The sequence below is a fragment of the Crotalus tigris genome, unplaced genomic scaffold, assembly GCF_016545835.1.
Source record: "Crotalus tigris isolate CLP2741 ecotype Arizona unplaced genomic scaffold, ASM1654583v1 scf7180000017666.27876245, whole genome shotgun sequence".
In the NCBI taxonomy this organism is placed as follows: Eukaryota; Metazoa; Chordata; class Lepidosauria; order Squamata; family Viperidae; genus Crotalus; species Crotalus tigris.
In genome coordinates, this window is record NW_024096551.1 from 6654371 (window position 1) to 6726459 (window position 72089).

The 72089-nt window shown below is 38.7% G+C and overlaps 1 protein-coding gene across 1 annotated transcript; it reads left to right on the forward strand.

Moving 5' to 3' along the window:
• Positions 1-15634: 15634 nt before the first annotated feature.
• Positions 15635-32670, forward strand: MDFIC (MyoD family inhibitor domain containing; the record flags this gene model as incomplete). The annotated part of the gene is made up of 2 exons (XM_039336066.1): positions 15635-15908; positions 29978-32670. Coding segments are annotated over 2 exons (516 nt in total), but the record flags the coding sequence as incomplete, so codon positions are not given.
• Positions 32671-72089: the final 39419 nt, after the last annotated feature.

Below are 72089 nucleotides of genomic sequence, written 5' to 3' on the forward strand. Positions count from 1 at the left end.
ATCAGATGGTTGAAGAAGAAAAAATGGCTTTGGAAGAATATCTGAAGAACAATGATGAAGATGCACTGAAATTAGTATATCAGGAAGGCTTACTGACTACTGGAGAGACCAAACTGGCCTACAAGAAAGACCAAATGAAGAACAGAATAGAGGCATGGGAAGACAAAGCACTACATGGCCAATACATTAAAAAAATAGCTGGGAAAGCAGATAATAATAAGACCTGGCAATGGCTAAGAGCAGGAAAATTGAAGAAAGAGACCGAGGGACTAATTCTGGCTGCACAAGACCAAGCCTTAAGGACAAATGCATATAAAGTCAAAATTGAGAAGACAGCAACAGACAGTAAGTGCCGCCTATGCAAAGAAGCTGAAGAAACAGTGGACCACTTGGTAAGCTGTTGCAAGAAGATTGCACAGACTGATTACAAGCAGCGGCATGACAAAGTAGCAACAATGGTGCATTGGAAGATCTGCAAAAAATATCATTTGCCTGTAAGCAAAAACTGGTGGGATCATAAAATAGAGAAAGTCATAGAAAATGATAAAATTAAACTGCTCTGGGACTTCAGAATTCAAACAGACAAGCACCTGCAACATAACACCCCAGACTTAACAATTGTCGATAAGAAAGACAAAAAAGTCTGGATAGTGGACGTGGCAGTGCCTGGAGACAGCAGAATAGAAGAGAAAGAACTGGAGAAGATAACAAAATACAAAGACCTACAAATAGAAATAGAAAGACTGTGGCAAAAGCAAGCAAGGGTAGTACCAATAGTCATAGGCTCCTTGGGTGCAATCCCAAAACAACTGAGCACCAGAACACCATTGGCATTGACAAATTCGCTATTAGTCAATTGCAAAAGGCGGCCTTACTAGGAACTGCTTCCATCCTGCGACGATATCTGTAATACCATCAAACATCCACATCTGCCTATCCCAGGTCCTGGGTAAAGACTCGATAGGTAGACAAAATACCAAATCCAGTCTGAACATCTGGCTGACTGTGCGATGATCCATAATAATAATAAGTAATAATAAGTAAGTGCTGCCTATGCAAAGAAGATGAAGAAACAGTGGACCACCTGGTAAGCTGTTGCAAGAAGATTGCACAGACTGACTACAAGCAGCAGCATGACAAAGTAGCAACAATGGTGCATTGGAAGATCTGCAAAAAATATCATTTGCCTGTAAGCAAAAACTGGTGGGATCATAAAATAGATAAAGTCATAGAAAATGATAAAATTAAACTACTCTGGGACTTCAGAATTCAAACAGACAAGCACCTGCAACATAACACCCCATACTAACAATTGTCGATAAGAAAGACAAAAAAGTCTGGATAGTGGACGTGGCAGTGCCTGGAGACAGCAGAATAGATGAGAAAGAACTGGAGAAGATAACAAAATACAAAGACCTACAAATAGAAATAGAAAGACTGTGGCAAAAGCAAGCAAAACAACTGGAGCACCACCTGAAACACCTGTCAGAATCCAATTATATTTCATCTTTAATTATCAAACATAGAAACTCCCAATTCTGCCTTCTCTGGATTCTGCCATAAGAGGGAGAAAAGGGGGAGAGCAAAGGGGCTTTATGGCCCTCACTTCCTTCAGCACACTTCAAAGGACTGAATGTGTGTTTATTGTGGCCTCTAAGCTTTAACATATCAAAGAAGAGTAATTGCCTTTCATGTAGTTATCTGAAGTCTCCATCCAGACGGAAGAAGAAAGGGGATGGAATTGTGATACTTGAAACTATCACTGGAAGGGGGGTTGATTGGGTGGGACTACTGGGGAACCCCTTAAAACCTTGAATGGGAGAGCTTGAACCCCAAGTCCTGTCTAGCATGCCTGCAACCATTTTCTCTTAATAAAGGATTCCTGTTGGAAGAGCTATTCCAAGAGTTCTGTCTTCTTAAGATGCAAAGTGGGGTGGGTCCTTACATTAGACAGGACTTGCAAAATTAATCCACCTGGAAGGTAGACCCTTGCCGGGGGATTTTGCAAAAATTTACCATGTCAGACAACGAAGCAAGAGAGGGAGAAAACTCCCTGGAAAGAGAGCCGCTGACCCAGTTGGAACCTTGCCAGATGTTGGGATCCGAGAGGCCAGATTTCTCAGAAGAAGAAGTGGTGGAGACACAGGACCACAAGCCTCGCTGGTCGATGGGCGTTGGAAAGAAAAGCGAGTGGGGAAAGGAATCAAGAAAAGTGACCCTGAGACGGGGGACCAAGCAACCAGAATGGAAGCAGGAGATGGAGAAATCCCTGCACGCAAGTGAAGAGGGAGGAAGCTGTATGCCGTACTCAGACTGGATCCTAGAGAGAGCTATTGACCTGATGAAGAGAACTCTCAGCTCCCTAGGAGAGGAGATTCCTGAGCCCTACGCCCGCCCCAGTTCCTGGAGCCACAAAGGGAGAGACACCGAGGGGGACGTGGAACCTGCAACCCCAGGGACATTTACTGATCCAGGAGCTCCCACCCCCTACCGGACCACAGATGGAAATCTGGACGGAAGACACTACCACCCACAATGGAGGCACCGATCCATTCCAAGACGTCCACCGTTGGAGGTGAAATTCAAAGGGGAGCCAACACGCTTGGGGTTTTTCCTAACCCAAGTCCTCAGCTACATGGAGGAATATGGGCAGGACATCCCCAGCGACAAAGCCCGCATCCGGATCGTGCAATCTGCCCTGGATGGACCAGCTGCAGATTGGGTGGTGAACCTGCATGACTCCAATGCCCCAGAACTCAGTAACTTCAACCGTTTCATGTCCTCGTTGAGAAGACGATTTGAAGACCCCCTGGCTGATCGCAAAGCCCGTGAAAGAATAACAACGATGAGGCAGGGCAAACGCCCAGTGGCTGAGTATACACAAGAATTCCGAGCCATTGCCAGCAAACTGAATTGGCCAGAAGACATCCTCCTTGGCCGTTTCAAAGACGGACTAAACTATGATCTATATGATGCTTGCCTGCCCCGAGGAGACCCACATCGACTTGAGGAATGGTACGTCTTGGCAGAGGAAGCAGAGATCGACATATTGAAGAGGCATCGCCGAGGAAAACAATGGAGCCGCCCCCCGCCTGAGCTGACACACCAACCGGTGAAATCATCGGATACAGCCAAGAAGCAGATGGGGTGTTTCAAGTGCGGAAGAGAAGGGCATCGAGCTGTAGAATGCCGCTCAAAGGCCCCCCAGCACAACCCAGACAGATCCCCAATCAACAAACCCAGAGGGTATTCAGCTAAGCCAAAAGAAACAGCCATGAAAATGATGGAAATTGCAGAAAACCCCACCTCTGCTCACCAAGGGGAAAGAACTCCAGCCTACACCACAGGGACGGTGGATGCCTCAGATGACAGCTCGGAAGGCGAACCCCTGGTAAGTGGACGCATCACACCCATCTTCAAAACAGTGACTATATTAATCCCCCCCATGCCCGAAGCTGTGAAGGTGAAAGCCTTAATAGACTCTGGCTGCACCCGCTGCCTCATTAGCCCAACACTAGTGGGGAATCTGGGCATCCCATCCAGGAGACTGGAACAACCAATCTCATTTGGCCAGCTAGATGGATCCATAGCAGGGGGGGTGCCAGCTACCCTAGCCACTCTGCCAATACACCTCTCCCTGGGCAACCATGAAGAGGACTTAACGTTTGTGGTGACCCCAGGTATGGAATGCCCAATGATTCTAGGGATGGAATGGTTGAAAAAATGGAACCCCTGGGTAAATTGGAGGACGACAGAAATCAAATTCCCGAAGGGGGACCCTATGGACTTAAAACCCCAAGAGAGGCTACCAGAATCAAGAATAGAAAAAGCATCCATAGGAGAGGAAAAAAGATTAACAGAAATACCAGAGGAATATAGGGACCTTGCTGAAGTCTTCAGTGAGGAGAGGGCGAATGAGCTTCCCCCCCACCGACCCACAGACTGTACCATTGAATTCAAGCCTGGGGCAAAACTCCCGAAGCCCAGATTATACTCCATGAGCCCAAAGGAGAAGGAGGAAATGGAAAGATTTATAAAAAAAAACCTGGAGAGAGGTTTCATTGAACCAGCTAAGCCTAAAGTGGCTGCCCCGGTCCTTTTTAGAGAGAAGAAGGATGGCTCTTTACGTTTATGCGTGGATTATAGGGCCCTGAACACAATCAGTGAAAGCAACCTATACCCGCTGCCCCTCATGAAAGACATGCTGTCACACCTATCGAAAGGGAAAATTTTTTCTAAACTAGACTTAAGGGAAGCTTACTATCGCGTGAGAATCAAGGAAGGGGACGAATGGAAGACTGCATTTAACTGCCCCATGGGGTGCTATCAATTCAAAGTCTTGCCATTTGGATTACAAGGGGGCCCTGCAGTCTTTATGCAATTAATCAATGACGTTCTAAGGGAGCACCTGTTTAAGGGGGTCCTTGTTTACTTGGACGACATTCTTATCTTTACCGAAACAAAAGAAGAACACGTCAAACTTGTCAGAGCGGTTTTAAAGAAGCTGCGAGCCGCTCACCTATATGCCAAACTCTCAAAATGCGAATTCCACCAGGAAAGGATAGACTACCTAGGCTATCGCATATCCCCACAGGGCATTGAAATGGACCCAGAGAAGGTCAGAGCAGTATTAGAATGGGCACCACCCCGCACAAGAAAGCAACTACAAAGTTTCCTGGGCTTTGCAAATTTTTACCGCCAATTCATCCCCTCATTTGCACAGATAGCCTTGCCCCTCACCAACTTACTAAAAACGAAGGGAACATCCTCAGTAAAACCTAGCCAGCCACTAACATGGACAATGGAGTGCCAAGCAGCGTTTGAGAGACTAAAGAGACTTTTTTCTGCCGAACCAGTACTAAGGCACCCAGATATGGACAAGCCCTTCATAATACAGGCAGATGCAAGTGATGTGGCAGTGGGGGCTGTGCTATTACAAGAAAATGATGATGCAGTATTGCAACCCTGTGCATATACATCTAAGAAACTCACGGAAACAGAACAGCGCTGGCCCGTATGGGAGAAGGAGGCTTATGGGATACGTTGGGCATTACTCACGTGGCGACAGTTCCTGGAAGGCAACAAAATCCCCTTCCAGGTATGGACTGATCACAAAAATTTAGAAGCCCTGAAAACTTCCAGGAAACTCAATCCCAAACAAGCCCGCTGGTCCCAGCATTTTCACCAATTCCAATTTAAGCTCAAACATTTACCAGGAAGAAAGAACTTCCTGGCAGATGCACTATCTCGCATGCCCCAATATAACAGCGCACGAACCACAGACTCTAGACCAATAATGGCAGAATCACAACTGGCAGCGCCAGTAACCACAAGAACCCAAGCCAAAATAAAACCACAACTGGACAGCCAAACTGGGATTGAATTCAGAAAAAGTTTGGAAACAGATGATTGGTTCCAGAAAAACAAACATGTGTGCACAATGAGAGACGGATTGCCTTGGGTAGGGGAAAAGTTATATATACCAACAACTCAAAGACTAACTTTCATGCAACTTTGCCATGACACAAAATCAGCAGGGCATTTTGGATTTGTAAAAACTTTACACTTAATTAAACGGCAATTTTGGTGGCCATCAATAAAAAAGGACATAGAAAGTTATGTTGCCAGCTGCCCAACCTGTGCATCAGCAAAGAGGTTGCAAGGGAAATCGCCAGGGCTGTTACAACCAGTGGCAAGTCCCTCAGCCCCCTGGAGGGAAATAGCCATGGATTTTATAGTGGAATTGCCTGAAAGCAATGGGAATACTGTTATCTGGACAGTCACGGACCTATTTTCCAAACAGGTGCACTTTATCCCTTGCCAAAAAATTCCCACTGCAAAGGCCTTAGCAAAACTTTTTATCCAGCACATTTACAGATTGCACGGGGCACCCCAACGCATCATCTCTGATAGGGGAGTGCAATTTACGTCTACATTTTGGAAGGAATTTTTATCCCTCTTAGGGACCACTCAGGGACTGACATCTAGCCATCACCCTCAGACAGATGGACAAGCGGAACGCTGCCAGTCGGTACTTGAGCAATATTTGAGATGTTTTTTAAATTTCCAACAGAGTGATTGGACGGACTTACTTCCTTTTGCAGAAGTTGCCTACAATAATGCAGTCCACTCCAGCACAGGCTACACTCCTTTTCAAATAGCCAACGGCCAAAGTTTCAACCCTATGCCAGAGTTAACCCCAAAAGAACCAACGATCCCTTCACTGAAAGAATGGATGGAAAACCTACAAAACACCTGGCCAATAGTCAGAAAATCACTAGATGAAGCTAGGCGGGCATACAAAGCACAAGCCGATAAAAAAAGGGTTGAGCCTACACCATTCATTATAGGAGAAATGGTGTACTTATCTACAAAATACCTAAAGTCCCTACAGCCCTGTAAAAAACTTGGACCAAAATATATAGGACCTTTTCCAATTAAAAGGATCATAAATCCAGTAACAGTAGAATTAGAATTACCCAAAAACCTCAGGCAAATACACCCAATTTTTCATTGCAGCTTGCTGAAAAGAGAGCATCAGTCACCTCTACGGCCAAAAATCCCCCCCCCACCACCTCCAATCATGGTGGAGGGGGAACAACACTTCGAAATAAAAGAGATCCTTGACTCTAGGAGATATCGTGGAACAACTCAGTACCTAGTTGCCTGGAAACACCTCCCTGCCTCACAAAATGAGTGGGTCCATAAACGTCACGTCAGAGCCCCGAAGCTATTGAAGAAGTTTCACACAGAGTATCCTAACAAGCCTAACTAAATTTTTTACTTGTGTTTTCTTTCAGGTGGATCTCTCTTATTGTTAAGAGGGGCCGGATGTCAGAATCCAATTATATTTCATCTTTAATTATCAAACATAGAAACTCCCAATTCTGCCTTCTCTGGATTCTGCCATAAGAGGGAGAAAAGGGGGAGAGCAAAGGGGCTTTATGGCCCTCACTTCCTTCAGCACACTTCAAAGGACTGAATGTGTGTTTATTGTGGCCTCTAAGCTTTAACATATCAAAGAAGAGTAATTGCCTTTCATGTAGTTATCTGAAGTCTCCATCCAGACGGAAGAAGAAAGGGGATGGAATTGTGATACTTGAAACTATCACTGGAAGGGGGGTTGATTGGGTGGGACTACTGGGGAACCCCTTAAAACCTTGAATGGGAGAGCTTGAACCCCAAGTCCTGTCTAGCATGCCTGCAACCATTTTCTCTTAATAAAGGATTCCTGTTGGAAGAGCTATTCCAAGAGTTCTGTCTTCTTAAGATGCAAAGTGGGGTGGGTCCTTACAACACCATTGGCATTGACAAATTCGCTATTAGTCAATTGCAAAAGGCGGCCTTACTAGGAACTGCTTCCATCCTGCGACGATATCTGTAATACCATCAAACATCCATATCTGCCTATCCCAGGTCCTGTGTAAGGACTCGATAGGTAGACAAAATGCCAAATCCAGTCTGAACATCTGGCTGACTGTGCGATGATCAATAATAATAATAATAATTATAAAATAAAATAAAATAAACACTGAAGCACTGAACATTTTTATATCCAGGAATTCTAGGAAATATATCTTTTTGTTAGACTACTAAATGACAAGATACTTGTATATTCAGGAAATATTTACACTTTTATCGGTACTGACTTAGGATGAAAATGGAACTAGATCATGTTACTCTTCATAGGAAAATAAATGTTGAATTTAAGCTGAGCTTGTGATTGATTAAGTTGTTTCTGCCTATCCATGCAAATGGGGTCATATTTTTGGAGATTTTCTTTTGTTTGTGAATTGCCAGTATACTTCTATTCACTGAAAATGCTTGATGGAAATTTATCATTCCGTGAATGAATGAGGCTTTCCTGTTGTGTCTTTAGAATTTGAATTAAATTATTAGCTATCAGTCTTGCAAATAAGAAAGACCACAAGAGAACATTTGTTCCCTTTTAAATAGCTTGTCTGCCCACATACAAAGTTTGCCAACACACCTAAATTAACCGAAGGAACCAGTTTTTTTTTTTCCAGAACTACTGTTTTTCTGCCTAGAGGCATTTCATCCTTCTGGGAAGACTATTAGACATATCTGACTACTTTGACAAATATTTTTCTTTTATTTTATACAAAAAGATTTTAGGTAAGATACTTTTACAAATAAGAATTATGTTTTTGGTGAGTGAATGATTTTGGATTGCCTGTATACATTAGAACTGAAGGTGATTGGGTTTTTTTCACCTTATGAGAGTTAGGATAAATGTTTTAATGTATGCGTCTCCTATAGAAAGTAGATTATTAGATTTCAATACCTAAGGTTTCCTTCTGTTCATAAATTTATGCTTCAAAAACAGTATTGATATATAAGCTCCTTTGATGAGTTCCCCTATTGACAAAAAATATTTGTCAAATAATTTTCAGTGCATTTCACCTTTATATTTTCCCTGAACATGCATCATTATACTTTAAGAGGCAATTATTATACAATTTTAATTTTTTAACTTTGGTTGTAGCTTGTTTTCAAACATCCTGAAACCTATAATAGTAGTCATCTTTCAGCAACTCTCTGGAAAACTTCCCATTGTAAATAATTTGCAAAATTAATGGTTAATATGCTGCATTATGGAGGAAGATTTGAGTTGATGTTGAAGATTCTCAATGATTTTTGGGTATCATTCCAAGTAACCTCCATCAACACATTGCTCTGGATTTCTTGGCCAGCCATGAAAACCATCTGTTCTAATATAGTTAGACAAGACAAGACAAGACAAGACATTCTGTAAGTCTGCAATAGTGGTGAATATCTGTAGCTTGGGTGTAGGATGAGGATGTAGGCTTGTTTTCTGAGCTTGTGTATTGGTTTATGTATGTTTTGTTACTAGATAACATCTTCATTGGAGTTTAGAGATGGCAGTGTCAGTGTTCTGCTTATAAAGGCTTTGTGTGGACAATGGGTCTTGTGATGGGGAGATCATATCAAGTGAGAGTCTCGCCTCACCTAATGTGACCTGCCCATTACAAGACCCACTGTCCACATGAAGCCCTTATAAGCAGAACAACGACAATGACATCCCCTAAACTCCAAGGAAGATGTTACCTAGCCTGATAATGAAACATTCAGAAACCAATCCACAATCTCGGAGATTTTGTATGTTGTCTCCACCCTCATTTTGTAAATTGTCTCACTTTGGTGCTTAGAAATGACATTTATGATTGGGAGAAATATCAATCATAAGTATTTCTTAAGTTATAACTGTAATGGAGCATGCAATTTCCACTGTAAGTCATGATGGTTATAAACCAACGCACCTATGTCACCAATTGTCAACCAGCCCACTGGTTGAGAGAGCAAAGGAGATTCCTAGGACATCTTTTACCAAGAGTATAACTTTACTGAACATTCCACGTGGGTACAGAAGTGGAAAAGCCAACTCTAACATTTTCATGCACAAATAGCACAGGAAAATTTCCCCATTCCCCTGGTCTTCCCACTGTCCATTTTTTTGCCAATTGGTTACACTCACATTGTTTTGGGAACGCCTCTCCACCTGGGACTTTCCAAGCCAATTATCTTGGGAAAATGATCATTCTCAGGCTTCAAGTCAGCACATTTGCATTCCTTTACCCTCCCCAATACCCTCTTTGCATTCCAATGCCTTCCTTCCCCCCTCCTGTTGTTGATGGCTGGTTGCAAGCATGCCAACCCTTAGGAAAAAAGATTGATCCTACAAGAAAACAAACACATACACACATTATTACACCACTGCCTCCTGGTGCTTCTTGGCACGTGCAAATAGCATAGGACATTTTCTCTGGTCCTCCCATTGTCTAGCCCAGGGCTTTTCAACCTTTTCACCAATTGTACCACTTTTAGGATTTGGCAATATTTGAGTACCACCTAGCAAGGTGTCAAAAACTTGATGACCAAAAAAACAAAACCTGTTCAAAGTTGCAATTGCACTGAAATGACTTATGACCATTTTTCACACTTATGACCATTGCAGCATGCCCAGGGTCATGTGATTTATATTTGGATGCTTGGCAACTGATTCATATTTATGATGGTCACAGTGTCCCAGAGTCATGTGATCCCCTTTTGCAACCTTTTGACAAGCAAAGTCAATGGCAGGGCTGCTGGTGGCCCCAAGTGTTAAGACTTCCCTCCCTCCTTCCCTGCCTTCCTCTTTCTCATGCCCACCTGAAGGAAGAATTTGAACCCCGCCCCATATTTTCTCTCTTCCATATATTCATCAAACAAGGAAAAGCCTCCAGAGACAGAAAAGACTCAAACTGCTTAAAAAGGCACATTCCCCTTTAAGAATTAGCTACTGGCTAGAAAGGAAAGTAAGGAGTGCAGCCGAGACTTAAGGAAGAAAAAAAATGTAGTAAGTTTTGGCTGCTGGCTAAGGCAGCCTCCCCAAATGGCTCCATTCATAAGTAAAGGAATGCTACAGGCAAAATCCATTTATGAGAAAAATGCTTCAAAATCCCTTGCAGCATAACTTACAGCTAACAATAGTAGAGCAATAGAAGCTCACACCAGACATCAGCCAAATAGAAATTGCCAAACACTCCTTAAGAACACAAAGCCCACATTGCACAAATATCAGAACTTCAAAGTCACAAAAGCACATAAGAATCCTTCCACTCTCCATCTCCCTCCTTCCCTCCCTGTGCCTCACCTCCAGCCATTGCTGCCTTTTTTCATTCCTCTTGGAGGATGACCCCTCCCCCACTGCATTTCTTGTCTGTGTGCTGCTACCAACACAGGTGGCTGCCACAGCAGTTGTAGATTGGCTCATGGCCAGCCTGCTTGATCTCCTCTCCCCCCTCCTCCTTCTTTCCCTTCAGTGCAGCTAGAATTGACTCCGCCTCCTCCCAAGACTGCTTCTATTTCTCTCTCTCCCCCTCTCCTGCCCAAACTGCCTCCTTTTATAGCCTCTCCTGTCTCTGCCCCTCCTACGCCTCCATTTTCATGGGGGAGGGTGAGCCAGAAGTGAGCCTGGGGCCTTTGCCTCGGCTCAGCCACTCTGAAGCTCCAGAGGACTCTCTCACAGTAAGTCCTTGCCTGTGCTGGTTCTTTCCCTCCCCCACTACACTTGGCTAAGCAGGGCTGTGTACCACCTGCCACTCATTAATGTACCACAAGTGGTACGCGTACCACTGGTTGAAAAGCCCTGGTCTAGCCAATCATTTTGCATTGTTTTGGAAACGGAATGCTGCCTCAGACTTTCCCAGCCAATGACCTTGGGGAGCTGGATCTATCTCAGGCTTCAAGTTGGCACACTTGCATTCCTTCTCCAATGCCCCCCTTGCATCCCAATGCCTTCCTTCCCCCTTCCCGTTGTTGATGTCTGGTTGTGAGCAGGGTTTGCGTGCCAGCCAACAGTAACACCAACTGAATTTTATGACCTTTTATAGTGGTCATTAAGCAAACACCCTGGTTGTAAAGTAAATACTTTGGTCATTAAGTGAGAATGCATTCCTGTGGGCATTTCTTGAAATGCTGGTTTCCAGCAAAAAACATAATAAATCATGTCATGTGACTTAAAAATACTGCAATTGACCATAAAGACAAGCCAGTTGCCAAGCCCCCAAAATATGGTAATGTGAGGGAAGCCGTCTTTGGAAAGCCAGGTCTCTTGGGGGTTTGTTATAACTTTGGCCAGTCAACTATGTGAGCAGTCATTAAGTGAGTGTACTTCATTTTGGATATATCCTTTTCTGATATCATTTGGAATTATGATATTTGAGAATTGTGTACAAGAATGGGATCATATTATCTACTCACACAGGAAGCTGTGTTTGAGAATTTTCTGCAGATATAGTAAGCCTTCTTGTTGGCCATGGAGAATTTTTTTGACTTTGTATAGTACCTTTGTGGTTTCCTCAGCTACTGCTGTTAATGGGCAGCTATGTATGATTACAATGTACGATGACTCCTACTGAATGTAGCTTAGATTCTGTTTGAACAACTATTTCATAATGATGATAAAGATACATCACTTTCTGATTTGCCATATACCATATAGTGGAATATCATAGGATTATAAATAAATTATTGCAGATATGAACATGAACATATAGAATTATCTGTATAGATTACATTGAGTTTCTCAGGATTTATACAGTCATTTATATCCATTGTGCCTTAGTTTTACATCTGAACATAAGGAAAACTCATTTTACCTTACCTCAATTACTTGAACATGTTTCAATTCACTTTGAGGATAGTTGACAAATTCATGTTTGACTAGTGTCTTCCTTGACTTATGCTAATAGGCCCAACTGACTCTAGCTAGTATGCTTAGCTGTGTGCACCTCATTTTCCTAATGGTCTCCATCTACCACTTTAGGAAATTCAGATTCTATTTATTGCTTTCTCTTGAGTAAACAAAAGATGAGGATAAAAATAATGGGACAATATAAGCAAAGGTTTGACAAATAATAACCAAATAAATTATTAACTTTTGACCCACATATTAGTGGCCAAATTTCTAAATGTATTTTGTGATAGTAAGTTTCCAGGTTGAATTATTTTTTAAAGTGGAAGATCCATTTGAATCTCTTAAGAAATTAAAAATTCTGTGAAAAAATATTTGTCTCCTTTGAGATTTCCAACTCTTGCCTATCTTTGTCCCTATATCAGACATGTCAAACTCGCAATGTCTCGTGATGTCACGCAACCTATCGGGACAGTTTTGCCATTGCCGGCAATGGGGTAGGCATGGCTTCCATGTGACACGTCCGGCTTGCGGGCCGGCAATTTGACACCCCTGCCCTATATGTTATCAGATGTTCATTCAGGTCCTACTGACATAAAAAGAGTCTCAGTGAAGAAATAACTCCATGCTTTGGTGCTTGTTCATTCATTTAATAAAGTTAATCAATGTTAATGTGCCAGTGTGAAAAATTTCCCTTACTTCTAAAAATAGATTGTAAGAGTATTTTTAAAAAGTCAGGGCTGATTTGAGACAGCCCAGCCCAATTTCTCAATATTCTTGGCTTTCTTTTCCACAATGAAATTCTTGCTATCCAACATGCTTCATTTAAATAAATTTCTGAATAACTCGGTAGAAAGAACATTAAACCCTCAAAAAAGATGCAAAGTTATTTTCTTAGCAATATAAACAATATAAGAGGTTCCTAATCTTGAAATGGACAAAATTTGGAAGGCTTGTAAAGCAGTTGTCCTGTCATTTACTTTTTAGTAAGCAATGAAGGAGAATATTTGTAGCTCAGGGTTGAAATGAGGGGTCCTTGGTGCTTTTTGAGCTTGCTTGTTTTCTTGCAGACATTTTATTACCCTAACTAGGTAACATCATCAATGCTAGTCTGATTAGCACTATGATGTTACCTAGTTAGGGTAATGAAACATCTGAAAGAAAACAAGCAAGCTCAGAAAGCACCAAGGACCCCTCATTTTCAGTAACTTGGAGGTACATCTGTAATATATGCAAGGATTACTTTGTGTACAGTCCAGAAATTAGTGAATATATTCCATTACTATAGAAAATATTTTCATCAGAAACATTTTGTTTATTGAAAGTCCAAAGGATTTCTACTCTAATTATTTTAGGAAGTGTATTTTATGAGCTCCACGTGCATAAACCAATAGAAAAACATTCCTAATGTAGATTTTCTATAATAAAAAATAGGCATGGTGGTTTTAGACTTCTGTCTTGATGTTTTTTTTCCAAAGGGAACCAAAATATATCTGTTCTGGATTACTTCTGGAAATGTATGTTATTATATAGGGGGTGTGTGTCATTTTCTTTTCTTTTTTTCTTTTTAGTTTTTGTATTTTGCCTTTATAAATTGTAGTGGGTTTTTTTGCACTTTTAGCAATATTGTGCTAATGATTTTTTAAAATTCTAATTTTAGTTAACAGCCATGGGAACTTGGAGCCTACAGATAGAATAATATACCGTATATTCCGGCATATAAGACGACTGGGCATATAAGACGACCCCCAACTTTTGAGAAGATTTTCAGGATTTAGAACAGTGGTTCTCAACCTTTCTAATGCCGCGACCCCATAATACAGTTCCCCATGTTGGTGACCCCCAACCACTTATACATCACTGGGTGCCAGGGGCGTGGCCAAAGAAAAGGGGGAAAAATGGCGGACAGCCTTATTTGGCGACCCCCATGAAATGGTCGTTCGACCCCAAATGGGGTCCCGACCCACAGGTTGAGAACCACTGGTTTAGAAAGTCGTCTTATATGCCAGAAAATACGGTACAATATTGAATTTCTGTTTATAGATGAGCACAATAGGAGCTCCATTCCTTTGCTGCTAGAAAGCAAGTGTTGCCCACCACTGCTTCCCTAATGCTTCCTGAACTCAGCTGGTATTTTTTCCCCCATATATTTTATTGATTTTTTAAAATATAAATCACTTAATAGTTGGTAAACAGTGCGTTTGCTGGGTTTACATTTGTAAAGAAAAATCATTAACAATTGGTTTCTATAATCTATAATCCACATAGTACATTTAGTTGATTTCCCCTTTTCCTCAAAATGTCTTCTTTGCAAACCTTGAAATAATATAGTTCTTATTATTTTGATGAAATATATTTAATCTTTAAATATTCCATTTAATGTGCCTAGTCATCTAATCCTTTAGGTCTTATTCAAAACATTTTTTTCTTTTTTATACATTATAATTTCCGTAAATTCAGACACATTTAATTATCTAAAACATTTACTTCATCTAGGCCATTTCAGCAGTATTATATTACTTATATCAAGAAATAAAATAAAAGGGGGGGAAAGCATACAGTATTATTTAAGGAATTCATCTCTCTTAGAATGACATATGTATTCAGAATCTTTTCTGTTTCTTTAACCATATTCAAACAAATGTTTCTTTTTTAAATATTCTCTCTGTTAGATCCCATCATCTATTTTCTTAATTTTCACTTTGATCTTTTTCCTTTGACCAGTATCTTTCTTAATCAAAAATCTTTTCCATATATTCATGACTGCTGCTATAGGTATAATAAGTAAATCAAATGTTTCTCTTTTTTTGTAGAAGTAATGTTCTTAATTTATATAGCTTACTGTTTTCTACTATTTAATTGTTTTTCCTGAAAAAGAATAAAGTGATGGGCGATGTAGAAAAATGGGATTTTTGAATGCTTTGTCCTGCATTCTGGGAGTTGAAATCCACATGCCTTAAAATTGTCAAGGTTGAGAAACACTGTGTTAGTGTTTATTTCTGTAAAAAAAATAGGGCTGGCCACTAGGGGGCAGATTGGTTTTAAATTCAGAGAACAGCTACCCGGCGTATAAGACGACCCCGGACTTTTGAGAAGATTTTCAGGGTTTAGAAAGTCGTCTTATACACCAGAAAATACGATAGGTTAATTTTTAATCTATGCTTAGAGAAACTTTATTTGACTCAGAATACTTAACATTCTCCGAGGTTTTAAATCTTTAAAGTATTAATTTCTTACAGTAAATAAGTAAATCTCTTACCATGGTTTCACTGGTAGATCAAATTAAATCCATAGTTAGTGTTTAAAGCAGTGTTTCTCAAACATGGCAACTTAAGATGTGTGGAATGAATTAACCGGGGGGGTTTTAGGCATCATTACAGCAATTAACTGCTCTAATTCTTTCTTTTCTGACATATTTTTAAAGCACAACCTCAGCGTTTGCCTCAGACAAATGCTTTGCCGCTTGACAAGTATAAGGAAGGAACCAGCAAAAAACAAAATAGTCCCAGAGGTCTGAATAGTGAAAGCGGATTTTGCAGTGGAGTCAAAGTTGATGCGCTAGATAACCAAACATTTTCTGCACCTGTTTCCCAAAAGATACACAGAAAAATTCAGTCCAGCCTGTTGGTCAACATTGAAAGCAATAGGAAAAGCTCTGCTTATTGTCATAAACCAAGTCCTTTATCTGAAGGTAAGTTGATAACAAAGCCCATTCCTGATAATAATTAAGCAATCATCAAAAAAATCATCAAAATTAAAGAGTTTTGAGTCATGTTTCAGAAGGAAGTAGAAATTATTACTGTAAAACATAACTTATTTCCCCAAAGGAAAATATTTGGTGGAAATTGCAGCCACATATTTGAAAGAAATGAGAAGTATTTCCTGCTTTCAGATATTTCATCTGAATCATAGATTTTTTTTTAAATTGCTACCGTGTTTCCCCTAAAATAAGACCCACTCTGAAAATAAGTCCTAGCCTGATTTTTTGGGGTGGGCCTAATATAAGCCCTATCCCAAAAATAAGCCCAGGGGGGTAGGCATGGCCAGCACAAGCAGGGGCAAACATGTGGGGACCAATGGTGTCTGGCAGCAGCCACAACCCATTGGCCACTTGGCACAGCACAGGTAAGTCTGAGGGCAGAGGCAGGGGAAGGCAGGTGATCTGGATGTGCCATGCACTTTTTGCCCAGAGGGAGACTGGAAGCTTCATCTGCTTGTGAATGGGGAACTTAGAAACTGAGCAATACACTCCATCTCCAGGCACCCCATTTGCAAGCAGACGAAGCTTCTAGTCTCTGTCATTTCTCCATCCAGGCAAAAGGTTTTTTTATACTGGGTTTCTAAGCATCCCATAGATACTCAAACACTTTTTGCCCAGACAGAGAAATGATGGAGATTGGAAGCTTCATTCCTTACAAATGGAGCGCTTGGAAACAGAGCGAATTGCTTGGTTTCTAAGCACCCCATTTGCAAGCAGACTAAGCTTCTGGTCACCCTCTGGGCGAAAAGTGTTTGGTGCCTATGGAGTGCTTGAAGCAGCTCCATCCCCTTCCTCACCTGCCTTGTCTCATGGGCTGGTGGCCATGTGGGTCCTGCTGGACAGGGCTGTTGGTGCCACCGCCATGAGGCGAGGCAGGTGTTGGGAAAAAAATAAGATATTCCCCCAAAATAAGACTTACTGCCTCTTTTAGAGGTAAAAAAAAAAATAAGACCGGGTCTTATTTGGGGAAAATATGGTAAGTGGCAGTATCATTACAGAGGCAAGATAGAATTGCTTTGTATTTAGGAGATAGGCAAATATTTTAAAATGTGTAGTAACAACTTATTATTTTGTCATTGACAAGGTCTTAGTACATTCCCAAAAGTGTACATTTCTTATAGAAACTTGATCCTGGGCATTGATATGTATAGGTGGTCCTCTACTTAAAATCATTCATTTAGTGACAGTCCACAGTTACAATGGTGCTGAAAAAAGTCACTTATAACTGGTCCTTGCACTTACAACTGTTTCAGCCTGCCTATGGTCACATGATCAAAATTTGGGTGCTTGGCAACTGGCATGTATTTATGATGGTTGCAGTGTCCCAGGATCATATGATTGCAATTTGTGACTTTCCTAGCTGGTTTCAATAGCCATATGATTTGCTTAACTGCCTCACCAAAAATTTGGATGAGACTTACTTAACAACTTAGCGATGAACGTTCCAGATCCAATTGTAATTATAAGTCAAGGATTACCTGTAAATGCTAATTTATTTCCATACCCTCAATATATAAATATATTTTATTCTTGTTTCTTTGGAGCCTTCAATTAATATATTGATCCAACTACCTGAGAAAGAGCAGCAGAAGTTAAAAAAGAAAAGGAGAACAAAGCAAATACCATTTTTAGCCCCTTTCATAATTTTCTCTCACCATTAATCAATCAACCCAGAGCCATGGTGGTGTACTGCAGGCTACTTCTGCTGACGGCTGGCTGCCTGCAGTTTGGCTGTTCAATTCTCACTGGCTCAAGGTTGACTCATCTTTCCATCTTTCCGAGGTCGATTTAATGAGGACCCAGATTGCTGGGGACAATATGCTGACTTTGTAAACCACTTAGAGAGAGCTGTAAAGCACTGTGAAGCAGTATATAAGCCTAAGTGCTATTGTTATTGCTATCAATCAGAATAGAACTGGAAGGGACCATGGATTCTTCTAGTCCAACTCCCTGCTCAAGCAGGAGATTCTATAACATTTCAGGTAGGTGGCTGTCTAGTCTGTTTTTAAAAACCTCCAGTGATGAAGCTCCTATAATCTCTGAAGGCATGCTGTTCCACTGATTAATTGTCCTCACTCTTGGGAAATTTCTCCTTAATTCCAGATTGCTTCTGTCCTTGATTAGTTTCCATCCATTGTTTCTTGTCTTGCCTTCTGATGCTTTGCAAAATAATTTGACCTTCTTTGTGGCAGCTCCTCAAATACTGGAATATTGCTTACATGAAACATGAGACAATTGTTCTGGAATACTGATCATCTTGGCAGTTTCAATCTCTCCTCCATTTCAAATGTATATTGCCCAACTTTATAAACTTTCTTTTATAGATTACTAGTTTAAGCAGTTTTTATTAACTGGATTGAGCACAGAATCCATACAGTTCTCATTACAATGAGAGGAAAAACTCCAGCCTACAAGGAATCTCTCTCACACATACACACAAAAACACACATTACTATATCTAATATATATTGAGAACCAGCTTGATGTAGTGGTTAAGGCATAGTTGGTAAATATATAGATGCAAAATCTTACACTTCTAACTTGGCCATTGATTTGGAGATCAGTATTCTCAAAGCAGTCTCTGTTTCAATGACTTACTCAACAAGAAAAGTTAAATTGCTGCTGATATTAATTAAATTGGCTGTCTAACAATCAGTTGGTTAAATCTTGATATATGGAATTAGATCTTATGGAGTTATTCAATACTGTAGTGAGGGAAGGCTTTATTCTTTAAAATATTAGGAAAAACTAATCTAAGAATAGAATAAATATATTATGCAAATTATAAATGTAATGCAAATGATTTTCAAAATATTATGAATCAACAGATAAATCACAGAGAATGTTTCAAGATATTAAAAAACAAAGATAAATATAAGAATACAATTTTATATGAATGATCACCAAATGTGTGTAGCATCTTGTTTGTTTAGAAAGGCCTTGTTTTCCCCTCTTGACATCTTGTCAAGAGGAGCTCTTGTCTGGTTGCGAGAATTATGTCATTTCACATCTCATGTGTCACCTTTCTGATCCTTCAGGTTTTGTATGTAGCTTTTATGATATGCCAATATCTAAACCTCTTGCTTTTAGCCTCTGCAAATTTATACTTTCCTTTTCTCTTTTATATTCTCGAGTGCTTCCCGCTATTCACTGAAATAATTTAAGTGTCACTTTTCTGCTTCTCTCACAGAATTCTCACAGTCTCACATCAGAGTTGTATCACTGTACCTCCTGCTGCTAGAGTACAATAATTATGTCTGTTTTAAATTGAAAAATATAGTGTATAGCACATTTTCTAAAACAAAAAGTAAAGATTGTTGACTTTTTGTATTGCTTAGGGATGGCAATTCCTGTATTCCTGATTGTCATTGTTAACTGAATCCCACAGTTGTTAGGGAAAGCAACTTCCTGCTGGCTTTCCACAACCAACATCAATGGGAATCTGGCAGGAAGTTGCAAGTCCCAGGCCCCTAGGTAAGCAAGTGACTGCTGCTGGGTGGGGGAGGACATGAAGAGGTGTGGAGGAAGTCAGGGAGGGTGTACAAGAGTTTCTGCACAGATTGAAAAGTGAGTGGGTATAAGGAGGTATGCATTAGGCTCATTGTGGGTTGGGCAAGCGTTTGGTGCAGGAGTTGGGGAGGATGCACAAGAAGCACAGTGTGAGTCAGGGAGGGTTCACATGTAACAGTCATAGAGGGTACATAAGGGAGGGAGGGTCAGGGAGATTGTAAAGAGATGCTGTGCAGGTCAAGGAGAGTGTATGGTCCTGTGCAAGTGGCTGGCATGATGTGAGCACAGAGGGTCTGGGGAATGATGCATAGGTGAGGGAGACTTATCCCAGTGACATTCAACCTTCTCTGCTAGCTTCCCCATTGACATTCTGGGGAAGCTGGCTGGGAAGCTTGCAAAAGGTGACACATCATAACCACCTTTTGTCCAACACCATTGTAACTATTGAATGGGCAGAGATTGAGGATGGCATATCCAAAAACCTTAAAAAAGGTAAAATAGGCACCTTAAATTATACCAATCAGTAGGCAATATGTAAGGCAAACAATGATACTCATCCATTCTCCAGTCCTCAGCCCCTCCCACAAAGATTGCCACTTCTACCTCTGGAAAGGATATGGATTGTTTCCTCAGATCCTTGTTAAGTCTACAGCTTTCCACTTGACCTAGAATCTGGCAAGCTCTCTCTCTGTTACATGGAGAAAAATTGAATTTATCAGAGAATAAAAACTATGTCTCTGATGTTTCTATTTTTCTGTGTGTATCCCTTTCCAATTGTACAATTAAATGATTTTATGATTCTGTGTATATAATTTGTTGATATGAAGGTTGGAGGCCAAGCATCTCCTTCAGAAAGTTTCAATTCCTGCATTGTATCAGCCTCAAAGCTTATGGCAAAGTTTACTACAGTAATAGGACATCATTAGAATTTCAGTCCTTACATCCATTCTTCCAGTCATGCTGAACACAGAAAAGCTGCTGGGCTAAATCAACATTGTGCCACCAACTATTTATCACTTGGTGAAAAAAATGTAAAGAAGAATATTTTCTTTAATACCCACCACCTCAATCTATTGTAGTGGAGGTACATCAGTTACACGGTGTCAGGTTACCTGGAAACCACATTTCCTCATTACATCAGTGCATCCCACCCAGTCAGGTAGGAAAGGGACTATAGAACCTGTCAGTTAAAATATTTTGATGTGGCATCTAGGAAGAGAGCTTTCTCTGCAATCAGCCTGGCCTTTGGAATACCATTTCCCCAGAGGGGAATACTCCTGACCTTTTGGAAGATTTTGAAGACCTAGCTCTGCCGACTCATTTGAGCTTACAGAGAAATAGACAACCTTGGTTTGGTTAGTGTTTTGAACGACCTCTTCCTACCTTTTTTAAAAATTTTAATTATTCTATCCTTTTTAAAATTGCCTCCTTTTACTGAGATACAGTATTAAAAGTTGTATCTCAGTAAAAAGAGACAGTTTTTAATGTTTATTTTTTTATTAAAAAGTTTTACAAAAATTACAAATTATACCCCACTTCCCAGAGCTGAATACAGGGTAAAAAAATATAATAATCATAATCTAACTAACATTAACCAACTATGTAGATAAACAAATATAATGCACTTTAACTCCCTTTTAACACAGAATAAACAATTTACAAATAAACTTAATCATATAAACAAATTAAAATCCTAATTCATAAACAATACGATATAATAAAAATTCCATTATACTAAACTATTAATATTAATAATTACAATAATAGTATTCTAAAATTTATTCATTAAAATAAATGGAACTTTTTAGTCCCATATTTATTCTGAATATAATCTATCCATCTTCTCCAAACTGAAATATATCTTTCTTATGAATGATCCTTCAAATAAGCAGAAAACTTAGCCATTTCTGCTAAATTTGACACTTTAAGCGTCCATTCTTCTACAGTTGGCAAACAATCCTTCTTCCAATATTGCCCTACCAACAGCCTTACTGCTGTTATTAAATTCAACATCAAATTAGTTTCCTTAACAGCAAAATCTACAATTTTACCCAACAAAAATAGTTGAGGAGTAAATTTTATCTTTCTTTTAAAAATATTTTGAATGTTCCACCAAATTTTAATCCAAAAAGCTTTTATATATCTACAAGTCCACCAAATATGAAAGTAAGTTGCATCCAAACTACCACATCTCCAACATTTGGGCTGCAAGTTGGGATACATACAAGACAACTTTTGGGGATCCAAATGCCACCTATAAAACATTTTATAAAAATTTTCTCCCAAATTTTGAGCTTGAGTAAATTTTACATTTCTAACCCAAATTGTCTCCCATGTGTCCAATAAAATCGGCTCTTGAAAATTTTGTGCCCATTTTACCATACAATCTTTAACTAACTCCATTTCAGAATCCAATTCTATTAAAACATTATATATTCTCTTTATATGGGCTTGAATTTGATCTTTAATCTGTTTTACCAAATTTGCATCCTCTAAAGTAATACCAACCTTTTGATCTAAACTCCACCTAACTAACAATTGATTATATTGAAACCAAGAGTGTAGAATATTTTCTTGCTTCAACTCAGCTAAAGATTTTAATTGCCAATCCTTCCCTACCAAACTAAGTAATTCCTTATAAGAAATCCTATCCAAATTCACTCCTCTAGATACCCCCTCTATCACGTGTCCGGGAATCCCCCAAATTGGAATTTTATAATTTAACCTATAATAATACTTCTTCCAGACCTGTAATAAAGCGTTTCTTAAAATATGAGATTTAAAAACCTGATCTACTTTTTTATTATAAATTAAATATGCATGCCATCCATATAATAAATCCCATCCCTCAAGAAAAAGTATATCTTTATTTGTTAATTTAAACCAATCACTAATCAGCGTTAAAGCCACTGCATCATAATACAGTTTTAAATTAAGCGCCTTAAGTCCTCCTCTTTCCCATGTATCTTGTATAATCTTAAACTTAACTCTTGGTTTTTTCCCTGCCCAAATAAACTTATTAATACCCTTCTGCCATTCCTCCAAGTTGGCGTCTTTTTTCAAGATAGGTATCATTTGAAACAAAAAAAGAAACTTTGGAAGAACATTCATTTTAACCGCTGAGATACTCCCCAACAAAGATAACTGTAATTTTTTCCAATCATTCAAATCCTTTTGCACTTTTACCCATAATGTCTCATAATTATTTTTGTACAACTTAACATTAGAAGCTGTGATGCAAAGTCCCAAATATTTAACCTTTTTCACTATTTCAAAAGCTGTTAATTTAGCTAACATATCTTTTTCCCTCATAGACATATTTTTCGAAAATATTTTAGTCTTATTATTATTTACCTTAAAACCAGAAACTTTCCCATACTGGGAATCTATCGGTTGAGATAATGTCACAACCAAATCATCGGCAAAAGCTCTCAACCTATAATCATTCTGTTTTATTTTTATTCCCTTTATTGTAGTTGATTCACAAATTTTAATTAATAAAATCTCCATTGTTAAAACAAATAACAATGGGGATAGTGGACATCCTTATCTAGTACCCTTTTCAATTTTAAATGCATCTGTTAATCCTCCATTAATTATAATTTGTGCCGATTGCTGTTGGTATATAGCCTTAAGAGCATACAAAAATTTATCCCCAAAATTCATTTTTTCTACAACTCTCAATAAAAATTGCCAATTTAATTGATCAAAAGCTTTCTCCGCATCCAAAAATATCAAAGCTGCAGGGATTTGATTATTCTTATCCAAATACTCAATTAGATTAACAATTTGTCTTACATTATATTTCATATACCTTCCAGTTATAAATCCAGATTGATCACTATGGATCAATTGCTTCAAAACTTGCATTAACCTATTTGCCAATATTTTTGAAAAAATCTTATAATCTGTATTCAAAAGAGATATAGGTCTATAATTCTTAGGCTGGGTCAAATCTTGATCCTCCTTTGGGATCAACAATATGAAAGTCCTTCTCCAAGATGGAGATACCTCTGCTCCCAACAAAATACTATTAAAAAGTTCCTTCAGTGGTTCTATCATTTCTTCAGATAACATTTTGTAATAAATTGCGGTTAGTCCTTCTGTACCAGGAGCCTTACCAACCTTTAATTATTTGATTGCCCAAATAATTTCCTCAGAAATAATTAAACAATTCATCTCATCTTGTTGGTTGTTAGAAAGTCTACGAAAGTGTGCTACCTGTAAATACTTTTCTATATCTAAAACTTGTATACTTTCACTAGCATGTAACTTTGAATAAAAATCTGAAAAACTCCTTTTGATCAGATTCTATTGATATACCTCTTTACCTTTATAATCTATTTTCTCTATAATCCTTGAATTCTGTTTCTTTCGTAATTGGTAAGCCAACCACCTACCAGGTTTATTTGCTTTACAAAACGTATTATGTTTCATGTACCACAAATTAATTGCAATCTGGTCAGCCATTAACATATTAAATTGCTCCATAAGCATAGTTATAGAAACCCTTAAACTATTATCCAATGGATTTAAAATAAGAGCCTTCTTTTTGAGTTTAATCTCTTCTTCCAACTCTACACGTTTTTGCATCTGTTTACGCCTATTCGCATTATTCATTTGAATCAAAACCCCTCTCATATACGCTTTACTAGCATCCCAAACCATTGGCATCGAAGTACCCTTATACATATTCAAAAGAAAAAATTCCTTCAAATATTCTCTACATTTCTGTAAATTCCCCTAAATATCTAAATAAATTTTCATTCAATCTCCAAGTCCTTCTATTCACATCTTCAACTGATAACTCCAACCGTACAGGATTATGGTCAGACAATATTCTAGGAAAAATCTTAACATTCTTAACCCTAGAAAAAAAGTCATTAGTAATTAAGAAAAAATCAATTCTGGAATATGATTGATGTCTGTCTGAAAAAAAAGTAAAGTCTCTTTCTTCAATATTCCGTTCTCGCCAAATGTCTCTAAGTTCCAAGTCATCCTTCAAGTCAAAAATAGCTTGGGTAATTTAGCATGATTAGAAAGTTTAAAAGAACTCTTCTTATCTTTACTTGAATCTAAAACACCATTCCAGTCACCCATCATAATAACAGATTTATAATCCAGTTGAATTAATTTCTGATGTATCAACTTGTAAAACTGTTTCTGTTGTTGATCAGGGGCGTATAATCCAATAATAAGACATCTCTTACCATTTAATAATAAATCAATAATAACATATCTTCCTTATGAGTCAGAATCAATTAATTTCGGCAATAAGTCTTTCCTCACATAGATAACTATTCCCCCTTTTTTCTGCGGCGCCGAGGCTATAAAATGTAATCCCAGCCCAGAGTTAATCAAATACTTTTAGTCCTTTGAAGTAATATGAGTCTCTTGCAAACATACAACATCATTCTTGTGTTGTTTCAAATAATAAAATACTTTCTTTCTTTTCTGTGGTGAATTCAAACCATTAACTTTCCATGTCAGAAACTTTGCCATTTTTAGTGGCATGAAGCCTCCGGAACACTGCTTGTAAGTCTGCCGTCGAAGATCTCTTCGGTCTTGTTCCTCCCATTGGCTCTGAGGTAGTCGAATGCATTGTGGATCCAACATCCATTTTTTGTTGTTCTTTTTCTTTACGTCTATGTGCTGCACAAGTCATTCTCTGCTCCTTTGGATCATCTTTTAACTCCAAACACTGTTGCATAGATTCAACCTGCAAATCTCCTGAAACTAATGACATTGCTCCTTCAGCCAGCTGTTCTTCAAGCTTTTCATCAATTCTCTTAGATCGTGGAGATGGTGGTGTACCTGCCTTCAAAATGGAAGCGTAAAAATCTCTTGCTTTAAAAATTGTATTAAGTCTATAACGTGTCCCGGCATAGTTCACCACAATTCAAACAGGTAAATCCCATCTGAACTGAACCTGTTGTTTTTTAAGCTCCTCGGCCAAAAAAGCAAAGTCCTTTCTTTTTCTAAGAATTTTTGGAGGTATTTCTTTTAAAATTATAACATCTTGAGCTGCAATTTGAAATCTTTGCTTGTAAAAAGCCTGTATAATTTCATTACGAAGTAATCTTCTGGAAAAATAACTCACCACATCTCTTGGTAAATTTCTCTGTCTCACAATCCATGAATTAACCCTAAAAAATTTTTCTATCTCTCTCAAAATTTTTTCAGAATCACATCCCAAAATAGGAGCTAAATCTGCTGCAATTTCTTCTTGCAAATTCTCCTTCAGCCCTCTTATTCACAAAGCATATTCCATATCCCTATATTGTGCCATAATAATTTCATTCTGTGCTGTATCAACACTATTTTCTACTTTTTCAACTCTATCTTCTAACCTTTCAACATTTCCCACCACATCATCCACATGCTCATCCAGATGTTCTACATGAGCTGCTAGCCCTTGGAGAGCCAGCACTATATCTTCTCTCATCTCCCTATTTTTCTCCTCAAAAGCTCTGCTGTCTCTTTTTTGATCTGCCGTGCTGTTTTCTCCAAAGCATTCTGTAAATGTTTATTTTTTTAATTGTACACCGTCCAGAGTCATTCTGTGAGATAGATTCTAAATTTAATTAATAAAATAAAAATCCATCAATAATAGTGGGAAGTTATTCTATATTATTGGATTATAATTGGACTCTGGATTATACTTAATTTTTCACAGGAAGTTTGGCTTCATGTTATTAGCTGTCAGAAATTCCTGTCAAAATATACTACTGCTTAGGTGGATAAAAGAAGTTACCTCAGTTCTTGCCTTATTGAGCATGTAAGGTTTTCCCATGTTTTCCAAGTATAGACATGAGGTAAACACAGTTTATCAGATAGCTGATTCAGAAGCTACTGTAACTTTTGTTTTCTACCTTCCAATGAATGCTGAATCCCTTTTTCTAATTCACTCATAAAGCATTTAGTTAAAGTGTTTATCTTTAACCTTACCCACCACCATCCCTACTGGTCCCTGCATGATGTCATTCCCTGCTTATCTCCATGGTAAATAAGAGTCTCAGAGTGGGAATTATCATAGAATGGAATGGGGTGGAATGGGAAGAGTAGAATAGGATAGGGTAGGGTAGAACAGAACAGTTTATTGGCCAAGGAATTTGTCTTGGGTGCATAAGCTCTCTGTACATACAACAAAGTGATAAGTCATAATGATAGATCTATATGATGCATAATTATCATATATCATGTAGATCTATGATATGAACAAAGTGATAGTCATTAATTAAAGCTTAATTAATGCTGACCTATTGACCAATTAGGTACAGTTGGCAATAACTATGGAACATAGGTGGATTCTCAAATAACCAGGCCAGATGATATGAAAGATTTTAGTAGTGAAATAAGCATCTTAAAATTCCATCTGGAATGTTCTTAATAATTGGCATGCTCAGAGGGGAAAGTATGGGTATTACTTTGGGATATTTCTTTTTCTCTTTAGAAACACAATAATCCTTCATCCAGGTGCCTCCTCTCTTCAAAGTTCATCTCTGCATTACATTTAGGACAACACATAATGCTTCTTCCCTTTTTTACAAACATCTCAGCATTGATCAAGAGGTCACTCAATTTCCTTGACTTTCAGACAGGGCTTTTTTTTCTATTTGTACTCTGAATAGCAGTTTCAGAGAGGCTTATATCTGTTTTTGACCTTTTAAGGTCACCCAATGGATTCTTGTACCTTCTTGAGCTTTGTCATGACACTTATTTACTCAGAAAAGATTTGGATTCATGGATAATCTATAAATAGACATGGGCAATAAAAATGGTCAAACAGATAAACTGTTTAGAATTATTTTTCAAGTGACTCTGATTGATAATAAGATTATATTAATAAAATGATATGAAAATGTTGTGGCATACATTGCCATCTGTTTAAATTATTTTCAAAGGAACTTTGCAAAAATAAATGAAGAATGTACAGGTAGTTCTTTCTCAATGTTGGTAATCAGGATCAGCAACTTTGTTGCTTAGTTATTTAGGTGAATTCCTCTCCCTTTTTTCTAAATAGGTTTCATTTTAGAAAAATAAAAGCTACAGGTGGTCTTCAACTTATGATCATAACAGAGCCCAAAATTTATTGCTAAGCAAGATAATTTTATTACCTTTCTTGCCACAGTTGTTAAGTGAATTACTGAAGTTGTTAAGTTAGTAACATGATTGTTAAGTGAATCTAGCTTCCCCATTGATTTTTTTTAAAAAATCACAAAAGGTGATCACATGACCCAGGACATACGGTAATATATGCCAATTGCCAAACAGCCAAATGTTGATCATGATCAAATTTTTACCATGGGGATACTGCAGCGGGGATGCTGCAATGGTCATAAGTGTGAAAAATAGACATAAGTCACTTTTTTCAGTGCCATTATAACTTTGAATGATTATTAAACAAATGGTTGTAAGTCGAGGATTACCTGGGTTTTGTAATTATTTTTGTGCCACAATAATTGTCCCGCACCTGAACTAATGTGTTAGTGCTGTACATGTATTTTATTGTAATGGCTGTTTTTGTTGGAATTGTTGTGTTCTGTTATGTTACTAATAGTTTTAAATTTTATTCTGGATGTTGTATGCTACAATTTTGGAATGTAATGGCTCTAACAAATTAAAATACTAGATGATGACAATTATGGTTATTTGTTTTATTTTCACAATCTTTACTCTGCATGTAGTGTCATTGCCATTAATTGCATGGCCATTTCATTTTGTTTAGTGGTAGTTATAATTTGTTGTAACTTGGAAACTTTTCTTTCTTTTCCTTCTTTATTTGGTGTTCATTGTCAAGGTAGAGAAAAAAAGTTAAGCTAATCTTGAATTATCAATACTCAGACACCTATTGCTTCTTAACTTCCTCATTTACATTATTTTTTAAAAAACAGAGAGGAAATTGTTAGTTTTATTCAAATAGGGTCTCCATGACAACAGTCTAATTAATCCCCATCAATCTGGCTTTGGTCCTCTTCACTGAACTTGTACTCCCCTGCTTCATTTCATGTGTGGTATCTGCTAAGCACTGGATGAAGGTCACTTGTAGATATGCTTATTCTTCATGAAAAACACTATTTAATATATGCAAGCATTCTTTTTACTGGCTGGTTTTTCTTTCCTGTTTTGTTACCAGTGAACATTTTCTATTTGTCATATTTAAGTGTTTATGTATCACTGTCCATTATTTATAAAAATAAGATAACAATATTTAAACAAAAATGCTTATGTAACGCCAATGGCTAATTTCTTTTGATTGTGGATGAATTAAATATGCATCTCTCCCAACATTTTTTGCATTACAAGTAGTCCTTGACTTATGACCACAATTGAGTGCAACATTTCTGTTGCTAAGCAAGACAGTTGTTAAATAAACTTTGGCCCATTTTACAAACTTTCTTGCCACAGTTGTTAAATGAATCATTACAGTTGTTAAGTTAGTAACACAATTGTTAAGTGAATCTGGCTTTCTCATTGACTTTGTTTGTCCGAAGGTCACAGAAGGGAATCACATGACCCCAGGACACTGCAACCATCATAAAAATGAGTCAGTTGCCAAGTGTCTGAATTTTGATCACATGACTGTGGGAATGCTATCGTAAGTGTGAAAAACAGTCATGTCACTTCTTTCAGTGCTGTTATAACTTTGAAAGGTCACTAAATTAAATGTTGTAAGTGAGGACTACCTGTACCCAGTTCATTTATAAATGACAGACTGAAGATTTTTTTCAACCCAATTTTATTTTTATATTTTATAACTAGCATTTCTTTATTAGCATGAAAGAAAATTGACTTTTTTTGTTTTGATTTTGGTGTTGCAGCTGGATTAAGGCCATGCATCATATAGAGTAGTCTTGAAGCAAGAAGAATAAGTGCAGTGATAAAGCCAAAAATTCCAAAATAAAAGGGGACTGATTGGGAAAGATTATTTGAAATAACAACTATCATTGTTCCTCTTACGGAGAACGAATACCTGGCATGTCCAAAATGATAAAATGATATGAATTTGGTGATACAACATGTTCCTTAGGAACTTAATTTTATGTCTTCTGTGCCTCTGAGCTTTACTGTTAAGCCTCTGAAATCTTTTTGTAACATTTATTTATTGATTCATTTTTATTTATTTGCTTCATAAATTACTTCATTCTGGACATTTTAGGGGTATACAAAATCTAACCCAATATAAAACATAATATAATGAAACCAAATTAATCAATATAGGCATATCTTAATCAGCAAAAGCAATCCAAAAAAAGGTTTTAACTAAGAGTGGGGTCATTCTTCTTCATGAGTAGACTATTGAAAGGAAGGTGAGCTGGCATGCAAAAGTGCTTCTCATATTATGCATGCAAATGATGTAATGAGGAAAAAATGAAGATGGTTTTGTTTATTTTTAAGGTGTTTTGTTTTCTCCAGAATGGTAATTCAGAATGTAGTATGAAATTTCTGTTCTTTTCTTTATTCCTTCCCTCCCTGTCTACTTTCTCAAGATTGCTGTGTGCATTGCATTTTGGCCTGCTTGTTCTGTGAATTCATCACCCTCTGTGGCCTCATTTTGGAACAAACCTCATGCGGAATCTGCTCTGGGGTGGCCTGCTGCTGTGGGGAAGAAATGGAAGATGACTGCAACTGCCCATGTGACATGGACTGTGGCATTATGGATGCCTGTTGTGAATCAGCAGACTGTTTAGAAATCTGTATGGAATGTTGTGGGATTTGTTTCCCATCATAACTTTCTATGTGTTCTGTTTCAGGAAAAGAGGCATTGACCTTTCTTGTCCCAGGCAGCACAATACCTTGCTGGCCAATCATTGCAAAGGCTGGAAGCAGCCTTTCTTGCCCCGGGCATCCACATGGTCTGCCCGGGCCAGTCGCTGCAGCCTGTGCCTGCCGGCCCAGGACATAACACTATGTATTCTTGTTTGTTGAGTTTTGAAAAAGTAAAGAGGGCTGTTATCTACATCTCTCAATTTCTTAAGAAATTATTTCAAAAGATACTATTAAATGTTCTCACAGCAACCTGAAACACATTGTTAATCTCAGTGAAACTTCTGCCCAACCTTTTATATGCTCTATGTGCTCTTAATTATAAATTTTGAAAGGTTGAAGCACATTTATAAATAAGAGAGGCATTCTTTTCCATTGGTTATTGGTTTCTTAAGCATATCTCTCTATTATTATGGTAAGCAAGAGAGACCTGTTACATACTGGAAGATCTTTCCTATTACAGAGCAAACAGCTGGGCATGATCTTTGAATAAAGAGGAATATACTGTACCCTGAGCAGTCATGCTTTCAGTTATCTATTTAATATCACACAATTATGTTTACTTCATTATTTAAAATGGATTAGCATTGCCAAACAAACATTACAGATCATTAGATGAAAGGAAGAACAAATGTACTGATCTTGTATTTAAGGTATGCTACCTTAAGTATTGCTTAGCTTTGCCTTTTTAGAATGAGATTGTATATCAAGCATCTGTTAATTCAGACATATAAATAACTTCTGTGACTAGTCTAGTACTATGTTTATCTGCTAAGACTACATTTTTATCTTCTTGTTGCTGGGGCATTTGCCATTTCTTGCTGAGTTGAGTACTTTGAAATTGCATCATACTATAGAATATTATGTTATTTTGAAATTAAAAATATACTACCATCCCATCACAGAAAGTGAATTTGATTTTTAAAGCAAATGCAAGGAAAGTGTATATACTTTTCTAAAATGTCAAAGTACTTAAATATAACAATTCATATGTATTCTTCAAATGGGTATAATTTTATTAGTACCTATTTCATCTGTAAAAGTCTTCAGCTGAAACAGGAATACAAAATGTTTCCATTAGATTTAATTCTCTATGGACTTTCTAGTCATGTGTGTATATTTTTGTATTTACTGTATATTTGTGATGGTGGAAGGAAGGAATCTTTATTTAATTTTTTAATAACTTTTATCAAGTATTATATTTATGCATATAAAAATTAATACAAACTACTAAAAGAAGAAAAAAGTAAAGAAAATTATGTAATATAATTTCCATTTTTCTGTTGGAATAATCTTGAAACAAAACTATTTTGCTTGTTTTACTTCATTTCTCCAATTCTTCTACAGTATATTTGTATATTAGATTGTAAAAACCTGAGACAAATATCTTCAATAATATTTCAGAAAAAATAGTTACTTTACTCCTGGAATTGATATGTCTCACATATGTGTTCCTTCTACTCCTTTCAATTTGGTTTAGAAAATTGTGTCAGAATGATAGACTATATATTACCCTTGATTTATTAACCATAGTTATCTGCCAATTTGTAATTGGTTGACTCATGCACATTGAATTGATTAAGTGGACTCCATTATAATTGAGTAAGTTAAGTTTCCTGCTTTTCTAGGGAAAAGTGTGTGTTAGTCTTAAAGATGGTGTATGAGTCTTTGGTGAGAGCTCGTCTGGTGTAGTGATTAAAGCACCAAGCTATAAACCAGGAGACTGAGTTCTAGTTCTGCCTTAGGCTCAAAGGAAGTTGTGGACTTCGGGGCAGTCATTCACTCTCAGCCTTGGAAAGAAGGCAATGGTAAACCATTTCTGGGGGGGGGGGGGATAACCTTGCCAAAAATACTGCAGAGACTAGTGCTGGCAGTTGCCAGAAGTCAACACTAACTCAAAGGCATCAAAACAAACAAATAAACAAAAATGAAAAACTCTGGTCTACTTATCAGAATGCTTGAGAAAAGATTTAGTTAAATACCATACACCATTGTTTACAAATGAAGTAATTTGGATCACTAAACATATTATACCAAGTTGAAAGAAACCAAATTATTAGAGCAGTATTTATCAATCTTTGAGACTTCAACTCACAGAACTGAAGTCTGCATAGCTTAAATTAGCAAGATTAAGAAACACTGGGTTAGAATGATGTGTGAACTGGATTTTTGTCTGTAATGTCACTCTCAGTTCCTGGCAATCTCCCTCAGCAAACTGCGGTATGTTTTTGAAATTTACATGCTTGTCTACCATGCTGTGGTCTACCAACACTCTTACACTCCTAAATTTTGGTATAGTTCCGAAATATTAAGAATTGTTATAGTTGGACTTCCGGTGCATTTGCGCTGGCGGATACTTTGTATCGTCCTCCTGAGAAAGTGTTAGAACCGCTGAGAACAGGAGGCATCAGCTGTTCTGTGGTTCAAAACCTCCTTCCCGGGCAAAGGGAGGGAGGGGAGTATCATCTGAATAGTGGTAGAGCCTCTGAAATCCCCCAAAGAATTTTTGGGGGGGCGGAGAGAAGAGTGCTCCCATGGAGTTCAGATTGTCTCCGCTTCTCAGCTGTCTTTGTCTCTAGGGACAAAGCGAGACGCCGCTCCCACCTCCGCTGTTAAAGTGATCTGGTGAGTTATCTTAAAAGCGGACAGAGCTGAATAGAGGATTTTACTTTTTTTTTTTTTTTTTGGACTTTAAGTTTAAAGATTTATTTTTATTCCCTTTTTTTTTTCTTTTGCTGAGAGGGAAAGTAAAATGGCGATCGGCAGGTTTTTTTCTTTTTAGGTGATTGGAACGGAACGGAACGGATTTGATTATTTATAATGATTTTTTGAAGGTGGATCTGGGTTTTAGGAGGAGTATTTTCCCTCTCTGTTTAACTTTTTTTCGTCACTTTTTTAAGGGATTTTTTTTGTATTTTTCTGTATTTTTTTCAAGAAGGAGGAAAGAAGAAATAAATCTTTGAAGATGGCTTCAAAGCGTCAAGTGACTTCTACAGTACCCAAAGTGGCCTCTTCTCCTGCGATATTACTAGCACAACAACCTAAAGCTACACCACCATCTTCTCCTCCTCTGCAACCAATAACGGTAAAAGATATGCAAGATATAATGAGAAATGCTATATCTCAAATTAGAGGGGAAGTGAAAGAGCTTTTAGCAGAGAATAATAGTATTTTGAGGCAAGATATAGTTCTGGCTTTAAAAGGACTTGCTTCTGTGGTTGAAAAATTGGACTCTCGAGTTGAAGAAGTTGCAGACAAAGTGGAGGTGTTGGAGGAAAAATTTGAAGGAATGGAAAAAAAGGTGGATATTTCTCAAGATGAAATTGTTATGTCTCAATATAGAGAGATGGAATTTGCTTTAAGAATCAGAGGCTTGAGAGAAGACATGCAACAGGACCTGAGAGAGATGGTAGTAAATGACTACCAGAGAAAAAGAGGAAATATCTAGAGAAGTTGAAAAAATATTTAGAGTTAACTCCTGGGTTGCAAAGCAAAGAAATCTGCCAAGAGATGTGGTAATTTACTTTGGGAAAAGATCTCTGCGCAATGAAATCATACAAGCTTTTTACAATAAGAGGTTTCAGATTGCTGCACAAGATGTTATAATTTTAAAGGAGATCCCATCTAAAATTTTAAGAAGAAGAAAAGAGTTTGCTTTTTTAGCAGACGAACTTAAAAAAAGGCTGATGCCATTCAGATGGGATATTCCGATTGGAATTGTGGTGAGCCATGCGGGGACACGTTATAGACTTAATACTGTTTCTAAAGCAAAGGAGTTTTATATTTCGGTCCTGGGAGCACGCTCATCACCACCTATAATGTCTAAAGTCTTGGATGAGAAGGAAGTTGAACAGTAGTCTGAAGAAGCTGTATTGATGAAAGCTGGAAAATCACAGGCTGAGTGGTTTCAACAAGCTGAGATGAAAGAGCAAAGAATGACTCAGGCAGTGCATAGACGTAAGGAAAAGGAACAACAGAAGAAAGATGTTAAAGAAGTTCCACAAGAATTTGTTTCTGAGCCTGTGGGAGGAGCAAGACCTAAGAGATCTTTGGTACAATCTTCAATGGCAGATCTTCAAGCAGTCTTCTCCAGGCTTTTGGATGAGGGAGATGGTAAAGCTCCTGACATGGAATGCTAATGGCCTTAATTCCCCTCAGAAGAGAAAGAAAATATTTCACTATTTGAAGCAATATAATAATGACATTATTTGTTTACAGGAAATGCATATTATCTCTAAGGATCAAAAATATTTAGTTAATGCTCGATTGGGATCTCACTTTGTATCTTCTACTCTTGGGGGAAAAAGGGGGTGTAGTTATCTATGTTAAGCAAAATTTATCAGCTCGTTTAGTAGATTCTGATCCTCAAGGGAGATATGTTATGATTGAAGTGGGATTGTATGGTAAGAAAATACTTATAGTAGGTTTGTACGCACCAAATCAACAACAGGAACAATTTTATAGGTTGCTACATCAAAAACTGATTTTACTGGATTATAGATCTGTTATATTAATGGGAGATTGGAATGGAGTTTTAATAGAACCTTTAAGGGAACTTTTTAATAATATATTACAGGGTTTAGAGACCCCCTTGTCTTGGGGTAGAACTTTTATATCTTTGATTCCAAAAGAAGACCAAGATCTTACTCTACCAAAGAATTATAGACCTATATCTCTTTTGAATGTAGATTATAAGATTTTTTCGAAAATTTTAGCTAATAGATTTATGATTGTGTTGAATCAACTAGTACATATGGATCAAACTGGCTTTATAACTGGAAGGTATATGAAAAATAATGGTAGACAAATTATTAACTTAATAGAATATCTGGATAAGAATAACCAAATTTCTGCAGGTTTGATATTTTTAGATGCTGAAAAAGCCTTTGATCAATTAAATTGGCAATTTATGTTAAGATTGGTTGAGGAAATGCACTTTGGAGATAAAATTTTACAGGCTCTTCGAGCCATTTATCAAAAACAAACAGCACAACTTATAGTTAATGGAGGTTTATCAGAGGTATTCTCAATTGAAAAGGGGACCAGACAGGGTTGTCCATTGTCCCCATTGCTGTTTGTTTTAACTTTGGAAATTTTATTGATCAAAATTCGGGAATCATCAAAAATAAAAGGAATAGAAATTAATAAAAAAGAATATAAACTAAGGGCCCTCACAGATGATCTGGTTGTTACTTTATCTCAACCAATTCATTCCGTAACTGAGTTGTTACCATTGATAAATCAGTATGGACAAGTTTCAGGTTTTAAAATTAATAATAATAAGACTAAAATATTGCCTAAGAACATGACCAACTTGGATAAGGAGACCTTGGTTAGATTGACAGGTTTTGAGGTCGTTAATAAGGTAAAATATTTGAGTTTTATTTTACCTGCTTCCAATGCAAAATTGTATAAAAATAATTATGAAACGCTGTGGGTTAGAATACAAAAGGATTTGGACAATTGGAAAAAGCTGCAATTGTGCCTTTTGGGGAGAATAGCAGCGATCAAAATGAATGTTCTGCCAAAATTTCTTTTTTTATTTCAAATGATCCCAATTTAAAGAAAGAAGCAAATTTAGATGAGTGGCAGAAAGGTATCAATAAATTTATCTGGGCAGGGAAAAAACCAAGAGTAAAACTTAAAATTTTACAAGACATACGAGAGAACATACGTTTTGAAACTGTCGGAGTTTTTTTTCCTTTCTCTTTTGTTTTACTTTCCCTTTTTAAGGATTGTTTTTTGCTTCTGTTTTTGCTTTTGGTTTAGAATTTTTTCTTTTGAACTGTTTGCTCTTTTACTACTTATTCTTTGGATTTACTCTGGACTTTTAATGACTATAGTTTGTCTCTTTTTAAAAAATTTTTTTTTTCTTTCCTCCTCCCTTTTTGGCTGGAGGGGAAAGGGAAGTGACAATTGTGCTTTTTAAAATGGCTTCAAAGAGGCAGCAGCCTTCCTCAGCACCTAAGGTTATTTCTTCTCCTATAACTTCCACTGCACAGCTACAACAACAATCTAAACATGTACCACCGGCTCAGCCACCACCCTCCCCTCCTCTACCTGGACTTTCAGTACAAGAGGTTAGAGGCATAATGGGAGAGATTGTAGTTCAAATGAGAGAGGAAATGAATCAATTTGTTTTACAGATTAAATCAGAAATTAAATCTGATCTCAAAGAAGAGATAACGGGGATAAAGTCTAAATTGCAAGAAAATAATAATGAACTACGACAAGACATATTGGCAGCTGTTTCAGGTTTGGCTACTGTGGTGGTTAAGCTCGACGCAAGGCTTGAGGAAGTGGAAGACAAAGTTGACTCTTTGGATGACAAAATTCAAGACGTGGAAAGGAAGGTGGACTCCTCACAAGAAGATATTTTGATGTTTCAGTATAGACAGATGGAGTATGCCCTGAGGATTAGAGGCCTCAAGGAAGATATCAATCAAGATTTGGTGGAGAGAAGCAGATTTTGGTCAACTTGACGGGTTTTGAGATTGTTAATAAGGTAAAATATTTGGGGGTGATGCTGTCTGTTTCTAATGCAAAATTATTTAAAAATAATTATGAAAGGTTGTGGGTCAGGGTACAGAAGGACTTGAAGAATTGGGAAAAGTTGCAATTATCCCTCATGGGAAGAATTGCAGTGATAAAAATGAATATTCTACCCAAGTTTCTTTTTTTGTTTCAAATGTTACCAATTTTGAAAAATGAGATTAATTTAAATGAGTGGCAGAAGGGTCTCAACAAATTTATTTGGGCAGGGAAAAACCAAGGGTTAAGTTTAAAATTATGCAAGACTTCCGTGAGAGGGGTGGACTTAAGGTACCAAATTTGAAATTATATTATGATGCGGTGGTTTTAACATTAATTAGTGATTGGGTAAATTTGACAAATTCTGAGATACTTTACTTAGAGGGATGGGATTTACTTTATGGGTGGCATGCCTATTTAATATTTAATAAAAAAATAGATTGGGCTTTTAAATCTCATATTTTAAGAATTTCTTTACTTAGGATTTGGAGAAAATATTATAAAAGTGATTTTAAAGTACCATTATGGGCTATACCTTGGCATGCGATAGAAGGAATAAAAAGAGGGGTTAAAATGGATATGGTGTCTTATAGACAGTTACTTAAATGGGATGGACAAAACTGGCAATTAAAATCACGGGAAGAGTTAGCACAAGAAAATTTTACTTATTCTTGGTTCCAATATAGGCAACTATTAGATAGATGGAAGATGGATTGTAAGGTGGGTTTTCTTAGAGAAGATGAAAACCTTATTAAGCAACTGAAGGATCAAAGACAAACCCACATTAAGAGAATTTATGGGGTTTTAGTTGAATTGGACTCAGAAACGGAACTAATTAAAGATTGTATGATTAGATGGGCGCAGAATTTTGGTGAGCCAGTTTCATTGGACACCTGGGAAACTATTTGGGTGAGAAATGTCAAATTTACTCAAGCACAGAACTTAAGGGAGAATTTTTATAAAATGTTTTATAGATGGCACCTTGATCCACAAAAAATGTCTTATATGTATCCTGACGTGCAACCCAAATGTTGGAGATGTGGTTATAAGGAGGCTTCTTATTATCATATTTGGTGGTCATGCAGAGAGATAAAAGCATTTTGGATTAAAATATGGTGGAATATCCAGAGAATTTTTAGAAGGAGGGTAAAATTTACTCCGCAATTATTTTTGTTAGGTATTGTTACAGATTGTGATACAAAGGAGGTTGTATTGATGTTAAACTTGATCACAGCCGCTAGGCTGTTAGTAGGACAATACTGGAAGAAGGAATCTTTGCCTACATTGCAGGAATGGTTTCTTAAAGTAGCTTATCTGGCAGAAATGGCAAAGATTTCGGCTTTCTTAAAGCAACAAACGCAAGAGAAGTTTTTTGCTGTTTGGGATAAATGGATAAAATTTATACAATTTAGATTGGGTATACAAAAATATTATATAGTTTTTTCATAAGTTTTATTTTCATATATATTATAGATAATTTTTTATATATATAAATATAAAGTTTTTAATTTAATTTTTATTTTTATTTTTTAAGCCTATATTCTGCTCTGGGAAGCTCAGGGGGGGGGGAAGGGAGGGTTTTTTTTTTTTTTTTTTTTTGGGAGGGCTGGGGGATGGGGTTTTTTTTTTTTTTTATTTAATATATGTATTGTTTAGTTTTATTTTTCTGTATATGTTGCCTCTTGTTTTGTATTATTTTTCCTTTTTTGTAAAATTTATAAAACTTTCAATAAAAAAAAAAAAAAAAAAGAATTTCTTTACTTCGGGTTTGGAAGAAATATTATAGAAGTGATTCAAGAATTCCATTATGGGCTATTCCATGGCATGCAATAGAAGGAATAAGGAGAGGAGTTAAGATGGATACTATTTCTTATACACAATTACTTAAGTGGGATGGTAAAAATTGGCAATTAAAATCTATGGATGAATTAGCACAAGAAAATATTATTTATTCATGGTTTCAGTATAGACAACTATTGGAAAGGTGGAAGATAGATTATAATGTGGGCTTGCTTAGAGAGGATGAGAATTTGTTAAAACAAATTAGAGATCAAAGTCGAACCCATATTAAAAGAATTTATGGTGTCTTGGTGGAATTGGATTCAGAAGCAGAGCTAGTTAAAGATTGTATGGTTAAGTAGGCACAAAATTTTGATGAACCGATCTTATTAGATACATGGGAGATTATTTGGGTGAGGAATGTTAAATTCACGCAAGCCCAAAACTTATGGGAAAATTTTTATAAAATGTTTTATAGATGGCACCTTGATCCACAAAAAATGTCTCGTATGTATCCAAACCTGCAGCCTAAATGTTGGAGATGTGGTTGCTTGGATGCTACTTATTATCATATCTGGTGGTCATGTAAAAGTATAAAAGCTTTTTGGATTAAGATATGGTGGAATATTCAAAGAATTTTTAAAAGAAGGATAAAATTTACTCCACAATTGTTTTTATTGGGTATTGTTCCGGATTGTGATGACAAAGAGATTATTTTAATGTTAAATTTAATTACTGCGGCTAGGTTGTTAATAGGGCAATATTGGAAGAAGGAATCTTTGCCTACTTTGCAAGAATGATTTTTTAAAGTTTCTTACTTAGCGGAAATGGCAAAAATTTCGGCTTTCTTGAAAGATCAATCGCAAGAGAAGTATCTCTTGGTGTGGAAAAGATGGATAAATTTTATACAATATAAGTATGATATAAGAAAATATTATCTAGCTTTTGAATAATTTATATTTAAAGTTTAAGATATTATCTAGAAGTGTAATTATTATTATTCTTTAATCTTTTATTTTTTTATTTTTTTTATCTTCTCCTTTTTTTCCTCTTTTTGTTTTTTATATATAATGGAGTTAAAGTATTTTACAACTTGTTTATTGAGTGTAATTATATTTGCTTAAGGTTTATTTGGGCTTAAAACTTTTTTTCTTTTAAGTTCTAGTTAAGCCTGTATTCAGCTCTGGGAAGAATGGGGGAGGGTTTTGGGGTGGGTTGGGCGGGATTGGAGAAGGGGTTTTTATTGTAAAATTTTAAAAAAATTTAATAAAAAAAAAGAATTGTTATAGTTCCAGCTTTCTATAAATGCATGTTATTATTTGCACTGAAATGTTTCCACACAAAACTATATAATTATATATTAAAAACTAAGCCAGAATCAATATTATATGTTTAATACTTTACTTCCAGCTTCTGTACCAAGGCCAACCTTTATTTATTTAGAAGTAAACATCCTTGTAGCATCCAAGAGGTAAAATATAACATGTACTTAGAAGCCTTTAAATGAAATGCAAAATCAGTTTAACATAAAGTATTTTGGGGTCAGAGCCTTTGTATCCTGTAATATTTGTTTTCAAATCACTCTGCCAACCTTTTGTTGCTTTGCTTACAACTGAGTCCTTGATTTGAAAAAATCTGCATTTATGAAAAAAATCATTGATTACTCCATTAAAAGTGTATTTTTAAATCATTCTAAGGTCAACCATGCATGTTCCATTTATAATCCTAAATTGCATACATTTACACCACAAACATCTACTCTCCCTCTGTTACCCATATGTTTTCTTACAGTTTTATGTGTTTAGCTACTGACTAGTTGAACTGGCTAGTAGTATCTACTATAGGACAGTAACTACATTTTTCCATTTGTAATGGCAGTGATCCCACTGTCTACACATTCAGAGAATTTGAGAAACTCATAGATTAACTCATAGACTGGACAGCCATTTGTCTGAAATGGTATAGGGTTTCCTGCCTGAGCAGGGGGTTGGACTAGATGACCACCACGGTCCCTTCCATTATTATTATTATTATTATTAATAATAATAATAATAATAATAATATAAATTCCAGTGTTTGCTTTTTAACAATTGCATTTTTCTAAAGTACACTTATATAGTATTTTTTTTGTTAAGTTGCAATATTGTAACATTGCATTTACAGAGCTATCATGGGTTAAGAGCAACTTTTGTCGATCTAGTACCTTTAAGATATGTTGGATTTTAACACCCTAAATTAGGAACTGTGATAACTTTATACTTGAATCTTTTCATGAGGGGAATGGGTTATTATATCATTTATTTATTATATTGATTTATAAAGCTAAGATTTGATCTTAAAGATGTCTTGGCTGGTCATTCTGCACATATATTAAGAAGGCATTTGTACAATCTATTTTAAATTATAAGCATATCATTTAGTAATGCTGAGCGTTATTTTAACTCTATTTTCCCCTTAGGGAAAATGTTTATTGTTGATTAGTGAAAGATACATCTACTGTGAGATAATTATTAACATTGACCTCTCTGACATGATGTGATGTATTGTTAAACTGTTTTTAAGTTCATCAAGAACAAATCTTATTTTAGTAAAGGGATGGCATGAATATCTCTATTTTTCAATTATTAAAGTGCCATGGGAAAGTTCAACTACTGTAGTCCAATCAAACAAATAAAAGTAAAGTGGACATAAATTATAAACAGAGTAGATAAGACAGGGATTAGACAGGGGCATCTGTGAGGGTGAAGGTGGACAAGGCAGAGGTTGAAACCATGTGAATGAAGCCTCATCCCTTTTTATACATTTCATGCATGCAACATACATTAAAAATAGGAATTTCATAGCCATGATCACTCTTCTGACTTTTCAGTCCCTGACTGTGGAAGATGTTAGGGAAAGCAATCTAGCTATAATTTGTTTGTTGTATCTCTGGGATGAAAATAGTAGGGTACTCTGCAGATGTGATGCAATGGTATGTGTGATCACCTTGGAAGACAAGATGAGATACAGTCAAGGGAACAGTTAGATAAAAGGCAACTTAGCCCATAGCAGGAATGTAGGTGGAACAAGAATCTCAGAAGGATCCTTTCTACTTTCTTTAGCATTAAAAAGGATTAGGGGCAAATATACTTTCAGACTTGCAAGAATTTATTAGTATAACCTTACAATAAAGTAGAATTAGTTCATTTTCCTGTGTTCCCTTTCTGGTCTACCTCATCAGGAGAGTTTTATATGGGAATCTTGGCCTCAATACAAATGTATTGAGGCAAAGATTCCTGTCAGAATCGAATTATATTTCATCTTTAGTTATCAACTATGGAAAACCCCATTTCTGCCCTCTCTGGATTCTGTCATATGATGAAGGGGAAGGGGGGTGAACAAAGGGGTTTTATGGCCCTCACTTCCTTCAGTACAACTTCAAAGGACTTGAATGTGGATATCACCAAAAGGACTAAGCATAAGAATGGGGGCCATCAGCTTTGATCTGTTCCTCTCTGAAGTCTCCCTTCCACCGGCATGAGCAAAAGGGGGTGGAAATGCAGAGCCTGGGATTGTCGCTGGGAAGATGATGGGGGGTGGGGCTACTGGGGACCCCTTAAAATCTTGAACTGTAGGGCTTGGGCCCCAGATCCTGTCTAGAACGCCTGCAACCATTTTCTCTTAATAAAGATGCTTGTTGGAAGAAATATTCCAAGAGTTCTGTCTTCTTAAGATGCAAAGTGGGGTGGATCCTTACATTAGACAGGATCTGTAAAAGTAGTCCACCTGGAAGGGAGAACCTTGCCGGGGGACTTTGCAAAAAATTACCATGTCAGACGGTGGAGCAAGAAAGGGAGAAAACTCCCCAGAAAGGGAGCCGTTACCCCAACTGAAACCCTGCCAGATGTTGGGATCTGAGAGGTCAGATTCCTCAAGAGAAGAGGTGGTGGAGACACGGGACCACAAACCTCGGTGGTCAATGGACATTGGAAAAAAAGGCGAATGGGAAAAGAAATCAAGAAAGGTGACCCTGAGACGGGGGGCCAACCAACCAGAATGGAAGCAGAAAATGGAGAAATCCCTGCACGCAAGTGAAGAGGAAGGGAACTGGGCACCGTACTCGGACTGGATCCTAGAGAAAGCTATCGATTTGATGAAGAGAACTCTCAGCTCCCTAGGAGAGGAGACTCCTGAGCCCTACGCCGCCCCAGCTCCTGGAGCCGCAAAGGGAGAGACACTGAGGGGGAAGTGGGACCTGCAGCCCCGGGGACATCTACTGATCCAGTAGTCCCCACTCCCCGCCGATCCACAGATGGCCATCTGGATGGAAGACACTACCACCAAAGGCACCGGTCCATTCAAAGACTCCCGCCTCTGGACGTGAAATTCAAGGGGGAGCCAACATGCTTGGAGTTTTTCCTAACCCAAGTCCTCAGCTACATGGAGAATATGGGCAGGACATTCCCAGTGACAAAGCCCGTATCCAGATCGTGCAATCTACCCTGGACGGGCCAGTCACAGATTGGGTGGTGAACTTGCACGACTCCAATGCCCCAGAGCTCAACGACTTCAACCGTTTCATGTCCTCTCTGAGAAGGCGATTTGAGGACCCCCTGGCTGATCGCAAAGCCCGCGAAAGGATAAAAACGATGAGGCAAGGCAAACGCCCAGTGGCCGAATATACGCAAGAATTCCGGGCCATTGCCAGCAAACTGAACTGGCCAGAAGACATCCTCCTTAGCCATTTCAAAGACGGACTAAATTATGACCTGTATGACGCTTGCCGGCCCTGAGGGGACCCACACCAACTTGAGGAATGGTACGTCTTGGCAGAGGAAGCAGAGATCGACATATTGAAGAGGCATCGCCGAGGAAAACAATGGAGCCGGTCCCCGCCTGAGTTGACACACGAACCAGTGAAACCATTGGCCACAGCCAAGAAGCAAATGGGGTGTTTCAAATGCGGAAGAGAAGGGGATCGAGCTGTAGAATGCCACTCAAAAGCCCTCCAGCACAACCCAGACAGATCCCCGATCAGCAACTCCGGAAAGTCTCCAGCTAAGCCAAAAGAAACTGCCATGAGAATGAGGGAGGGGGTGGAATGCCCCACCTTCGCTCATCAGGGGGAAAGAACTACAGCCTACACCGCAGGGCCGGTGGACACCTCAGACGACAGCTCCGAGGTTGAACTCCTGGTAAGTGGACGCATCGCACCCATCCTCAAGACAGTATTAATTCCCCCCATGCCCAAAGCCTGAATGTGAAAGCCTTAATAGACTCTGGCTGCACCCGCTGCCTCATTAGCCCGACGCTAGTGGGGAATCTGGGCATTCCGTCGCAGAGACTGGAACAACCAATCTCATTTGGCCAGTTAGATGGGTCCATAGCGGGGGGGGGTGCCAGCTACCCTAGCCACTTTACCAATACACTTCTCCCTGGGCAAACATGAGGAAGACATAACGTTTGTGGTGACTCCAGGCATGGAATGCCCAATGATTCTAGGGATGGAATGGCTAAAAAAATGGAACCCCTGGGTGAATTGGAGGACAGCAGAAATCAAATTCCCAAAGGGGGACCCCATGGACTTAAAATCCCAAGGGGGGCTACCAGAATCAAGAGCAGAAAAAGCATCCATGGGAGAGGAAAAGGAACGAGCAGAAATACCAGAGGAATACAGAGACCTTGCTGAAGTTTTCAGTGAGGAGAGGGTGGATGACTCCCCCCCCTACTGACCCACTGACTGTACCATTGAATTCAAGCCTCGGGCAAAACTCCCGAAGCCCAGATTATACTCCATGAGCCCAAAGGAGAAGGAAGAAATGGAGAGATTCATAAAGAAAAACCTAGAGAGGGGGTTCATTGAGCCAGCCAAGCCTAAAGTGGCTGCCCCGGTCCTCTTTAGAGAGAAGAAGGACGGCTCTTTATGCTTATGCGTGGATTATAGGGCCCTGAATAGAATCAGTGAAAGCAACCTATACCCCCTGCCCCTCATGAAGGACATGTTGTCACACCTTTCGAAAGGGAATTTTTTTTTCTAAACTAGACCTAAGGGAAGCTTACTATCGCGTGAGGATTAAGGAAGGGGATGAATGGAAGACCGCATTTAACTGCCCCATGTAGTGCTATCAATTCAAAGTCTTGCCGTTTGGATTACAAGGGGGCCCCACAGTCTTTATGCAATTAATCAATGACGTTCTAAGGGAGCACTTGTTTACCTTGACGACATTCTTATCTTCACCGAAACAAAAGAGGAACATGTCAACCTAATCAGAGCGGTTTTAAAGAAACTGCGAGCCGCCCAACTATATGCCAAACTCTCAAAATGTGAATTCCACCAGGAAAGGATAGACTACCTAGGTTATCGCATATCCCCACAGGGCATTGAAATGGACCCTGAGAAGGTCAGAGCAGTATTAAATTGGACACCACCCCGTACAAGAAAGCAACTACAAAGTTTCCTGGGCTTTGCAAACTTTTACCGCCAATTCATCCCCTCATTTGCCCAGATAGCCCTGCCCCTCACTAACTTACTAAAAACGAAGGGAGCATCCTCAGTAAAACCTAGCCAGCCACTACCATGGACAATGGAGTGCCAAGCAGCGTTTGAGAGATTAAAGAGACTTTTTTCTGCTGAACCAGTACTGAGGTACCCAGACATGAATAAGCCCTTTGTAATACAGGCAGATGCAAGTGATGTGGCAGTTGGGGCTGTTCTATTACAAGAAAACGATGAAGGGGTATTGCAACCCTGTGCATATACATCCAAGAAATTCACGGAAACAGAACAGCACTGGCCCGTATGGGAGAAAGAGGCATACAGGATACATTGGTCATTACTCATGTGGCGCCAGTTCCTTGAAGGCAACAAAATCCCTTTCCAGGTGTGGACTGATCACAAAAATTTGGAAGCCCTGAAAACACCCAGGAAGCTCAACCCCAAGCAAGCCCGCTGGTCCCAGCATTTTCACCAGTTCCAATTTAAGCTCAAACATTTGCCGGGGGGAAAGAACTTCCTGGCAGATGATGGCAGAATCACAACTGGCAGCACCAGTAACTACCAGAGCCCAAGCTAAAATAAAACCACAACTGAGCAGCCAAACTGGAATTGAATTCCGGAAAAGTTTGGAAACAGATGAATGGTTCCAGAAAAACAAAAATGTGTGCACAATGAGAGACGGGCTTCCTTGGGTGGGGGAATAAGTTATATATACCAACCACCCAAAGAGTCACATTCATGCAGCTTTGCCATGACACAAAATCAGCAGGGCATTTTGGATTTGTAAAAACATTATACTTAATTAAACGGCAATTTTGGTGGCCATCCATAAAAAAGGATATAGAAAGCTACGTGGCCAGCTGCCCAAAATGTGCAACTGCAAAGAGGTTGCAAGGGAAATCGCCAGGACTATTACAAACAGTGGCAAGTCCGTCACCCCCCTGTAGGGAAATAGCCATGGATTTTATAGTGGAATTACCAGAAAGCAATGGGAATACTGTTGTCTGGATGGTCACGGACTTGTTTTCCAAACAGGTGCACTTTATCCCTTGCCAAAAGATTCCCACCGCAAAAGCCTTAGTGAAACTCTTCGTCCAGCACATTTACAGATTGCACGGGGCACCCCAACGCATCATCTCTGATAGGGGAGTGCAATTTATGTCTGCATTTTGGAAGGAATTTTTATCCCTCTTAGGAACCACTCAGGGACTGACATCTAGCCATCACCCTCAGTCAAATGGTCAATCGAAAAAATTGAACTCAGTACTTGAGCAATATTTAAGATGTTTTTTTAGTTTCCAGCAATCCGATTGGGCAGACTTACTCCCTTTTGCAGAAGTTGCCTACAATAATGCAGTCCACTCCAGCACAGGTTACACTTCTTTTCAAATAGCCACCGGTCAAAGTTTCAATCCCATGCCAGAATTAACCCCAAACGAACCGGCGATCCCATCACTGAAAGAATGGATGGCCAATAGTTAGAAAAGCACTAGATGAAGCTAGGCAGGCATACAAAGCACAAGCCGATAAAAAAAGGGTTGAGCCTATACCATTTATTACAGGAGAAATGGTGTACTTATCTACAAAATACCTAAAGTCCCTACAACCCTGCAAAAAACTTGGACCAAAATATATAGGGCCTTTTCCAATTAAAAGAATCATAAACCCAGTAACAGTAGAATTAGAATTACCCAAACTCTCAGACAAATACACCCAATTTTTCATTGCAGCTTGCTGAAAAGAGAGCATCAGTCACCTCTGTGGCCAAAAATTCCCCCCCACCACCACCTCCAATCATGGTGGAGGGCAAACAACACTTTGAAATAAAGGAAATCCTAGACTCTAGGAGATATCATGGAGCAACTCAGTACCTAGTTGCATGGAAACACCTCCCTGCCTCACAAAATGAGTGGGTCCATAAACGTCATGTCAGAGCCCCAAAGCTATTAAAGAAGTTTCACACAGAGTATCCTAACAAGCCTAACTAAGTTTTATACCTCTTTTGTTTTCTTTCAAGTGGATCTATCTTATTTTTAAGGGTGAAGGATGTCAGAATCCAATTATATTTCATCTCTAGTTATCAACTATGGAAAACCCCATTTCTGCCCTCTCTGGATTCTGTCATACGATGAAGGGAAGGGGGTGAACAAAGGGGCTTTATGGCCCTCACTTCCTTCAGTACAACTTCAAAGGACTTGAATGTGGATATCACCAAAAGGACTAAGCATAAGAATGGGGGCCATCAGCTTTGATCTGTTCCTCTCTGAAGTCTCCCTTCCACTAGCATGAGCAAAAGGGGGTAGAAATGTAGAGCCTGGGATTGTCGCTGGGAAGATGATGGGGGGTGGGGCTACTGGGGACCCCTTAAAATCTTGAACTGTAGGGCTTGGGCCCCAGATACTGTCTAGAACGCCTGCAACCATTTTCTCTTAATAAAGATGCTTGTTGGAAGAAATATTCCAAGAGTTCTGTCTTCTTGAGATGCAAAGTGGGGTGGGTCCTTACAATTCCCATATAAAACTCTCTCCTGATGTCAACTTTGGTAGTCCTAAATTTACAACCATAATTGAGCCCAAAATTTATATTGCTAAGTGAGAACTTTTTATGTGAGTTTTGCTCCATTTTATGACTTTTCTGTTAAGTGAATCATTGCAATTGTTAAGTTAATAACCCCGTTGTCAAATGAAACTGGCTTTCCCATTGAATTTGCTTGGCCAAAGGTCGCAAAAGATGTTCACATGATCCAGGGATACTGCAACCATCATAAATATGAACCAGTTGCTAAGCATCCAAATTTTGATCATGTGACCATAAGGATGCTGCAATGGTTATAAGTGTGAAAAATAGTTATGTCACTTTTTCAGTGATGTTGTAACTTTGAACAGTCACTAAATGGACTGTTGTAAGTTGAAGACTATTGTGGTATATCATACAAAGAAAGGAAATATTACAACTATTTTCAATTCATTTAAAAAAATGTGTGGATGGTGTAGATTTCTGATGTTGCAGATTTTGTTTGCAGAATCACAGAAGGTCCAGTTTGTTTGACTTTCAGACTTTGAATTATATTTGGATGGCACAATTAAATCATGGTGGTTCAAAGCCATCTTACAATAGCATTGCCATTATAGTGGGAAGAAAACTGAAGACTTGCAATTATGGGCAAATTCTTTAGACTGTTTGGATGAAGGAAACTATATTATACCCACAATAAAGTTTCATTTCTAAAAGAAAAAGAGAATTATTTGATGCAGAGCTTAACAGTATGCAACTTTTGTGTGTGTGTGTGTGCATGCATGTGTGTGTGTGCGCACCTTCAAGAGTCTTGACTTTTGGTGACTGCCTGGACCAGTTTTCTTTGTAGGATTTAAGCCATTGCCTGCTTGCTAAGACTGAGAGAAAGTGGCTGGCCCAAGGTCACCCAGCTGGTTTTATGCCTAAGGCAAGACTAGAGGGAATAGAATTTTTTCTGGTTTCTCACCTAATGCCTTAATCAGTAAACCAAAATGGGTCTCAAAAACAACTTAATATTCCTTTTTAAAGATAGACTGGTCGGTAAACATTGTTTTAATACTTTTTCCTGATCTAAACTTTAAATAATTTCCAAGTGCAGTGTTTTTGTGCCAATTCAGAAATTGACAAACTTGCTCTGAAAACAATCAGTGAATTTTTATTAATGCGAGGAAAACATGTTGTTTTTTTTTTTTTAAAAAAAAAGTCCTTTGGAGTGTATTATAATGAAACTATTGAAGTATTGTGTTGGTGCTGATTTAAAAGACTGCATATTTAGTGTAAAGTGAACTATGATTAAACACTATGGTTTTGCCAGTATACCTATATAACATATCTTTTAATATACTTGTTCTGTGATGTGAAGCATAAACTCTTTGATTACATAATAGACTGTAAGAGATGACTCATAGTCTTTTTAAATATTTATTGTTTTATCATAGAGAATAAAATAAAGAACAGTAAAACAAACAAAATGAAACAAAACAAAGCATATATTCAGCCCTAACCACAATAACAACAACAAAAAAATATACAAAAAAGTAGCCAATTAAATTTAACATTTAACATGTAGGATCCATCCTGGCGTGTCAGATCAGACTGGCTTGGCTTGGGCTTCCTGTCATAAAAAGAAGGGGGAGGGGGAGAAAGGATAAAAGGGGGAAGCAGTGGGGAAAGGATAAAAGATGGAAGGATAAAAGGGCAATAAAGTTTTGTGTGTACTTGATAGGAAATTGGGAGGGAGGGAGTGACATGTGAGAAGGACTAGAGCAGCCAGAGCCTGTTTATACCAGACATCCAATGGCCAGGCACTCTGAGAAATATGCAGATTACTCCCAAACATCTCAGAATTCTCAAAACATCTTGGTCAGCTCCAGTTGGCTGAAAATGGACTAGTCACAAGGACAGTGATATGCTGGGGGGCAAAACTAGACCTCAGTTTTGCATCCAGCGAGCATGGATTTCAGACCTGGCTTGACTTTACTGCAACCAATACTCTTAATAAAAGAACCCTTTGCTTTAACCAAATGGAGTCAAAGGCTTGTCTTTTTTAAGGGATCGGTTTGGGGCAGGTCTGACATTAAGCCAGCTCTGCAGTTGTGGTCAATCCAGAGAGGAAATCACCTCTACCACGGGGACCATGTAAACAATGTCAGCTTAAGAGAGCAACCAGAAACAGATCAAGGCCTGATGGGAAGCATCTTCAAAACTCCCTCCTGGAGGCTGGATCGATCTGTATGGCTGGGAGAGGACTGTCAGGACCCCTCCATATTTTTGGGGCTGTGCCATTCTGAAGGGCAGGGGGAGGTTTCACTCTGTTGGGAGGGGGGCTCATGGACAGTTGGGCACTGGGGAGGGGTTTGAGAAGCAAAATTTTAATGTAATGTTTTGCATGGGAATTCTTTAGATCTTGCTTTGCCTTTCTGCTTTCACTGTCTCTCAATAAAAGTTCCTGTTGAAACAATGCCAGTTTCAAGATTTCTGCTTTCTTTGGAGGTAGGACCTTACATTAGGCAAGATCTGCAAAGTGGTCAACCTGGAGGGATCACCGCCTTGCCATGGGGACTGTGCACATAATGTCTCACCAAGGCTGCGAGATGGAGGAGGCTGAATGATGGACAGAAACCTCCACGAAAACTCACCCTGAGGAGAGCCCTCTGACTGGACAGAAGAAGCTGCCACCATGGAAAATTTCCTGAAGCTGAGATGGTCCATTGGCATTGGGAAGAAGGAGGACTGGGAAGGGAGAGCCCAGAAAGTCACCTTCACCCATGGCAACTGGGTTGGAAGCACGAGATGGAATTGCTTTAAGCTGAGGATGAAGTGGCTGAGGAACTGATTCCAGCTGATCAATTCCTGAAGCGGGCCATCAACTTAATGGTGGAAGCCTTTCAAAATCTGAATGGGCAAGAGGCCGGAGCCTGTGGAGAAGCAAAAGAGGACCTGATGAAAGAGCAGACTGGGAAGGAAAGCAAATCTCCCATCCCTGAAACTTTGGTGAACACCGTGGCTTCGATGCGAAGAGCAGCAACTGCTGTGGCCACCCCAGCCAGGCTATGCCAGCAGGGGGGAATGTTTAGAGAATTGTTGGAAGGGGACCCCAAGACCAGAGTGTAAGACACTCCCTCTTGGGGTCAAATTTGATGAGTATTTCCAACAACTGGGATTCTTCCTGACTCATGTCCTCACCTACATGCAGGAGTATGGGCAGGAACTTCCCAGCAAAGAAGCTAAAGTCAGAGTCATCACCCTGGCCCTGGAAGGCATTGCAGCCAGGTGAACCTGCACATTGTTGATGCACCGAAGCTCTGGAACTTCAATAGCTTCATGGTTGCCATGAGACAGAGGTTTAAAGACCCCCTAGCTGATCAGAAGGAGCAAGACTGCATCGAGACAGGTGCCCAGGGGGAAGAACTTTCTGGCAGACCTTTTGTTGACACTTCCACAATACAATAGTGTAAAAACAAAAGTAGTTAAGCTATACTCCCAGCTCAGAAGTTAGCAGCACCAGTAACCACGAGGTTGCAATCAAAAGGCACCCTGTTATTAAGATACCACTATCACCTCAGAGTTTAAGCAAGCTTTAGAAAAAGATGACTGGTTCTTTAATCACAAAAACCTTTGCTCCATGAAGGAGGGGTTAGCATGGGTAGGAGGGAAGGTATATATGCCAGCTAGCCAGAGACTAAAGACGATGCAAACCTGCCATGATTCAGAGGTGACTGGGCACTTTGGATTTGTAAAAAACTTACACCTACTAAAGAGATAATTTTGGTGGCCCTCCATCAAAAAGGATATTGAGGTTTATGTGGCCAGCTGCCTGCTTGTGCGGCAGCAAAATGAAGGGAAGGGAAAACCCCTGACCTTTTGGAGCTGGTTATGAGCCCTTCAGCATCCTGGAGAGAGATTTCTATGGACTTTATTGTAGAATTGCCCAAAAGCACAGAAAACACCTTTATATGGGTGGTGACTGACCTGTTTTCAAAGCAAGTCCATTTCATCCCGTCAGAGGATCCCAAGGCCAAGGGGATCCCAAGCCCCACAATGTAGTATAATCTCAAACAGGGGGGATCTTGTTCACCTCCACGTTCTGGAGGCCTTTTTGGACCTTTTGGGGATGGACCAGGGCCTGAGTTCTAGTCACCATCCTCAAACGAATGGTGGGACGGAATGAATGAACTTGGTATTGGAGTAGTAGCTGTGATGCTTTATCAACTATCAGCAAGACAACTGGGCTGACCTGCCATTTGCTGAAGTGGCATACAATAATGCTGTAGTACTGGGTTCACTCCTTTTCAAGTAGCCACAGAAGAAGTATTCAATCCCATGCCAGAATTACCCACTAACAAACCCACCATCCTTTCCCTTAAGGAATGAATCCAGCACTGGAGGAAGCCAGAGCAGCTTATAAGGCTCAGGCAGATAAAAAGAGAATGTAACCTAAGCCATTCCAAGTAGGGGACTGGGTATACCTGACCACTAAATTCTTGCAGTCTCTACAACTCTCTAAGAAACTGGGTCCAAAGTATGTAGGACCATTCCCAATTAAACACACCAGTTATAGTAGGGACTCTAAGATAAATCCACCCTGTATTTCACTGCAGCCTGTTAAAGCCAGAAATAACCTCGCCTTTATGTCAATCAACTTCCCCCTTACAGCCACCCATCATGGTAGAGGGTGAACAACACTTTCAAATTAAAGAGATCCTAGATTCATATAAACACCATAGAGTGACCCAATATTTAGTGGCATGGAAGGACTCTCCAGCATCCCAAAATGAGTGGATTCATAAGAAACATGTTAGATCCACCAGGTTGCTCAAACACTTTCATGCTCATTACCTGGACAAACCTGATTAACATGAATTTATCCTTTTCTCCTCTCTCTCTATTTTATTGTTTTGTATGTTCTCCAGGTGATATCTCCTTCTTTTAGGAGGGCAGCATGTCAGGACCCTTCCAATTCATATTTTTGGGCTCTGCCATTGTGAAGGATGGAAAGAGGTTTCACTCTGTTGCGGGGGCTCATGGATGGGTCCCTTTGTCTATGCATTGACTATCGTGAGATTAATGGTGTGTGCATGTAAAATGTTTACCCACTCCCCCTCATGAAGAACATGCTGGCCCATTTGGCCAAAGGAAAGGTCTTCACTAGGTTGGATTTGCGGGAGGCATACTACCAAGTGTGGATCAAAGCAGGGGATGAGTGGAAAATGGCTTTCAATTGTCTCTTAGGATGCTTCAACTTCCAGGTCCTCCATTTTGGCCTGCAAGGGGCCCCTGCTATGTTTATGCAGCTAATAAATGAAGTGCTGTATAAGGGACTGTTAGTTTACCTAGATGAAATTTTAATCTGTACTGAGACCATGCAGAATATGTAAAACTAGTTAGAGGTGTGCTCAAGAAGCTTTGAGTGCCCAAACTATTTGCCAAGCTATCCAAATGTGAATTCCATCAGAGTAAAATTGACTGGGCTACTGCATCTCCCATGAGAGGATAGAGATGGATCCCAAAAAGGTGTGGGCAGTGCTAGAGTGGGCTCCTCTCTGCACCAGAAGCAACTACAAAGCTTCCTAGGATTTGTGATCTTTTATCATCTCATTTGCTCAGATAGCCCTCCTCATCACTAGCCTGCTAAAGACAAAAGGGGACTAGTAACCCAAACCCAGCCAGCTGCTTAAGTGGACTATGGAATACCAGACTGCATCCAAAAAGCTTAAGCACTTGTTCGCAGCAGAGCCAGTGCTGAAACACCCAGATCCCAATGCCTCCTTCATCATTCAGGCTGATGCCATGAAGCCTGCACCTATACTTCTAAAAAGCTAAAAATATTGCAACAACATATTCCTTTGTTGACTGTTTCAGATATTGAAAAAAAACTTAAATATATGAAACATTTTTTGAGCATGCAAATAAACCAGGGAGATGGTTGGCATACAAATTAAGAAAACAGACAGAAAAAAACATGATAACCAAGCTTCAAGAGTGGAATAAGATTTACATGGATAACAAAAACATTCAAAGATTTTTTGGGAATTATACTAATTTATATAAAGAACAAGAAATCTTTTTAGATACTATGAAGGAGTATATAACAACTAAAAATCTTCTTAAATTATTGGAAAACTACAAGAAAATTTTGAACAATAACAACTTTTGAAATAATAGCAGCAATTAAAAGAGCTAAAATAGGCAAAGCTCCTGGACCAGATGTTGTACCTAGGAGATTCTATAAAATTTTTGAAGATCAATTACTTCTTTCAATGAAAGACTTTTAATGAATTCTATTTTCCAGAATCTTGGAAGAGTGCCTACACTTCTTTAAAAGCCAAAGATGGACTGGATTTAACCTCTGTTAAGAACTACAGGCCAATCTCTCCTTAATAATGATTACAAACTCTTTACATCTACTTTAGCTGAAAGACTTAATTTTTTTTTACAGGATTGTATACTTGAAGACCAGTGCGGCTTCTTACCTAAAAGACAACTAAAAGAAAATGTAAGAGTAATTTTGAATATAATTGAATATTTACAACAACGAAGTGACAAACAGGTTGCATTAATCTTTCTGGATGCAGAAAAAGCTTTTGTCAATTTGAACTGGGCCTTTATGTTTAAAGTAATGGAAAAGATGGATTTTAGATTGGGCTTTATACAGAGTTTGAAGTCCATCTATACACTCCAGAAAACTCGAATCATGGTGAATGGAGACTTTCAAAACAATGTGAAATCCAGAAGGGAACAAGACGGGTGTCCTTTATTATTTATTCTAGTGTTGGAACTGTTAAATGGAGATATTAGACAGGATAACAGAGCAAAAGGACTACAAATTAAAGCGGATAATTACAAATTACGTGCATTTGCTGACATTTGGTATTGATTGTGCAGGACCTGTTAGAGAACATTGAAAATGTCATGAGGAAGATTAAATTTTTTGGAGAAATGGCAGGCTGAAGAATAAATAAAGATGACAACACTGACTAAGAACATAAAGGTGGAAGATCAAAAGAAGTTGGAATTTAAAACTGGTCTTAAAGTCACGAAAAAAGTTCAGTACTTGGGGATGACTTACTGAGGAAAATTCTAAGCTTTACAAAAATAATTATGGTAAACTATGGAATGAGATAAAACTGGATTTAAATAGATGGCAAAAATTAGATTTGTCATTAATAGGAAGAATTTCAGTAATTAAAATGAATGTATTACCTAGAATGTTATTTCTATTTTGGATTATACTGATACTGATTAGAGATTCTATTTTCAAACAGTGGCAGAAAGATATATCTAACTTTATTTGGCAAAATAAAGAACTCTCTAACAAATTAAATGACAAAAAGGACAAATACAAAAAATGGAAAGGGGGGCACATAACTAAATCCGATTATCAGCAGACAGCTAGAACATGCAAAGATGAAGTCAAGAAAGCAAAAGCTCAGAACAAACAAAGACTAGCAACAGAAATCAAGGGGAAAAAAAGCTTCTTCCAACATATTAACAACAAGAAAAAAATCAAGGAAACTGTAGGCCTGCTAAAGAGAGAAGATGGCAAGGAAATTACAGGCAACAGGGAAAAAGCAGAGCTGCTTATCTCATACTTTGTGTCAGTCTTCTCACAAAAAAATACTATAGCCCAACATACCCCCCCCCCAAAAAAAAACACCACTGCAAGAGACATGCTAGAAACAAAAATTAAAATAAGCAAGAAAATGGTAAGGGAACACTTACCCAACTTTAACAAATATAAATCACCGGGACCTGACAGGCTACATCCCAGAGTTCAGAAAGAGCTGGCAGATGTTATCTCAGAACCATTGCATCACATCTTTCATAAATCCTGGAACACTGGGGAAGTACCTGAGGATTGGAAAAGGGCTAATGTAGTCACTATTCTGTTCTGTGCATTGGTAAGGCATTGAGACGAGGCAGGAGTAACAACAGTTGCTTATTTATTTAATCTCCAACAGAACAACATAAAATGGTGCGGATCCCTTTTATACCCCTTGCAGGGAGTAGCATCAACCAATCAATGCAATTATCTTTCCCACCTTGAACATGCGCAATAGGCTGGAGACAGCCTGTCTGGCCCGCGCAGCCATGTGGTCTGCCGAGGTCTCTCTGCAGCTTCCTGCACCTGCTGTGTCAATCACAGCCCTGGACATAACACCCCTTCCCTCTTAGCTCCAAAACACATAGAACTTACTATTTTACATTACTACAAATCTAATACCTTTTCAGTTCTTTTGAGTGTGTTCTTATTTCTAAGTACACTTAAGCCTGCCCATTTACTAGTAGGAATTTCACATAGTCCTGCAAATACTTTGGTGGGCCTCTGGCCTGCTCTGATCTTCTTGGAGCGGTTGCAAGTGCCCGGTCTACAAGCTTGCCTACCAGGCTCAGCAGACCAGGACTTGGATGCCCACTATGTACAGGCGAACCCACATCATGCTGACTGGCCAGGTCTGTAAACCCAGACCAGAGTTCCTTGGTGGGGTGGAATTCCCCAGATCCACGACAGACCCCTCTTGGGAGCAATGTCCCATAGGCACAAGGCCAGCAGATGGAGTGGCCTGAACAGCCAGTTGTGTGCAATTTTCCATGGACCCAATGCCAGAGTCAGAAGCCGCCTTGTTGGCACAACTCCTATGTGCAGAGTGCAACCCCCCACTTCTACAAGAAAACTGAGATCCATGATCACCATCGTGGCCTCCCCCCCCCAAGAGCAGAGTTAGGAGTGGCAGTTTAACTGGGTAGCCTCCAGTGCAGTTGGTCAATGTGCCAATGTAACACACAACCATCGTCCAGGGCCACTTCATATGTCAGCAGTCCAGTGACTTTGCAGACCACTGCTGTCACCCAAAGATGTCCAGGTCCATAGTTCCTTGCCCAAACCGGATCACTCACTTATAGTCTCCTAGGTGCCCTCCGCTGTGACACCTATGAAGCCACCCGGTCTGGGTGCAATCTGTCCAGTTTGGTAATGAGACGGCAACCCCAGCAGAGTTCAGTTGGGCTTTTCCCAGTAGCTGTGCAAGGTGTGGTACATTGACAAACAAGAAAGTCATCTAACCTGTGATGCAAGTTTCCGTGAGTGAGCCTCTTCAAGGTGTCTTTGATTATGTGCACCATGCGCTCAGCTTGGCCGTTGGAAGCTGGATGGAAAGGTGCTGAAGTAGCGTGCCGGATTATGTTGGCCTGGAGGAAAGCCTGAAACTCAGAAGAAGTGAATTGAGGTCCGTTGTCGGAGACAAGAACATCTGGCAGCCCATGGGAGGCGAAGATGCCCCTCAACACCTGGATGGTCCTGGCAGTCATCGTAGTGGACACTGGAATGACCTCTAGCCATTTAGAGTGACTGTCCACCACAATGCGGAAGAATTGCCCCTGAAAGGGGCCAGCATAGTTGATATAAACCCTCGACTAAGGAGCATGTGTTTCCTCCCACCTATGTACAGGAGCCTGTGGCATTTCAGGCCTAGACTGTTGGCAAACCTGGCAACCCTGGACCTGGGTCTCAATCTCCTTATCAAGCCCTGGCCACCAGAGATAGCTGCGCACCAGAGCCTTCATTTGGACTATGCCTGGATGTCCCTCATGCAAAGATTGCAACACTCTAGTCCTCAATGAGGTTGGGATCACTATCCTACTTCCCCACAGGACACAACCCTTAAAGGTGGATAGCTCATGCTTCCTTTTCAAGGAACTCTGGAAGGTAGTTCCAGGACACATGTCAGGCCAACCTGACAGCACCCATGTCAACACACGTGTTAGCGTGTGATCATTGGCTGTGTCTTCAGCCACATCCCTTGCATTGAGGGGAGACTCAGGCAAATCCTGAATAGCTAGTATATGGTTAGCTGGAACAGGATCTGATTCCACAAGCAGTAGAGACAACCTGCTAAGGCCATCTGCATGGCCCATTTTTTTGCCAGGTTTGTGAACCAGTGTGTAGTCATATGCAGAAAGGAAGATTGACCACCTCAACATTCTAGGAGAAATTATGTGTGGGGTTTGCTTGTTGGTTGTAAACAACCTCAGCAGTGGCTTATGGTCTGTATAGACCGTAAAGTGGCGACCATACAAAAAGTCATGGAATGTTTTTATGCCAGCCACTATGGCCAAAGCTTATCTATCTATCTGTGCGTAATTACACTCAGCAGATGACAGAGTCCTAGAATAGTAGGCTACAGGGACTTGTGTCCCATCAGCTTTCAGGTGACTTAAGCCCTGATTCCATAAGGTGATGCATTGCAGGCTATACACACTAGCAACTGCTCATTGAAATGAGCGAGAACAACATTTGAAGATAACAATGCCTTGACCTCTGCAAAACTCCTCTCATGGACTTGTGTCCACTTCCATGGAGCCTGTTTGTCCAAGAGCCGGTGTAACTGCTCTGCAACTGCAGCCTTGTGAGGTAGAAAAGAGTGATAGAAATTTAGAAGCCCAAGGAAGGCTTGAAGCTCTCTCTTCGACTTGGGGCTGGGGGCCTGCTGAATCGCCTTGAGCTTGGACTCAGCAGGATGGATGCCTTCTGCATCTATACGAAACCCCAAGAATTCAGTGGATGTGCACCAATTTTGCATTTGTCTTACCTAAGCTTCAGCCCCGCTTCGTGGAACTGCAGCAAAATGGACCAAAGCCTCTCAGCCCAGTTTTTGGGAGATTCCCCTGCGATAAGGACATCATCGAAGTAAGGGCAAATTCCCAGAATGTTATGGAGAATTCACTCCATAGCGCTTTGGAAAATGCCAGGGACTATGTTAACCACAAACTGTAATCTTTTGACTTTGAAAGCTTCCTGGTGCGTTACGCTCGTCTGGGCCTCAGCCGTTGCCTCATCAACCGGTAGCTGTTGATAGGCCTGAGCCAACTCAAGTTTGGCGAAGACTTGGCCTCCCTCCCTCCCAAAATGTGGCTCACCACAGGCACCGGATAAGAGTGCTGCTGTAATGCTTTGTTTAACATGCATTTATAATAAGCACAAATGCGGACTTCCCCATTGGCCTTCAGTGGCGTAATTATTGGTGTTTCCCATGGAGTGCTATCCACAGGTTCCAAAATACCTTGCTGGAGCAGTTTGTCCAACTCGGCAGTAGTCTTTTACTTCAGTGCAAAAGGCACCTGACGAGGCTTAACTCTAATCGAGGCAATGGATGGGTCTAACCACAAAGCAATTGGAGGCCCCTTATACGACCCCAGTTCTGGGCTAAACAAATCAGCAAACTCCTTGCAAACTTCTGTAAGGCCTGTCGTTTGCAAGCTGTGAAGCCCAGTCACTTGAATCCCAAGTGCCTCAAACCAATCAAGTCCAATTAGACTCATGCGGCCGCTCTCTACCCCAACAATGTCCAGGAACCCTTCACATTTCTTATGCTGCACCTTGAGCATGGCCTCCCCTTTTACCCTGACTCGGGAATTCTGGAAGTCATTTAAGACCAGATTCGACGGCCTGAGTTTAATTCGCTGGCCGCTTCTGTAGCAGCTTTGCTTAAGGGTGTCCTGGGATATGATTGACAGAGATGAACCCGTGTCCAGCTCCATCGTTAAGGGGACCCCCTGCAATTTGACATCAATGCAAAGCTTCTTCTTTAATGGCCTATGGGCCCCTGTGTTCAAAATGCTCCTGCGGGATGTGCAGAAACCCACCCTATTCTGGCTGGGGACCCTGATACCTTTCTGAGGCAATTCTTCCAAAGGATGGTCTTTCGTGCGACCCAAACAGACAGCTATGTGGCCTTGCCTGCCACATGTCTGGCAAATGGCAGAGCAGAAACGGCAATCGGAGTGCTTGTGGTGGCCTCTACATCTGAAACACCAAGGGAATTGAATGCCCTTGTCAGCTCACTAATGGGGCCTCCTCTCCACTGGCTGCTGTAGGTGGTTGACCTCGTTTTCGGAATCAGGATCAGCTACCTCTCGAGCAACCTCTTGATGGATGGAGCCTGAACTCGTAGGATGCTTGGAAAGCTGCAAGGCCTTAACAGCTCCTCCCGCTGCTTCATTGGCCGTGATTTCCCTTAGTGCATCTTGGAAGGAAACAGTTTCCTTTGCAAAAATCTTTTGTTGCAACTCACAGCTCCTCAAACCACAAACTAGATCAGTGGTTCTCAACCTGTGGGTCGGGACCCCATTTGGGGTCGAATGACCATTTCACGGGGGTCGCCAAATAATGCAGTCCACCATTTTTTCCCCCTTTTCCTTAGCTGTGCTACTCCCTTTTATTCTATTGGCTTTTGAAAGCCATTAGAATAGACTCTCTTGAATAGAGTCTAATTCTATTGGCTTTCAAAAGCCAATAGGAATTGTCCAGGCTGTCTCTGCCCTGCTGAGCCCGCCAAAAGTCCCATTCTGCAAACGGTGCTGCACCAGTTGAGTAGTCCTCGACTTACGACCGGTCGGGGGTCGCGGCATTAAAAAGGTTGAGAACCACTGAACTAGATGATGTTGAGGTCTTTCCTCCAAGTCTTTGAACTCACAGGGCGTAGCAGCTTGTTGCAGCACAGCAATAAAGTCTGCAGCAGACTCTTCTGGCCTTTGGTCCCACTGTTCGAATGCATGACGCCAGGCAATCACCGATAGCTTTGGTTCGAAATGTTCCCTTAACATTTTCTTCAGCTCAGTGTAAATGATGGATTCCAGAGGTGCTGGGGCAACCAGATTCTCAGCAATATCAAATGTCTTTTGCCCACAGACACGCTTTGAGCCCGTCTTCCCGAACTTGGTTTACTCAGAAGTAGTTTTCTACTCTGGCCATGTATGAACTCCAACATTCAGGGTGAGCTGTATCAAATTCGGACATCGTTACTTCTTAGTGGCCTGTCTGGCCCGGGCAGCCACATGGTCTGCCTGGGTCTCTCTGCAGCTTCCTGCACCTGCTGTGTCAATCACAGGCCAGGACATAACAGTCACCATCTTTAAGAAAGGGAAAAATATTCAGAGGAGAGCAACTAAGATAATCAGGGGTCTCTAGACTAAAACATACAAAGAACAGCTACGGGACTTGGGTTGGCTAGTCTAAAGAAAAGAAGAAATAGGGTGGACTTCCGGTGGATTTGCACTGGCGATGGTGGATACTTTGTATCCGTCCTCCTGAGAAAGTGTTAGAACCACTGAGAACAGCAGGCATCAGCTGTTTTGCAGTTCAAAACCTCCTTCCCAGGCAAAGGGAGGGAGGGGAGTATCATCTGAATAGTGGTAGAGCCTCTGAAATCCCCCAAAGAATATTTTGGGGGGGAGAAAAGAGCGCTCCCACGGAGTTCAGATTGTCTCCGCTTCTCAGCTGTCTTTGTCTCTAGGGACAAAGTGAGACGCCGCTCCCACCTCCGCTGTTAAAGTGATCTGGTGAGTTATCTTAAAAGCGGACAGAGCTGAATAGAGGATTTTATTTTTATTTTTTTTTTGGACTTTATGTTTAAAGATTTATTTTTATTCCCTTTTTTTTCTTTTGCTGAGAGGAAAGTAAAATGGCGATCAGCAGGTTTTTTCTTTTTAAGTGATTGGAACGGAACGGAACGGATTTGATTATTTATAATGATTTTTTGAAGGTGGATCTGGGTTTTAGGAGGAGTATTTTCCCTCTCTGTTTAACTTTTTTTCGTCACTTTTTTAAGGGACATGCAACAGGACCTGAGAGATATGGTAGTAAATGACTTTGCTGTGATTTTGGGCAGAGAAAAAGAGGAAATATCTAGAGAAGTTGAAGAAATATTTAGAGTTAACTCCTGGGTTGCAAAGCAAAGAAATCTGCCAAGAGATGTGGTAATTTACTTTGGGAAAAGATCTCTGCGCAATGAAATCATACAAGCTTTTTACAATAAGAGGTTTCAGATTGCTGCACAAGATGTTATAATTTTAAAGGAGATCCCATCTAAAATTTTAAGAAGAAGAAAAGAGTTTGCTTTTTTAGCAGACGAACTTAAAAAAAGGCTGATGCCATTCAGATGGGATATTCCGATTGGAATTGTGGTGAGCCATGCGGGGACACATTATAGACTTAATACTGTTTCTAAAGCAAAGGAGTTTTATATTTCGGTCCTGGGAGCACGCTCATCACCACCTATAATGTCTAAAGTCTTGGATGGGAAGGAGGTTGAACAGCAGTCTGAAGAAGCTGTATTGATGAAAGCTGGAAAATCACAGGCTGAGTGGTTTCAACAAGCTGAGATGAAAGAGCAAAGAATGACTCGGGCAGCGCATAGACGTAAGGAAAAGGAACAACAGAAGAAAGCTGTTAAAGAAGTTCCACAAGAATTTGTTTCTGAGCCTGTGGGAGGAGCAAGATCTAAGAGATCTTTGGTACAATCTTCAATGGCAGATCTTCAAGCAGTCTTCTCCAGACTTTTGGATGAGGGAGATGGTAAAGCTCCTGACATGGAATGCTAATGGCCTTAATTCCCCTCAGAAGAGAAAGAAAATATTTCATTATTTGAAGCAATATAATAATGACATTATTTGTTTGCAGGAAACGCATATTATCTCTAAGGATCAAAAATATTTAGTTAATGCTCGATTGGGATCTCACTTTGTATCTTCTGCTCTTGGGGAAAAAGGGGATGTAGTTATCTATGTTAAGCAAAATTTATCAGCTCGTTTAGTAGATTCTGATCCTCAAGGGAGATATGTTATGATTGAAGTGGGATTGTATGGTAAGAAAATACTTATAGTAGGTTTGTACGCACCAAATCAACAACAGGAACAATTTTATAGGTTGTTACATCAAAAACTGATTTTACTGGATTATAGATCTGTTATATTAATGGGAGATTGGAATGGAGTTTTAGATACATATAGAGATAAAAAAGGACTTTCTACTTCTTTTAAACAGACCAAATTACCTAAGGCCTTTTTTGATTTGAAAGAGGACTTGGAGTTGCGAGACTATTGGCGAGAACATAATTTGGAAGAGAGAGATTTCACCTTTTTTTCGGACAGACATCAATCTTTTTCAAGAATTGACTTTTTTCTGATCACAACGGATTTATATTTTAGGGTAAAGAATGTAAAGATATTTCCAAGGACATTGACAGATCATAGTCCAGTGTGGATGGAATTGGATACTGAAAAAGAGGAGAGGAGATCTTGGAGGTTGAATGAAAATTTGTTTAGACAAGAAAAGAATGTTCAGAAACTTAAACAGCACTTAAAGGAATATTTTGTTTTAAATATGCATAAGGGAACTTCAATGTCAATGGTATGGGACGCAAGTAAAGCTTACATGTGTGGGGTTTTGATACAAATGAATAAGACTTATAGACAGAAACAGGTGCAGAAACGTAAGGAGTTGGAAGATGAGATTAAATTAAAAGAAAAAGTTTTAATTTCAAATCCTACAGATGAGAAGGTTAAGGAATCCATAAAATTGCTTAAATCGCAATTTAATATGTTAATGGCAGATCAGACTGCAAGTAATTTATTGTATATGAAACATAACATATTTTGTAACGCTAATAAGCCAGGGAGATGGCTGGCTTATCAACTGCGAAAGAAACAGAAGTCGAGAATTATAGATAAAATAAATTATAATGGTAAATTGGTATTCCAGAAGGAATTGATTAAGAAATCTTTTTTAGATTATTCTAAGAAATTATATATGGGCAGGAAAGTACAGGTTTCAGATATAGATAAATATTTACAAGATGCTCATTTTCCTAAATTAACAGAAGATCAGAAACAAGAAATTAATGGATTGATTACTATAGAGGAAATGATGACAGCAATTAAAGAATTAAAGTTAGGTAAAGCACCTGGTACTGATGGATTGACATCAATTTATTATAAGACTTTGATAGATGAGTTGATAGAACCTTTAAGGGAACTTTTTAATAATATATTACAGGGTTTAGAGACCCCCTTGTCTTGGGGTAGAGCTTTTATATCTTTGATTCCAAAAGAAGACCAAGATCTTACTCTACCAAAGAATTATAGACCTATATCTCTTTTGAATGTAGATTATAAGATTTTTTCAAAAATTTTAGCTAATAGATTTATGATTGTGTTGAATCAACTAGTACATATGGATCAAACTGGCTTTATAACTGGAAGGTATATGAAAAAAAAATGTTAGACAAATTATTAACTTAATAGAATATCTGGATAAGAACAACCAAATCTCTGCAGGTTTGATATTTTTAGATGCCGAAAAAGCTTTTGATCAATTAAATTGGCAATTTATGTTAAGATTGGTTGAGGAAATGAACTTTGGAGATAAAATTTTACAGGCTCTTCGAGCCATTTATCAAAAAGAAACGGCACAACTTATAGGTAATGGAGGTTTATCAGAGGTATTCTCAATTGAAAGGGGGACCAGACAGGGTTGTCCATTGTCCCCATTGCTGTTTGTTTTAACTTTGGAAATTTTATTGATCAAAATTCAGGAATCATCAAAAATAAAAGGAATAGAAATTAATAAAAAAGAATATAAACTAAGGGCCCTCACAGATGATCTGGTTGTTACTTTATCTCAACCAATTCATTCCGTAACTGAGTTGTTACCATTGATAAATCAGTATGGACAAGTTTCAGGTTTTAAAATTAATAATAATAAGACTAAAATATTGCCTAAGAACATGACCAACTTGGATAAGGAGACCTTGGTTAGATTGACAGGTTTTGAGGTCGTTAATAAGGTAAAATATTTGAGTGTTATTTTATCTGCTTCCAATGCAAAATTGTATAAAAATAATTATGAAACGCTGTGGGTTAGAATACAAAAGGATTTGGACAATTGGAAAAAGCTGCAATTGTCCCTTTTGGGGAGAATAGCAGCGATCAAAATGAATGTTCTGCCAAAATTTCTTTTTTTATTTCAAATGATACCTATTTTAAAGAAAGAAGCAAATTTAGATGAGTGGCAGAAAGGTATCAATAAATTTATCTGGGCAGGGAAAAAACCAAGAGTAAAACTTAAAATTTTACAAGACATACGAGAGAGAGGTGGACTTAACGTACAGAATTTGAAATTGTATTATGATGCTGTAGTTTTAACATCAATCAGTGATTGGGTTAACCTAACAAATGTAGATATACTCCTTTTGGAGGGATGGGATTTACTTTTTGGATGGCATGCCTATTTAATTTATAATAAAAAGGTTGATAGGGTTTTTAGATCTCATATCTTAAGAATTTTTTTACTTCGGGTTTGGAAGAAATATTATAGAAGTGATTCAAGAATTCCATTATGGGCTATTCCATGGCATGCAATAGAAGGAATAAGGAGAGGAGTTAAGATGGATACTATTTCTTATACACAATTACTTAAGTGGGATGGTAAAAATTGGCAATTAAAATCTATGGATGAATTAGCACAAGAAAATATTATTTATTCATGGTTTCAGTATAGACAATTATTTGGAAAGGTGGAAGATAGATTATAAGGTGGGCTTGTTTAGAGAGGATGAAAATTTGTTAAAACAAATTAGAGATCAAAGTCGAACCCATATTAAAAGAATTTATGGTGTCTTGGTGGAATTGGATTCAGAAGCAGAGCTAGTTAAAGACTGTATGGTTAAGTGGGCACAAAATTTTGATGAACCGATTTTATTAGATACATGGGAGATTATTTGGGTGAGGAATGTTAAATTCACGCAAGCCCAAAACGTACGGGAAAATTTTTATAAAATGTTTTATAGATGGCACCTTGATCCACAAAAAATCGTATGTATCCAAACCTACAGCCTAAATGTTGGAGATGTGGTTGCTTGGATGCTACTTATTATCATATCTGGTGGTCATGTAAAAGTATAAAAGCTTTTTGGATTAAGATATGGTGGAATATTCAAAGAATTTTTAAAAGAAGGATAAAATTTACTCCACAATTGTTTTTATTGGGTATTGTTCCGGATTGTGATGACAAAGAGATTATTTTAATGTTAAATTTAATTACTGCGGCTAGGTTGTTAATAGGGCAATATTGGAAGAAGGAATCTTTGCCTACTTTGCAAGAATGGTTTTTTAAAGTTTCTTACTTAGCGGAAATGGCAAAAATTTCGGCTTTCTTGAAAGATCAATCGCAAGAGAAGTATCTCTTGGTTGGAAAAGATGGATACATTTTATACAATATAAGTATGATATAAGAAAATATTCTCTAGCTTTCGAATAATTAATATTTAAAGTTTAAGATATTATCTAGAAGTGTAATTATTATTATTCTTTAATCTTTTATTTTTTTATTTTTTTTATCTTCTCTTTTTTTTCCTCTTTTTGTTTTTTATATATAATGGAGTTAAAGTATTTTACAACTTGTTTATTGAGTGTAATTATATTTGCTTAAGGTTTATTTGGGCTTAAAACTTTTTTTCTTTTAAGTTCTAGTTAAGCCTGTATTCAGCTCTGGGAAGAATGGGGGGGGGTTGGGGGGGGGTTGGGAGGGATTGGGGAAGGGGTTTTTATTGTAAAATTTTTTTAAAAATTAATAAAAAAGAAAGAAAAAAAGAAAAGAAGAAATAGGGGAGACATGATAGCAGTGTTCCAGTATCTGAGGGGCTGCCACAAGGCAGAGGGGGTCAGATTGTTCACCAAAGCACCAGATGGAAGGACGAGAAACAGCAGTTGGAAACTGATCAAAGAAAGAAACAACCTGGGATTGAGGAGAAACTCCCTGACAGTGAGGACAATCAACCAGTGGAACAGCTTACCCCCAGAAATTGTTGGCGCTCCATCACTGGAGATTTTAAAGAGGAAATTGGATATTCACCTGTCTGAGATAGTATAGTTTCTGCTGCTTGAGCAGGGGGCTGGACTAGAAGACCTCCAAGGTCCCTTCCAACTCCATTCTGTTCAAATAAAAAATCAAGAATTAAATATAAGCTACTACAAGATTCTAAAGATAGAGAAGGTCTGGGTTTGTCAGATCTTAGATTATATTATGATGCTTATTGTCTGGTATGGTTAAAAGATTGCATAACTTTAAAAAAAATCCAAAGCTGTTAGACCTCGAAAGTTTTGATTTGAGATTTGGGTGGCATGCCTATCTGTGGTATCACAAAGTAAATTGATTGCATGTGTATGGCGGAAGTATAAAAGAAGATTAGCTGATAAAGTGCCACTTTGGCTATCATCTCATGAAGCACTACATAGAACAGAGATGCTTTCAGAATGTAAATGGGTGACATATTAAGACTTATTGATATTTGAAAAAGAGAGATTTAAGATAAAGAAAAGGAACAACTAGTAAATGAAGGATTTTGTGATTGGTTTAATTATTAGAGATGGCTCATAATCTTATTAAAATATATATCAAAGTCCCATTCAAAAGCAAATTAGATGTTGAAAGCCCCATTAAAACTGAGCAATCAATTTCTCCCTTAGATGGAAACACGCAGATCCACAACCGCCCCCTCAAAGAAAACATGCAGACACTTAGCAAAGAAACAACTTCAAATATCCTTAAAAAGTCACTTTAAATATCCCTTAAAAAATCACATCAACAAACACACCTGAGACAAACAGAAAAACACCCCAGACTGCAGCCCTCCAAAAGGAAGGTGAGTGTTGGTAATAGAAGATTCTATCCTCAAAGGAACAGAATCATCCCTCTGCAGACCAGACATACAATCCAGGGAGGTATGTTGTCTCCCTGGACCAAAAATCAAATATGTGGCTGAAAACTTAACCAAAATAATTAGGCCTACAGATTACTACCCTTTCCTCCTCCTTCACATTGGGATGAATGACACAACAAATAACCTGAGTACAATACAATAACCTGAGAGATTACAAACAACTAGGCAATAAAGTTAAGAAGCTAGGAGCATAAGTAATGTTCTCATCAGTATTCCCAATGAAATATCAACATCCATTGAGGGAAAAAAGAATTATAGAAATAAACCATTGGCTAAAGGGTTGGTGTCACCAAGAAAAATTTGGCTTCCTGGATCATGGACTTCATTTCCTACTTGAAGGACTCTTGGCAAGGGATGGGCTAAACCTCACGAAAATAGGGAAAAATGCACTTAGGAAAAGACTGGCCCACCTCATCAGGAGGGCTTTAAACTAAAATTGAGGGGGAAGGATGACCAATATAAAAGAGAAAAAAGTGACATTGCCATATTACAGGCCACCCAACCAATCAGAAGAAGTAAATGAACTCTTTGCCAACTAGTTACCAAATGTATGTAGGAAGCATACTACAATAGTAATGGGAGACTTCAATTATCCAGATATCAACTGGGAGACAAACTCTGCAGCAAGTGGGAAATCAAATAGATTCCTACCAACCTAACTGATAATTTTGTCATCTAAAAGGTGGAGGAGGGAACTAGATGTAAAGCTATACTGGAGTTAATTCTTAGTAATAGAGAAGAAGTGATAGAGGGAGTTGAAGTTGCTGGAATCTTGGGTGAAAGTGACCATGTCATACTGGAATTTAATAAAATGCAAACACTAGCAATAGTAAACAATCCAACCAATGTCTTAAACTTCAAAAGAGCTGATTTTAACAAACTCAGAGAGAACCAAGGAAAGTTTCCATGGATGAAAATCCTAAAGGGGAAAACAACGCAAGAAACTCTGAAAAATGCGATCATAAAAGCCTAAACCAGCACAAAAGAAAAACAAGAAAGTAAAGAAGAAACCAGCATGCCTGCACAAAAATCTCTCTGACAAATTGAAAGACAAAAAGGACAAATACAAAAAATGGAAAGAGGGGCATATAACTAAGGCCGATTATCAGCAGACAGCCAGAACATGCAAAAATAAAGTCAGGAAAGCAAAGACTCAGAATGAACAAAGACTTGCAACAAAAATCAAGGATAATAAAAAAAAGTTTCAACATATTAACAACAAGAAAAAAGTTAACGAAACTCTAGGTCCACTAAAGAGAGAGGATGGCAAAGAAATTACAGGCAACAGGGAGAAAGCAGAGCTGCTTAACTCATACTTTGTGTCAGTCTTCACACAAAAAGAAACTACAGCCCAACACACCAAAAATAACACTGCAAAAGACAACCAAAAAACAAAAATTAAAATAAGCAGGAAAATGGTAAGGGAACACCTATCTGACATTGACAAATATAAATCACCGGGACCCGACAGACTACATCCCAGAATCCTGAAAGAGCTGACAGATGTTATTTCAGAACCACTGCACCATAACTTTCACAAATCCTGGAGCACCAGGGAAACACCTGAGGATTGGAAAAGAGCTGATGTGGTTCCCCTCTTCAAGAAAGGGAAAGAAATGGACCCAGGAAACTATAGACCAATCAGTTTAACATCAATATCTGGGAAGATCCTAGAAAAGATAATAAAAAAAATTGATCTGTGAACAACTAGAAGCAACAAAGTTATAACTAGAAGCCAGCAACGGGTTTGTTAAAAACGGATCATGCCAAAACAATCTTATTTCGTTCTTTGATAAAGTGACTAAACTAGTAGACCAGCAAAATGCTGTGGACATAGTATACTTAGATTTCAATAAGGCATTTGATAAAGTAGACCACTACCTACTCCTTGGTAAGCTAGAAAAAGATGGAATAGACAACATCACCACCAGATGGATCTGTAGCTGGCTGGCAAACCGTACTCAGCAAGTAGTCCTCAATGGCACTATATCTCCATGGAGAAAAGTAAGCAGTGAGGTACCACAAGTGGAGGTACCACTCCATCTTAGTCCCAATACTCTTCAATATCTTCATAAATGATTTAAATGAGGGAATTGTAGGGGAACTCATCAAATTTTCAGATGACACTAAACTTGCAGGAGTATCCAACACCCCAGAAGACAAACTCAGGATCCAAAAAGATCTGGACAAACTTGAACAATGGGCCCTATCCAACAGAATGAGTTTTACATTTAGGCAGGAAAAATCAAAGGTACGAGTACAGATTAAGTGAAACCTGGCTTAAGAACAACAACTGTGAGAGGGACCTTGGAGTCCTAGTGGATGATCACTTGACTATGAGCCAGCAGTGTGCAGCAGTAGCCAAAAAAACTAATACAATCCTGGCACAGGATGAAGATCACACAAAGTATTAGTACCACTTTATAAAACCCTAGTAAGACCACACCTGGAATACTGCAGCCAATTTTGGTCACTATATCACAAAAAAGAGGTTGGGAGTTTGGAAAAAATTCAGAGAAAAGCAACTAAGATGATCAAAGGCCTGGAGTCTAAAACATATGAAGAACAGCTGCAGGACTTGGGTTTGGCTAGTCTAAAGAAAAGAAGAAATAGGGGAGACATGATAGCAGTGTTCCAGTATTTGAGGGGCTGCCACAAAGAAGAGGGGGTCACTTTATTCTCCAAAGCACCAGAGGACAGGACAAGAAACAATGGTTGGAAACTGATCAAAGAGAGAAGCAACCTGGAATTAAGGAGAAATTTCCTAACAGTGACGACAATTAACCAGTGGAACAGCTTGCCTCCAGAAATCGTGGGCGCTCCATCACTAGAGATTTTTAAGAAGAGGCTAGACAGTCACTTGTCTGAGATGGTATAAGTTCTCCTGCTTGAGCAGGGGACTGGACTAGAAGACTTCCAAGGTCCTTTCCAGCTCTATCCTATTCTAAAGGCATTATTTTTAATGTAATTATACCCAAATTAATGAAGAAAATTAAATTCCAATCTTTGGGAGAAGAATGAAGCATTGATGAAAATCAGACATACAGATTGCTTAAAGCAAAGCTATGAATTGCATAATAGAATTAAAACAATCCCTTATTCAAATTCAACACTTAAAAAAGAACAAGTCCATCATCTGGAAATTTGACTTGTAGCTTGACATTAAAAATAATATGAGAAGAATTTTCAGTGGGGTAAGCACAAAACTAGTTCAAGTAGTGTCACTATCAATTAATGTATTCAGGTGGTATGCCCATTAAAATCCCCACTTGTGGGTTCTATTCTGTATGCAAATGGGGTCATTACTCTGAGAATTTAATTGGTTATGACACAGGGAGTAGGAATTTTCCTTTTAAAATGAACCTACTTGCACACATTTTCACTAAGGATTTTATGGTTATACATCTTTTTATTGTTTGGCTCTATAAATATTTACCAAAAATCTAGATTGTCTTTATTTTTAACAGGTGATTCATAATGCATCAAAATGGTTTCAGATTATTATGGATTCCTGTGCTTGCAAAACTTATTAAAATATACTTGATGTGTGGGTGTGTGCTTTCTTTCACTAGTATTGCCCTTTAGTTATTTTTAAAGCTATTCAGTGATGTTTTCTGTGAAAAGTGCTATAAAAACAAGAATTTGAAAGATAAGAAACCAAAGGCACATACAGAAGGTGTCATATCTGTATTACTAATTTGTTTTATATTAATTCTGGATATCAAAACTTGTGAAGTTGATTTTGTTTCTTTAGAAACAGATTTTTAAAATATGTTTTGTCTATATAAGCTACATTAAATAAAAACTGAAGTAAAAAAAGTTTATAGTACATTTAAAATATGAACTGCAAATATAGCAGACTGTTTTTATGTCCTTATCCAAAGAAAAATGTATTCTCTCTTGAATTTGCTATTATTTATTTATATAAGTTGTGTTTTTTCCTAATAAGACTTTAAAATAGGTTATCTTTAGACATAGAATTAAATTAGATATAGATACTGATTATTTTTAAATCATTCAAATTTTTATAAATATTCACAATTACTCCCATCCCCTATAAATGTAGAATTCTGTAAACAGAAAGCATGAATACAATTAGTCACAGTTTAATGTCAAAGGTCACATTTTATTGTATTGATAGCATAAATACTTGCTTTCTAATGAACAGAAAAAAATCAAAATTTTACATTTGTTTGTTTTAAACTTAAAGGTATATGACATTGCTTTTTATATCAGTTGCTAACAGTATAAATTTTCATTCTAATCATATTTTTTCTGTTGAAACTATAGACATAGTGCCTGTTGATAAGAGATATATAATAATTGTATTTTAACCAATTCTCTTTTTTTAATTTCTATATGTTGTAATTAGGAAACTGTATATCATAGCATAACTGGTTTGTATCTCAGCAATATGTTCTTTTTCTCATTTTCCAGTTGGGTTTGCATCTTTTCCCCTGCTATTTGTTATTTCCTGTTGTTTAACAACAAGTGTGTATTTTCTTTGTGTAGTTTTCATTCTGGAAGAGCTGTTGCTACCATTTTCACAAAACTAACTTCCTTCCTTCCTTCCTTCCTTCCTTCCTTCCTTCCTTCCTTCCTTCCTTCCTTCCTTCCTTCCTTCCTTCCTTCCTTCCTTCCTTCCTTCCTTAATCCAGACAAGTCTCTAAGCAGTTTACAGAACAGTATAAACATCAGAGTAAAAACATGAGTAAAAGAAAACAACAGGACCCCAAGGAACTACCATGAGAAGCCAGACCCATAGCAGGAGGGGCTCTTCATCACAAATCTATTCCCCTGATTCTGTGGAATACTCAGGTTTTAATGTCTTTCTGAAAGCAGAAGAATCCATTGGGCATCAGGTACTTGGAATTGAGCAATGAAATTAGACAATCCTTCCTGTAAGATCTGATGGCAACTCTCATAATCTATAGCCAAATGAGAGTAATCTCATTGTGACAAACTCAGCTGTTAATAGCT